This window comes from Anomaloglossus baeobatrachus, chromosome 11, assembly GCF_048569485.1.
Source record: "Anomaloglossus baeobatrachus isolate aAnoBae1 chromosome 11, aAnoBae1.hap1, whole genome shotgun sequence".
Classification (NCBI taxonomy): Eukaryota; Metazoa; Chordata; class Amphibia; order Anura; family Aromobatidae; genus Anomaloglossus; species Anomaloglossus baeobatrachus.
The window spans coordinates 37,824,077-37,896,165 of NC_134363.1; the positions used below are offsets into that span (position 1 = coordinate 37,824,077).

At 47.8% G+C, this 72,089-nt stretch overlaps 2 protein-coding genes across 2 annotated transcripts in view; one reads left to right on the forward strand and one right to left on the reverse strand.

Annotated features, from left to right (window-relative positions):
- Positions 1–45,486: 45,486 nt before the first annotated feature.
- On the reverse strand, positions 45,487–53,065 carry LOC142257176 (uncharacterized). The gene is made up of 2 exons (XM_075329296.1): positions 52,781–53,065; positions 45,487–52,586 (listed from the first exon to the last, which is right to left on the reverse strand). Exon 2 carries the CDS (start codon positions 52,379–52,381, stop codon positions 47,921–47,923), a length of 4,461 nt encoding a protein of 1,486 aa, XP_075185411.1. The 5' UTR covers positions 52,382–52,586; positions 52,781–53,065; the 3' UTR covers positions 45,487–47,920.
- Positions 53,066–62,430: 9,365 nt separating this feature from the next.
- The window catches only part of BCL3 (BCL3 transcription coactivator), an 89,650-nt gene continuing 79,991 nt past the window's right edge, over positions 62,431–72,089 (forward strand). The window contains exon 1 of the mRNA XM_075329382.1: positions 62,431–63,219. Coding sequence (XP_075185497.1) covers positions 62,862–63,219 — 358 coding nt within the window. The 5' untranslated portion in view covers positions 62,431–62,861. The remainder of the gene's footprint in view (positions 63,220–72,089) is intronic.

The window sequence follows — 72,089 nt, forward strand, 5'->3', positions numbered from 1 at the left end:
TCCATCCGTATCCAAATCCCAACTACACCTCACACCTCACCCTGTCAGACACACCAGTGGGCTGCTGAGCTGGAATAGGGCCTCCCACCTAGGGGTCAGGCAGACTGGTGGGAGGGAATTAGAACAGAACAGTGGTACAGTGGTAGCACTCGAGTAGTGAGGAGCTGGGGGAGTGTGTGGCTCCCTGGGAGTTAGAGGTTGGGTCACAGATGGTGGTCTGGGCCCAGAAGAGTCAGAGACACGGTCGCAGGGTATTGAGGCTGGGTGCCTAGACCTGGTCTTGGAGGACGTTCAGCAGCTTGAGTCTAATAACCGGTCCGGAACCGAAAGAACAGCGGGGTACTGGACTCTAAGTCGAGGAGTAGCTTCAGGCCACCCGGCAATTAACCTGCGGAGGATAGTGACTTTATGGACTGTTCCCAAGAAGCTCAGAGATTGGGGGCACTAGTGCAATGAGAGGATAGGGCTTTCCAACCCACGCAGCCAACAGAAATCCCAAGCGTGAGCCCTTGAGAGTACAGCCCCACTACCAACAAGTAGGGAGCGGGGCCCGGACAGCTTTACGCCAACGGACCACCAGAACACTTCTAATTTGTGCACGGAGGCAGGCTCCGGACCACCCGGCAGTACCATAGGGGACGGAAACCCGGACGGGCTCCCCCAAGAGGGCAGAGGCACCCAGAGACTTGGTTTACCTTGTTGTCAGAGTCTGCTTTGCGGTTGCATCATCACCAACACTGCCTGAGTGAGTACATGGTCCTCCCCTGCTTTCAACCAGCCCTGCGCACCCCTACACCAGCATTCCACCATCCGGAGTCCTGGGGCCTCTCCTACCCGTGGAGGGAACGTCATCTGGCTGCCCCACTCCATCTCCCCCGGGTACTCCCATCGGCAGCGGCGTACTCCCCTTACCGCGAACCACAGGTGGCGTCACAAACTCTTATCCCCTGTAAATACCCCCTTTACTTTTGAGTGGCCGCAAACCCCTCGAGCCACAGCAGACCCCAGATCTGAGCGGTTGGACCACTGCAGGGGCGGCACAGACTCAGGGAGTAGACAGAGACGTGGTCAGTTAACGGACTGAGGTCAGAAGCCATGAGGTAACGACAAAAACAGGGAGCAGGCAGAAAGGAGTCAAACTATGGTCCGGGATCAAGAAACTTAGATCAGAACACAAGCATAAACACGATCCAAGAGCACAACTGCAGAACCAGAGAGTACGACTGGTGAGGATTTGAGAGAGCATGCTCAGTAATGAAACAGAGAAAATACCAGGAAGGTGGAACACCTGAGTAAAAGCACCTCACGGACCCTGCATGGAATCCTGTGCTGTCAGACAACCTGTCAGCTAGTACTCAAAGAAACACAGCAGAGCATCTTCAAATGCAAGATGCTCTGCACAAAGGAAACATGTCACTGCAGGCTCTGTAGTTCAGGAACACGCGGCAGATCATCACCTGTGTGCAATATGCTCTGCACAAAGGAATAATGTTACTGCCGGCTCCATAATTCAGGAAGATGCAGCAGAGTATCACCTGTGTGCAGTGCTTTTTTTGTAAAAAAATATTTGCTGGTACGCATCTCTCTGAGGCGAGGAGCGAAGGGGGGGTGCTTTCAGGCGCCGGTGGCTTAGGCTACATGCGCACGCTGCTTTTTTTCCTGCTTTTTTGCTGCTTTTTTGGCTGCAGTTTTGTCAGCAGAACTTTCTGACATCTGACTTCCCAGCAAAGTCTATGAGAAGTCAGATTTTCTATGCGCACGTTGCAGTTTATTTGTCAGCGTTTTTTTTGTCAAAAGTTTGTGACAAAAAAAATGCAAGATGTTCATTCTTCCTGCGTTTTTGTCAACATTTGTCACCCATTGAAATCAATGAGGGCATCAAAAACGCAGGAAAAATGCATGCTAATCAAAGTGGTGCATTTTACCTGCCTTTTACCTGCGTTTTTGGTACCAAAAACGCAGGTGATTTGTCAGGAAGTGAGGTCAGGCAAGTGGTCCCGTCCCGTCCTCCACGTGTTCCCCGAAGTACCGCTGTCCCCAGGGGAGATGATGTGGAGGACGGGACTATCAGCAGCGGCAGCGAGAGGGGGATGGACATTGGCAGCTGAAAACATTGATTTTTCCCTCTCGCTGCTGCCGCCGCTGATAGTCCCGTCCTCCACGTGTTCCCCGAAGTACCACTGTCCCCAGCGTGCACGCACAGGGGAGATGATGTGGAGGACGGGACTATCAGCGGCGGCGGCAGCGAGAGGGAAAAATCAATGTTTTCAGCTGCCAATGTCCATCCCCCTCTCGCTGCCGCCGCCGCTGATAGTTCCGTCCTCCACGTGTTCCCCGAAGTACCACTGTCCCCAGCGTGCACGCACAGGGGAGATGATGTGGAGAACGGGACTATCAGCAGCGGCGGCAGCGAGAGGGAAAAATCAATGTTTTCAGCTGCCAATGTCCATCCCCCTCTCGCTGCCGCCGCCGCTGATAGTCCCGTCCTCCACGTGTTCCCTGAAGTACCGCTGTCCCCAGCGTGCACGCACAGGGGAGATGATGTGGAGGAAGGGACTATCAGCGGCGGCAGCAGCGAGAGGGGGATGGACATTGGCAGCTGAAAACATTGATTTTTCCCTCTCGCTGCTGCCGCCGATGATAGTCCCTGTGACGACATGGACTCTCATGGGTTAACGTTTCTTAAAATCCAGCCAGACAGCACCATAGATTGTCTATAGATGGGGGAGAAGTCCCTCATTGTTTTTACAAGACTCTTGTTGACTCAATGTAATTGTGTTGGCCACTGAAAGCTAGACTATTGTTCTCCAGACATTTCCAGTAACCATTGTATTGTAGCTGTGTATTGATAATGTAATTACCTTAGTAGCCATTGTCTAGTCAGTGACTCCCAGTTTACATGTACACCGTCAGCCTTTCTAAGCACATCATTTGAATGAGCATTGTCCATGTAGCTTGAAATTCGTCCAATGGAAGAAGCAATCTTGTCCAACCAATGGATGAGGACGCAGTGTGTCCAGGGGGAGGGCTGTGGCTATAAGAGAGGACTTCTTTAAGCCACCAGGTTGATGATGGTTGATGGATTCAGTCTAAGCTCTTTGGAGCTGACTGGAGGATCAGGACACCTTATGGCTTCAATCTAGGGACTCCGGATCCGGTTGGAGACCATATCCACAGCCTAGGGATTTCGACTCCGGCTGCCAGGATTGTAACATCAAACCAGGACTACCTAAGGAGGACACGCAGGTTGGGACAGTTCAGTCACCTGTTACAGACTTTGCAGACCTCAGACAGCTTGGAACCTGTGAGGCATGGACATTCTAATCCCTGGTGAGCCAGCGGAAGGGTGAGACTCTGTTGCCTGTTACATTTGTGTGTTTTGCTGGTTATGCGTTATGTGCCGTTAATATTTTGGGGATCCAATAAAGTCTAATTATTGTGGTTCCCTCACCCTGTGTTGTCTGAGTAGTGTTACGCCCACGGTTAAGGAGGCCGGCGTTCAGTTGGGATGAGCCCTGAGCCACGCTGTCTTTCTAAAGGCGGCGGGTTTTAGTGGACGAGAGCGCCCACTGAGCCCCGTGTCTCCACAATTGGTGGCAGCAGTGGGATACTACTCAGCCTGGTTTACCCAGGAGAGCTGCAGTGGACGGTGTTTTCGGACACCGTCCAGGGCTCAACAACCAGGGAGGCACATAAGCATACCCAGCAGGCCATAGGGGAGGCATTCAGGTTTCGGACGCTGCCATGTCCAACCCCACCAGCTCAGCCATGGGACAAGGACCAGAGAGGAGTTACGACCGCAGCAGTAAATGGATGCTACAGGATCTGTGCCAGATGCGAAAGATTGACTACAGGAACACTGACACTCGGTCAGACTTGATCCGGAAATTAGTCTGTTGGGATGCCCAGAATGATGCAGAGGATGATGAGGACACTGCCGTTGTGGTATCAGAGGAGGTAAACCCTGTATCTCATCCTAGATCCAGTGACAGTCTGGAAACAAACCAAAACCAAGCAGACCGAGTCAAGGAATTGTTTACTGCATTGGGGCCTGAAGCTTCAAGGGAAGAGAGGGCTGGTGTTCTGCAATTTGTGTTTGGATTTCCAATTTCCTCACCATCAGCACCTACCTCCAGGATAGACCACCACCAAGGAAGTCATCTTCGCTACAGGGATGTGCCAGTGTTTAATGATTCCAGCACTGAGATAGATGAACACTTGCAAAACTTTGAGATGCTAATGCGTATGCACCAGGTGCCCACAGATGAGTGGTCCAAATACCTGTGGACAAGCTTGCCGGTCCGGGCCCAGGAGGCTGTCCGATCACTTGGGCCTCAGGACTGCTTGGACTACGGAATTATTAAGGACACTTTGTTGGCCCTTTTTACCATAACACCCGAGAGACATCGCACTAAGTTCCGGACTATGTCTCGCATGGGTGTCTCGTACGTCGAATTTGGCAGTCAACTCCGACGACACTGTAATCGCTGGCTCGATGGACGGGCTGCCCACTCCGCTGCTGCCCTCCGTGATGTGATAGTGCTTGAACAGCTGCTGGTGCAGATGGACCCGGAAATCCGAGAATGGGTAGCTGACAGGAAGCCCGACACCCCAGAGCAAGCAGCGCGATTGGCCGACGAATTTACAGCCAACCGACCCAGCTGGAGGCCCAATAGGTCCCTTAACCATGGATCCAAGCGACCCCCAGACTCACGTGCTGGACTAACTCGTTACCCCACAGAAGCCCCAACAAGACAAAGGTTTACCAACAGGGTGGGTGACTTGTCTAACCCACGGCGCTGTTATACGTGTGGGCGCCTTGGACACATGGCCAAAGAGTGTCTACAAAACCGGGGCCCCATGCCTGGAGCCCGTCTACCAGTCAACATATGCCGAGATGAACCAAGGAGACCTGAGGAATGCTACTCCCGAGAAACACCAATAGCTGAGGAAGTGGTTTATCCAGTCCACACCCTACGGCAGGCCGGACACCGTACACCAGCTAACCTCCATCCCCACATCCAGACGGTCAAGGTCGGTGATATACAGGCTCAGGGACTTCGAGACTCGGGATCTTCCATCACCCTGGTCAGCCCAGATATTGTTCCCACAGAACATCATTTACCTGGCCGCCAAGTGACCATCATCCTTGCTGGGGGCCAGCGCTCGAACATCCCTCTGGCACGAGTGCAGTTGGACTGGGGAACTGACCAAGGAGAGGTTGAAGTGGGGCTCATGGACGGCCTCCCCACCCCTGTAATTTTGGGAAATGACCTAGGACAAGGATTATCCAGCCAGTTTGTCACCGCCATCACCCGCAGCCAAGCCAAACACCATCCTGGTGCAGGTCTTTCTTCCAGCCCATCAGAGGAGAACCCAACTCCTCAATCTTCAGCCTCCTCATCAGAGCCAACAAATGTGAGTACATCAGACCCAACTGTGGCCATTGATTGGGGGGAGATAGATCGTAAAGAGTTCAGGGAAGCTCAACTGTCAGACCCCACCTTAGAGCTTATCCGTAGTGCGGCCACCCAACCTGGGGGAGGAAATCAGGGGGAGGTATATAGATGGGAAAAAGGCCTCTTATATCGGGAGAAGCCCGCATCCTGCCCAGAAAAACCCTGGACCCGTGTACATCAGCTTGTGGTACCCCAGCCATACCGACCCCAACTGTTGCGTTTAGCTCATGATGTTCCTGCGGCTGGGCACATGGGGACCAAAAAGACTCGGGCCCGCCTGCTGCGTAGTTTTTTCTGGCCAAGGGTCACTCAAGAAGTGCAAAAATACAGAGCCTCTTGCCCAGTGTGTCAGCGTATGGGGGGAGCCCCATGCCGTGCCCCACTTCAAACCATGCCCTTGATAGGAGAACCATTCCAGAGAGTTGCCATTGATATAGTAGGCCCCTTGGCCATCCCCAGCCGCAGTGGAAAAAGATTCATCCTCACCCTGGTAGACTTTGCCACCCGTTACCCAGAAGCCGTTGCCTTAACCTCCATAGATGCAGAGCACGTGGCTCAAGCTCTACTGGACATCTTTAGCCGGGTAGGGTTTCCACAGGAAGTATTGACTGACCAGGGGGCACAGTTCCAAAGTGAACTGATTCACACCCTGTGGGAAAAACATGGAGTCCGCCGCATGCGCACAACCCCCTACCATCCTGAAACAAATGGATTGTGTGAGCGCTTCAACAAAACGCTCAAACAGCTCATTAGCCGATATGTGGAGTCCGAGGGGGGGGACTGGGAGAAAAACTTGCAGCAGCTCCTTTTTGCTTACCGGGAGGTGCCGCAGGACTCCACTGGGTTCTCTCCCTTTGAATTGCTGTACGGCCGAAAAGTACGAGGGCCCCTAGAGCTGGTACGAGAGAGTTGGGAGGGCACCTTCCCCACAGAAGAGGTTCCCATACTGGACTATGTTCAAAAGTTTAGGGAAAGGATGAGGCACCTCATGGCGTTAGCCCATGGGAATTTAGAAGTGGCTCAGGAAAGGCAAAAACGACGTTACGACCGCACTGCCCGGCCCCGAGAATTTGCCTGTGGACAGAAGGTCCTAGTACTAGTACCAGTGCGGAAAAACAAGCTGCAAGCCATGTGGGCGGGTCCATTCACCATTACCAAGAAATGTGGCAATACTGACTACACCGTGGCCCTGGATCGAGCAGGTGTTCGTGAGCGTACCTACCACATCAACAGGCTAAAAGCTTATGAGGAACGAGAAGTCACCAATTTAGCAGTTTGCTGTCCAGAGTTAGATGATCCAGAGTTGGACCAGATCCCAGACCTATTAGTGGACTCCAAAAGGGAAATGGGGGTAAAAGATGTATCACTAGGGGAGCAGCTTTGTCCATCACAGAAGCGACAGATATCAGACATACTCGGAACATATGAAACCCTGTTCACAAGTCAGCCTGGTAGAACCCCCCTGGTCCAGCATCATGTCAATACAGGGGCAGCCACCCCACTAAGACAACCCGCCTACCGGGTGACCCCTCCTGTGTTGGCAATGATGAAGGCCGAGGTGGATGACATGTTAAATATGGGAGTCATAGTCCCCTCCCATAGCCCATGGGCTGCCAGTGTGGTATTGGTGCCAAAAAAGGACAAGAGTACTCGTTTCTGTGTGGACTATAGACTGCTCAATGAGGTCACGATTACAGATGCTTACCCCATGCCCCGGGTGGATGAACTACTAGATAGGTTAGGGGGGTCTCGGTTTATATCTACCCTCGATTTGAGCAAGGGATACTGGCAGATCCCACTCACAAAAGACGCTCAAGAGAAATCGGCCTTCATAACCCCTTTTGGCCTCTTTGAGTTTACCAGCATGCCTTTTGGGATGAAAAACGCCCCAGCCACCTTCCAGAGGATGGTAGACCATTTACTAGAGGGATGTCAGGGGTATGCCCAGGCCTATTTGGATGACATCGCTATCTTCAGCGACACTTGGGAAGAGCATCTTCAGCATGTGTCCCAGGTGCTGCAGAGGGTAGCCAAAGCCCAGCTCACCATCCGACCTGACAAATGCCAAATGGGGATGGCCGAAGTGCTATACCTGGGACATCGGGTGGGAAGTGGGTGCATTCGTCCCGAACCTGCAAAAGTAGAAGCCATTATCCAGTGGCCACGCCCGGTCAATCAAAAACAGGTCCGTGCATTTCTAGGAACCGCAAACTACTATCGAAAGTTTATCCCCAATTACAGTACCATAGCAAAACCGCTCACTGACCTCACAACCAAAAGATATGCCCGTAACCTTATCTGGACCCCAGAATGTGAAACTGCGTTCCTCCAATTGAAAGACCGGCTAGCCCAAAGCCCAGTCTTGACTGCTCCTGACTTCCGTCGCAGATTCATTGTCCAAACAGACGCATCGGACACAGGACTAGGAGCTGTACTTAGCCAAGTGGGGGACAATGGTGAGGAACATCCGATAGCTTACCTCTCCCGGAAACTGTTGGACCGAGAGAGGGCTTATGCCACCATAGAAAAAGAATGCCTGGCCATAGTCTGGGCCCTAAAAAAATTGCAGCCCTACCTCTATGGCAATGAGTTCACAGTCCTCACTGACCACAATCCATTGAGTTGGCTAAATCGCACTGCCGGGGACAACGGACGCTAATGTGGCGCCCCTGACCTGGTCAGGCACCACTGAGTACTGCACCCATGCTGGGGACAGTACAATACAGGTAATCCAGAAGGCTGACCGAGGTGTGACTACACAGGCGCATAGTGATCAGGTCTCACACATGTACCTATGAGAGGACCCCTGGGGATCCCAGGAGGGGGAAAAGCCTTCACCTTCACTGGAATAGTGGAGGGGGCCAAAAGCCTCCATCTCCTCTCAAGGGGTGTGGTAAGAGAGCCTGGTTGCTAGGTGGCGTAGGCAAGAACAGGAGAGGAGGAGCAGTGAGCCGGTTCAGTGCAGAGCAGAGTCCAGGGAGCTCCGAGAGGAGCTGACCCCTTCCCCTGGGGCTGTGGCAGTCTGACAGCGCCCGCGCAGTGGCTACCGACGGGGGAGAACGGTCACCTAGGAGTGCTACCCGAAACCCATCTCCAGCTAGAGAGAGAGCACAGAGTGGGAAGTAAGGAGACTGCTAGGGAGTACCAGGCCCAAACGGGCGGCAGATCCCGGAGCGGGGATAGATCCACCTTTCCTTGCTAAACCTGCCGGTGTGGGGCCCTCAAAGCCCACACCACAACACCTAAAAGCCGCAGCCACGTAGCCACAGTTAGGGCCCATAGTTCACAGGAGGCAAGCAGCTGGAGTGATCTGGCCCAGGCAACAAGCAAACGGCAAACGAAGGGGAGAGAGGCTTCAGCAACTTCCCTGGGTGACCCCCATAGGGACTAAAAGTCGGGGTTACCCCAAACCACCAAGGGCTAAGGAAGGCGAGTTGGTAGTCACCATCAGAAGTCAGCCTGAAGGATACCTGGTTCCAGCCTGGTTCATCCCAGCTACGCCCGGGTTACTCACCCTGCCACCTGAAGTGAGTAAAATCCCTGAAAGACATCCTGCGTGTGTGGAGTTATTCTGCGCCTTGTGGTACTACACACCGACACAGGGCCCTGGGGCTTGCCTCACTCTCAGGAGGCTATTCCAACTAACTGCACTCACCATCAGCCCCAGGCGTCCCCTAATCTGCAGTGGCGGTCCCCACTGACCGCAATTCTGAGAGTGGCGTCACGACAAATAGAAGATTTCCTACCTGTGACAAAGACCAGACTGTTCCATCCAAGTGGAGTCCCTCAAGGTAATGCACCGACACTACACATGCGGGGCTTCACATCTGGCGTCACGAACAGGATAAGGACTAGACCTGTTCAGACAGGTGACCATGTGCCTGGGCGGTCCGCTTGAAAAATTGGAAGCGCCGCCATATTGCCACCATGAAAAGCGCGCTGAAAAACAACTGCAGCCCGCGCTGGGAGAAGTTACCGCCCACGAAGAGGTGTGGCTACCCAGAGATCCCCTGCAGAGTTCTGACCTCGCTTGTGAAGAGAGCGGAAGCGTCCAGAGACGGCGGAACGGAAAAGAAGCCAGCAGCTTGTTGTTAGAGAAAATGGCGTCTGAATGCAGAGACCCAGAGCCAGGCTCCGCTGCCTGGTGGTGTCGGGAGCTCGCCGAGTTCTGCGATCAACTGGAGGCCAGGGTCGGAAGGCTGATCAGAGAGGGACGTGCGGAGTTCCTGGGAATGACCGCGGCGGTTCAGGCCTACGAAGAGAGAGCCGCGCGCCGAGTGCCAGACCGGGCGGTGACGACTCAGACCCCGATGCTGCCACCGATGGGTGAGTCCAGTGATGCCCCTGCCAGCGCGAGTGCCCCGACCCCTGCTGCCACGTCCGCGGTCCCTGAAGAGGCGTCCGGCGCGGCGACGCTGAAGCAGGCCGCAGCCACGCCAGGTGCAGCCCGCCAAGCTCAGGCCGCCGCAGCGATGCCCTGCTCAGCCCACCAAGACCCGGTCCCTGCAGCGACGCCCAGTCCGGCCCGCAGAGAACCGGCTGCCACCGCGACCCTCATCCGCGCCGCAGGTGTGACGCTGACCCAGGCCGCCGCCATGCTAGGCCCGGCCCGCCGAGACCCTACCGCAGCCGCAACGCTCGTCCGCGCCGCAAGTGAGGTGCTGAACCAGGCCGCAGCCCCGTCAGGTGCGGCCCGCCAAGCCCAGATCGCTGCAGCGACGCCCAGCCCAGCCTGCAAAGCCCCCATCGCAGCTGCGACGCCGATCCAAGCTGCACCAGAAACGCCCATCCAGGCCGCCGCCATGCCAGGCGCGGCCCGCCAAGACCAGGCCGCCGCCATATCGGGCGCGGCCCGCCAAGAAAAGACAGACGTACCATTGTTTACCCCGGCCTGCAAGGCCAGAGCAGACACCGCTCCCCAGTCTAAGGAAGTCCCTGCTAGGAAGTCCCTGGTAGGTGAGGACCCCGCATACTGGCAGCTGAAGGCTGACCTGGAGGCCAAGTTCCCACAGGAGATGGTGGACCGGTACATGCTCCCTCCGCATACCCCCAAGACGACTCCTGCAGCAACCATGCCGAAGAGATCCCCGCCTGGGCCGGCTGAGGAGCACCCATCCCCAGCACTGCCACCACCGGAGTGCTCAGAAGAACTAAGGGGGAGGGGAGGCCAGGAAGCTGAGGAGCTGACTCAGGAGCCACCAGCAGTGGATCCATGCCCAGAGCCGGAGATGTTGCCATATTCCCGCTGGGATGAGGAAGACCTAACACCGTCTGCTGAAGAAGATCTGCCCAAAAGCCTCACCTGGGAGCTTGTAAGCTGTACCTCGCAGAATCCAGCCCGCAAGACACGGCGCCGTAACAGAACCCAGTCTTTCCCTGCACCGCAGTCCCCAGAGCAGAGAGATGACATAACAGCCAGAGACCTAGAGGAGAAACGGTTCCTGAGAAGGGCCAAAGCCCAGGTCAGAGGACCCCTTTGTCGAGGAGTAGTGGAAGATTTTAGCCTAAAATCAGGATACGGCTTCATCGTAGCACCTGGTATGAAAGAAGGCATTTTTGTCAACAGAAGAGACGTTAGAGCTCATTTGCCCAGAGGACATCCTGGAAGAAACCTAAGAATGGGAGACACAGTGCAGTTTACCATGCATCAAGGCGAAAGAGGCTGGTATGCGCTAGATGTAACGCCATGTCTTAAAGGAAAAGCCACAGGCACAGAAGAAGAAAGGAAAGATAGAAAAGGAACAGAGAAAGAACCTACTGATGAGACTACCACAGACGAAGAAAGAGGTCAAGGAAGCAACAGGTGCCGCAGCCCTACAGGCCCAAGCCCTGGTGAGGAGGAGTCTGCATAAAGTTCATGTAAAGTAAAGCAAGTTACCAGTTTTGAAGTTTTTTTTTGCAACGTTTTAAAGTTTAAGAGATGTGCCCACATAAACTAATGTGAGAAATGAACCTTAAGGCTATGAACTGGCTATAGCCACAAACTCTCGCAGTGTAAATAGTTACACCAGAGGGCACCACCACCACCAGAGTCAGCCTGTTTAGGGGCTTGGCTCGTCTGCAACCAGGGAGCACGTCCGTATATAGGGCCTTGGCTTACCTGCAACCAGAGAGCATGCCTGTTTATGGGGCCTGGCTCTCCACCACAAAGAGGGTACCTGGTCAGCACCAACTGTGAAGGCCGCCTCTGGATCCTGCCAGAAGTGGCTGAAGGCGCGGCTTCACCAGGCCAGGTATACCCTGAAACCACCAGCCCATGAAAGCCGCCTCTACATCCTGCCAGAAGTGGCTGAAGGCGCGGCCAACGTGAGAGGGTTTTGGGTGGGTTAACGGACTTGTGGGTGGAGGGTGGTGATGTATGGTACCTGGTGCTTTTTAAAAAAAAAAAAATGTTTTACATGTTTTAATGTTTTATGCATTTTAAAATGTTGTCTTGCAGCCCGAGGACGTGCTGGTGATAACTAAGGGGGAATGTGGCGCCCCTGACCTGGTCAGGCACCACTGAGTACTGCACCCATGCTGGGGACAGTACAATACAGGTAATCCAGAAGGCTGACCGAGGTGTGACTACACAGGCGCATAGTGATCAGGTCTCACACATGTACCTATGAGAGGACCCCTGGGGATCCCAGGAGGGGGAAAAGCCTTCACCTTCACTGGAATAGTGGAGGGGGCCAAAAGCCTCCATCTCCTCTCAAGGGGTGTGGTAAGAGAGCCTGGTTGCTAGGTGGCGTAGGCAAGAACAGGAGAGGAGGAGCAGTGAGCCGGTTCAGTGCAGAGCAGAGTCCAGGGAGCTCCGAGAGGAGATGACCCCTTCCCCTGGGGCTGTGGCAGTCTGACAGCGCCCGCGCAGTGGCTACCGACGGGGGAGAACGGTCACCTAGGAGTGCTACCCGAAACCCATCTCCAGCTAGAGAGAGAGCACAGAGTGGGAAGTAAGGAGACTGCTAGGGAGTACCAGGCCCAAACGGGCGGCAGATCCCGGAGCGGGGATAGATCCACCTTTCCTTGCTAAACCTGCCGGTGTGGGGCCCTCAAAGCCCACACCACAACACCTAAAAGCCGCAGCCACGTAGCCACAGTTAGGGCCCATAGTTCACAGGAGGCAAGCAGCTGGAGTGATCTGGCCCAGGCAACAAGCAAACGGCAAACGAAGGGGAGAGAGGCTTCAGCAACTTCCCTGGGTGACCCCCATAGGGACTAAAAGTCGGGGTTACCCCAAACCACCAAGGGCTAAGGAAGGCGAGTTGGTAGTAACCATCAGAAGTCAGCCTGAAGGATACCTGGTTCCAGCCTGGTTCATCCCAGCTACGCCCGGGTTACTCACCCTGCCACCTGAAGTGAGTAAAATCCCTGAAAGACATCCTGCGTGTGTGGAGTTATTCTGCGCCTTGTGGTACTACACACCGACACAGGGCCCTGGGGCTTGCCTCACTCTCAGGAGGCTATTCCAACTAACTGCACTCACCATCAGCCCCAGGCGTCCCCTAATCTGCAGTGGCGGTCCCCACTGACCGCAATTCTGAGAGTGGCGTCACGACAAATAGAAGATTTCCTACCTGTGACAAAGACCAGACTGTTCCATCCAAGTGGAGTCCCTGAAGGTAATGCACCGACACTACACATGCGGGGCTTCACACTTGCTCAGGTGGAGTCTGGCATTACAATCTTACAATTTTTCCATCTCCCATAAACAAGGCAAGAACCATGGAAATGCGGATGGGCTTTCCCGACAAGAGGAGAAGGATGATCGGAAGCCTATCATGTCTGGCTAATATTAAGAAGGGAGAGGAATGTGACGACATGGACTCTCATGGGTTAACGTTTCTTAAAATCCAGCCAGACAGCACGATAGATTGTCTATAGATGGGGGAGAAGTCCCTCATTGTTTTTACAAGACTCTTGTTGACTCAATGTAATTGTGTTGGCCACTGAAAGCTAGACTATTGTTCTCCAGACATTTCCAGTAACCATTGTATTGTAGCTGTGTATTGATAATGTAATTACCTTAGTAGCCATTGTCTAGTCAGTGACTCCCAGTTTACATGTACACCGTCAGCCTTTCTAAGCACATCATTTGAATGAGCATTGTCCATGTAGCTTGAAATTCGTCCAATGGGAGAAGCAATCTTGTCCAACCAATGGATGAGGACGCAGTGTGTCCAGGGGGAGGGCTGTGGCTATAAGAGAGGACTTCTTTAAGCCACCAGGTTGATGATGGTTGATGGATTCAGTCTAAGCTCTTTGGAGCTGACTGGAGGATCAGGACACCTTATGGCTTCAATCTAGGGACTCCGGATCCGGTTGGAGACCATATCCACAGCCTAGGGATTTCGACTCCGGCTGCCAGGATTGTAACATCAAACCAGGACTACCTAAGGAGGACACGCAGGTTGGGACAGTTCAGTCACCTGTTACAGACTTTGCAGACCTCAGACAGCTTGGAACCTGTGAGGCATGGACATTCTAATCCCTGGTGAGCAAGCGGAAGGGTGAGACTCTGTTGCCTGTTATATTTGTGTGTTTTGCTGGTTATGCGTTATGTGCCGTTAATATTTTGGGGATCCAATAAAGTCTAATTATTGTGGTTCCCTCACCCTGTGTTGTCTGAGTAGTGTTACGCCCACGGTTAAGGAGGCCGGCGTTCAGTTGGGATGAGCCCTGAGCCACGCTGTCTTTCTAAAGGCGGCGGGTTTTAGTGGACGAGAGCGCCCACTGAGCCCCGTGTCTCCACAGTCCCGTCCTCCACGTGTTCCCCGAAGTACCACTGTCCCCAGCGTGCACGCACAGGGGAGATGATGTGGAGGACGGGACTATCAGTGGCGGCGGCAGCGAGAAGGAAAAATCAATGTTTTCAGCTGCCAATGTACATCCCCCTCTCGCTGCTGCCGCCGCTGATAGTCCCGTCCTCCACGTGTTCCCCGAAGTACCGCTGTCCCCAGCGTGCACGCACAGGGGAGATGATGGACCCCTCTCACTGCCACCGCCGCCGCCGCTGAAAGTCAGGTCCTCCACGCTCCTGTCAACTCCACGCTCCTGTCAGCTCCACGCAGTAGCGCGATCAGCTGAGCTGTCACTGAGGTTACTCGCGGCCACCGCTGGATTCAGCGGTGGCCGCGGGTAACCTCGGTGACAGCTCAGCTGATCGCGCGGCTGTCTTCATTAGCTGCATGGAGGTGACCGGAGCGGCGGTGTCTGCTGCTTCTCCGGTCACCTGCATGCAGCAGAGCTGGATGCGACGCTGGAGCATGCTGGATTACGCCGGACATGGAGGGCTTTGTCGGGGTTAATAAATTGGTGATGAGGGAATGTGTTTGTGTTTTTTATTTCTAATAAAGGATTTTTTCGGGTGTGTGTGTTTATTTACTGTAATTTACAGATTAATCATGGAAGGTGTCTCATAGACGCCTGACATGATTAATCTAGGACTTAGTGGCAGCTATGGGCTGCCAATAACTACTTATTACCCCGATTTGCCAACGCACCAGGGCAAATCGGGAAGAGCCGGGTACAGTCCCAGAACTGTCGCATATAATGTATGTGGCAATTCTGGGCGGCTGTTGGCTGATATTATTAGGCTGGGGGGCTCCCCATAACGTGGAGCTCCCCATCCTGAGAATACCAGCCTTCAGCCGTATGGCTTTATCTGGCTGGCATTAAAATTGGGGGGGTCCGCACGCCAGTTTTTTTTAATTATTTATTTATTTCTAATTGTTTTTTTTCAATTCAACAAGCTTTATGGGCTTGTTTGAACTGAAAAATACATGAAACAATTGTTGATAAAACTGCAGCCAAAAACACACCAAAAAAGCAGCAAAAATGCACCAAAAAAGCACCTACATTTTTTGTGACATTTCCAGGCTCTCTCTGACAAGGTGCAGTTTTGGCTGCAGTTTGTGAACACGAAAAAAAAGCAGCGTGCGCATGTAGCCTTAGATTGAGGAGGATTCACTCGCTGGCTTCAGACGTGCACTGAGCATGCGCAGTGCGCATCTGGAACTGACAAAGAGAACCCGGAAAAGAAGTCTGCCGCAATGGTAAGTATAAACGTGCGCAGGATAGAATGAGGGGCGTGATACCACGGAAAGTATGCAGACACCTATAGGGCAATGCGCCGTCCATGGGGCCAGTGGCTCTGTAATCTACATAGGAAATATGAAAGTAATAAAATGTTTTTTATTACTTTCACATTACACAATTTTAGAGCACAGGTATGGGTAGGGAGCAGCTATTAGGGAAAATATGCGTCTGCTAATATGTCAGATCGCATACTGACACTAAGGGTACAGGATAATGACACTGGGGGTACAAGATAATGACACTGACACTGGGGGTACAGGATAATGACACTGACACTGGGGGTACAGGATAATGACACTGACACTGGGGGTACAGGATAATGACACTGACACTGGGGGTACAGGATAATGACACTGACACTGGGGGTACAGGATAATGACACTGACACTGGGGGTACAGGATAATGACACTGACACTGGGGGTACAAGATAATGACACTGACACTGGGGGTACAGGATAATGACACTGACACTGGGGGTACAAGATAATGACACTGACACTGGAGGTACAGGATAATGACACTGACACTGGGGGTACAGGATAATGACACTGACACTGGGGGTACAGGATAATGACACTGACACTGGGGGTACAGGATAATGACACTGACCCTGGGGGTACAGGATAATGACACTGACACTGGGGGTACAGGATAATGACACTGACACTGGGGGTACAGGATAATGACACTGACACTGGGAGTACAGGATAATGACACTGACAGTGGGGTACAGGATAATGACACTGACACTGGGGGTACAGGATAATGACACTGACACTGGGGGTACAAGATAATGACACTGACACTGGGAGTACAGGATAATGACACTGACAGTGGGGTACAGGATAATGACACTGACACTGGAGGTACAGGATAATGACACTGACACTGGGGGTACAGGATAATGACACTGACACTGGGGGTACAGGATAATGACACTGACACTGGGGGTACAAGATAATGACACTGACACTGGAGGTACAGGATAATGACACTGACACTGGGGGTACAGGATAATGACACTGACACTGGGGGTACAGGATAATGACACTGACACTGGGGGTACAGGATAATGACACTGACCCTGGGGGTACAGGATAATGACACTGACACTGGGGGTACAGGATAATGACACTGACACTGGGGGTACAGGATAATGACACTGACACTGGGGGTACAAGATAATGACACTGACACTGGGGGTACAGGATAATGACACTGACACTGGGGGTACAGGATAATGACACTGACACTGGGGGTACAAGATAATGACACTGACACTGGGGGTACAGGATAATGACACTGACACTGGGGATCCAGGATAATGAGACTGACACTGGGGATCCAGGATAATGACACTGACACTGGGGGTACAAGATAATGACACTGACACTGGGGGTACAAGATAATGACACTGACACTGGGGGTACAGGATAATGACACTGACACTGGGGGTACAGGATAATGACACTGACACTGGGGGTACAAGATAATAACACTGACACTGGGGGTACAAGATAATGACACTGACACTGGGGGTACAAGATAATGACACTGACACTGGGGGTACAGGATAATGACACTGACACTGGGGGTACAGGATAATGACACTGACACTGGGGGTACAGGATAATGACACTGACACTGGGGGTACAGGATAATGACACTGACACTGGGGGTACAGGATACTGACACTGACACTGGGGGTACAGGATAATGACACTGACACTGGGGGTACAGGATAATGACACTGACACTGGGGGTACAAGATAATGACACTGACACTGGGGGTACAGGATAATGACACTGACACTGGGGATCCAGGATAATGACACTGACACTGGGGGTACAGGATAATGACACTGACACTGGGGGTACAGGATAATGACACTGACACTGGGGGTACAGGATAATTACACTGACACTGGGGGTACAGGATAATGACACTGGGGGTACAAGATAATGACACTGACACTGGGGGTACAGGATAATGACACTGACACTGGGGTTACAAGATAATGACACTGACACTGGGGGTACAGGATAATGACACTGACACTGGGGATCGAGGATAATGACACTGACACTGGGGGTACAAGATAATGACACTGACACTGGGGGTACAAGATAATGACACTGACACTGGGGGTACAAGATAATGACACTGACACTGGGGGTACAGGATAATGACACTGACACTGGGGGTACAAGATAATGACACTGACACTGGGGGTACAGGATAATGACACTGACACTGGGGGTACAAGATAATGACACTGACACTGGGGGTACAAGATAATGACACTGACACTGGGGGTACAAGATAATGACACTGACACTGGGGGTACAGGATAATGACACTGACACTGGGGGTACAGGATAATGACACTGATACTGGGGGTACAGGATAATGACACTGACACTGGGGGTACAGGATAATGACACTGACACTGGGGGTACAGGATAATGACACTGACACTGGGGGTACAGGATAATGACACTGATACTGGGGGTACAGGATAATGACACTGACACTGGAGGTACAGGATAATGACACTGACACTGGGGGTACAGGATAATGACGCTGACACTGGGGGTACAGGATAATGACACTGACACTGGGGATCCAGGATACTGACACTGACACTGGGGGTACAGGATAATGACACTGACACTGGGGGTACAAGATAATGACACTGACACTGGGGGTACAAGATAATGACACTGACACTGGGGGTACAGGATAATGACACTGACACTGGGGGTACAAGATAATGACACTGACACTGGGGGTACAAGATAATGACACTGACACTGGGGGTACAGGATAATGACACTGACACTGGGGATCCAGGATAATGACACTGACACTGGGGGTACAGGATAATGACACTGACACTGGGGGTACAGGATAATGACACTGACACTGGGGGAACAGGATAATGACACTGACACTGGGGGTACAGGATAATGACACTGACACTGGGGGTACAAGATAATGACACTGACACTGGGGGTACAGGGTAATGACACTGACACTGGGGGTACAGGATAATGACACTGACACTGGGGGTACAGGATAATGACACTGACAGTGGGGTACAGGATAATGACACTGGGGGTACAGGATAATGACACTGACACTGGGGGTACAAGATAATGACACTGACACTGGGGGTACAGGATAATGACACTGACACTGGGGGTACAGGATAATGACACTGACACTGGGGGTACAGGATAATCACACTGACACTGGGGGTACAGGATAATGACACTGACACTGGGGGTACAGGATAATGACACTGACACTGGGGGTACAGGATAATGACACTGACACTGGGGGTACAAGATAATGACACTGACACTGGGGGTACAGAATAATGACACTGACACTGGGGGTACAGGATAATGACACTGACACTGGGGGTACAGGATAATGACACTGACACTGGGGGTACAGGATAATGACACTGACACTGGGGGTACAGGATAATGACACTGACACTGGGGGTACAGGATAATGACACTGACACTGGGGGTACAGGATAATGACACTGACACTGGGGGTACAAGATAATGACACTGACACTGGGGGTACAGAATAATGACACTGACACTGGGGGTACAGGATAATGACACTGACACTGGGGGTACAGGATAATGACACTGACACTGGGGGTACAGGATAATGACACTGGGGGTACAGGATAATGACACTGACACTGGGGATCCAGGATAATGACACTGACACTGGGGGTACAAGATAATGACACTGACACTGGGGGTACAAGATAATGACACTGACACTGGGGATCCAGGATAATGACACTGACACTGGGGATCCAGGATAATGACACTGACACTGGGGGTACAAGATAATGACACTGATACTAGGGGTACAGGATAATGACACTGACACTGGGGGTACAAGATAATGACACTGACACTGGGGGTACAAGATAATGACACTGACACTGGGGGTACAAGATAATGACACTGACACTGGGGGTACAAGATAATGACACTGACACTGGGGGTACAAGATAATGACACTGACACTGGGGGTACAGGATAATGACACTGACACTGGGGGTACAGGATAATGACACTGACACTGGGGGTACAGGATAATGACACAGACACTGGGGGTACAAGATAATGACACTGACACTGGGGGTACAAGATAATGACACTGACACTGGGGGTACAGGATAATGACACTGACACTGGGGGTACAGGATAATGACACTGACACTGGGGGTACAGGATAATGACACTGACACTGGGGGTACAGGATAATGACACTGACACTGGGGGTACAGGATAATGACACTGACACTGGGGGTACAGGATAATGACACTGACACTGGGGGCACAGGATAATGACACTGACACTGGGGGCACAGGATAATGACACTGACACTGGGGGTACAGGATAATGACACTGACACTGGGGGTACAGGATAATGACACTGACACTGGGGGTACAGGATAATGACACTGACACTGGGGGTACAAGATAATGACACTGACACTGGGGGTACAAGATAATGACACTGACACTGGGGGTACAGGATAATGACACTGACACTGGGGGTACAGGATAATGACACTGACACTGGGGGTACAAGATAATGACACTGACACTGGGGGTACAAGATAATGACACTGACACTGGGGGTACAAGATAATGACACTGACACTGGGGGTACAGGATAATGACACTGACACTGGGGGTACAGGATAATGACACTGACACTGGGGGTACAGGATAATGACACTGACACTGGGGGTACAAGATAATGACACTGACACTGGGGGTACAAGATAATGACACTGACACTGGGGGTACAAGATAATGACACTGACACTGGGGGTACAGGATAATGACACTGACACTGGGGGTACAGGATAATGACACTGACACTGGGGGTACAGGATAATGACACTGACACTGGGGGTACAGGATAATGACACTGACAGTGGGGTACAGGATAATGACACTGGGGGTACAGGATAATGACACTGACACTGGGGGTACAAGATAATGACACTGACACTAGGGGTACAGGATAATGACACTGGGGGTACAGGATAATGACACTGACACTGGGGGTACAGGATAATGACACTGACACTGGGGGTACAGGATAATGACACTGACACTGGGGGTACAGGATAATGACACTGACACTGGGGGTACAGGATAATGACACTGACACTGGGGGTACAGGATACTGACACTGACACTGGGGGTACAAGATAATGACACTGACACTGGGGGTACAGGATAATGACACTGGGGGTACAGGATAATGACACTGGGGGTACAGGATAATGACACTGACACTGGGGGTACAGGATAATGACACTGACACTGGGGTACAGGATAATGACACTGACACTGGGGGTACAGGATAATGACACTGACACTGGGGTACAGGATAATGACACTGACAGTGGGGTACAGGATAATGACACTGACACTGGGGGTACAGGATAATGACACTGACACTGGGGGTACAGGATAATGACACTGACACTGGGGTACAGGATACTGACACTGACACTGGGGGTACAGGATAATGACACTGACACTGAGGGTACAGGATGATGACACTGACACTGGGGGTACAGGATAATGACACTGACACTGGGGGTACAGGATAATGACACTGACACTGAGGGTACAGGATGATGACACTGACACTGGGGGTACAGGATAATGACACTGACACTGGGGGTACAGGATAATGACACTGACAGTGGGGTACAGGATAATGACACTGACACTGGGGGTACAGGATAATGACACTGACAGTGGGGTACAGGATAATGACACTGACACTGGGGGTACAGGATAATGACACTGACACTGAGGGTACAGGATGATGACACTGACACTGGGGGTACAGGATAATGACACTGACAGTGGGGTACAGGATAATGACACTGACACTGGGGGTACAGGATAATGACACTGACACTGGAGGTACAGGATAATGACACTGACACTGGGGGTACAGGATAATGACACTGACACTGGGGGTACAGGATAATGACACTGACACTGGGGATCGAGGATAATGACACTGACACTGGGGGTACAGGATAATGACACTGACAGTGGGGTACAGGATAATGACACTGACACTGGGGGTACAGGATAATGACACTGACACTGGGGGTACAGGATAATGACACTGACACTGGGGGTACAGGATAATGACACTGACACTGGGGGTACAGGATAATGACACTGACACTGGGGGTACAGGATAATGACACTGACACTGGGGGTACAAGATAATGACACTGACACTGGGGGTACAGGATAATGACACTGACACTGGGGGTACAGGATAATGACACTGGAGGTACAGGATAATGACACTGACACTGGGGGTACAGGATAATGACACTGACACTGGGGGTACAGGATAATGACACTGACACTGGGGGTACAGGATAATGACACTGACACTGGGGGTACAGGATAATGACACTGACACTGGGGGTACAGGATAATGACACTGACACTGGTGTACAGGATAATGACACTGACAGTGGGGTACAGGATAATGACACTGATACTGGGGGTACAGGATAATGACACTGACACTGGGGGTACAGGATAATGACACTGACACTGGGGGTACAGGATAATGACACTGACACTGGAGGTACAGGATAATGACACTGACACTGGGGGTACAAGATAATGACACTGACACTGGGGGTACAGGATAATGACACTGACACTGGGGATCCAGGATAATGACACTGACACTGGGGGTACAGGATAATGACACTGACACTGGGGGTACAGGATAATGACACTGACCCTGGGGGCACAGGATAATGACACTGACACTGGGGGTACAGGATTATGACACTGACACTGGGGGCACAGGATAATGACACTGACACTGGGGGTACAGGATAATGACACTGACACTGGGGGTACAGGATAATGACACTGACACTGGAGGTACAGGATAATGACACTGACACTGGGGGTACAGGATACTGACACTGACACTGGGGGTACAGGATAATGACACTGATACTGGAGGTACAGGATAATGACACTGACACTGGGGGTACAGGGTAATGACACTGACACTGGAGGTACAGGATAATGACACTGACACTGGGGTACAGGATAATGACACTGACACTGGGGGTACAGGATAATGACACTGACACTGGGGTACAGGATAATGACACTGACAGTGGGGTACAGGATAATGACACTGATACTGGGGGTACAGGATAATGACACTGACACTGGGGGTACAGGATAATGACACTGGGGGTACAGGATAATGACACTGGGGGTACAGGATAATGACACTGACACTGGGGGTACAGGATAATGACACTGACAATGGGGTACAGGATAATGACACTGACACTGGGGGTACAGGATAATGACACTGACACTGGGGTACAGGATAATGACACTGACAGTGGGGTACAGGATAATGACACTGACACTGGGGGTACAGGATAATGACACTGACACTGGGGGTACAGGATAATGACACTGACACTGGGGTACAGGATACTGACACTGACACTGGGGGTACAGGATAATGACACTGACACTGAGGGTACAGGATGATGACACTGACACTGGGGGTACAGGATAATGACACTGACACTGGGGGTACAGGATAATGACACTGACACTGGGGGTACAGGATAATGACACTGACAGTGGGGTACAGGATAATGACACTGACACTGAGGGTACAGGATGATGACACTGACACTGGGGGTACAGGATAATGACACTGACACTGGAGGTACAGGGTAATGACACTGACACTGGGGGTACAGGATACTGACACTGACACTGGGGGTACAGGATAATGACACTGATACTGGAGGTACAGGATAATGACACTGACACTGGGGGTACAGGGTAATGACACTGACACTGGAGGTACAGGATAATGACACTGACACTGGGGGTACAGGATAATGACACTGACACTGGGGGTACAGGATAATGACACTGACAGTGGGGTACAGGATAATGACACTGACACTGGGGGTACAGGATAATGACACTGACACTGAGGGTACAGGATGATGACACTGACACTGGGGGTACAGGATAATGACACTGACACTGGAGGTACAGGGTAATGACACTGACACTGGGGGTACAGGATACTGACACTGACACTGGGGGTACAGGATAATGACACTGATACTGGAGGTACAGGATAATGACACTGACACTGGGGGTACAGGGTAATGACACTGACACTGGAGGTACAGGATAATGACACTGACACTGGGGTACAGGATAATGACACTGACACTGGGGGTACAGGATAATGACACTGACACTGGGGTACAGGATAATGACACTGACAGTGGGGTACAGGATAATGACACTGATACTGGGGGTACAGGATAATGACACTGACACTGGGGGTACAGGATAATGACACTGACACTGGGGGTACAGGATAATGACACTGACACTGGGGGTACAGGATAATGACACTGACAATGGGGTACAGGATAATGACACTGACACTGGGGGTACAGGATAATGACACTGACACTGGGGTACAGGATAATGACACTGACAGTGGGGTACAGGATAATGACACTGACACTGGGGGTACAGGATAATGACACTGACACTGAGGGTACAGGATGATGACACTGACACTGGGGGTACAGGATAATGACACTGACACTGGGGGTACAGGATAATGACACTGACACTGAGGGTACAGGATGATGACACTGACACTGGGGGTACAGGATAATGACACTGACAGTGGGGTACAGGATAATGACACTGACACTGGGGGTACAGGATAATGACACTGACAGTGGGGTACAGGATAATGACACTGACACTGGGGGTACAGGATAATGACACTGACACTGAGGGTACAGGATGATGACACTGACACTGGGGGTACAGGATAATGACACTGACACTGGGGGTACAGGATAATGACACTGACACTGGGGGTACAGGATAATGACACTGACACTGGGGGTACAGGATAATGACACTGACACTGGGGGTACAGGATAATGACACTGACACTGGAGGTACAGGATAATGACACTGACACTGGGGGTACAGGATAATGACACTGACACTGGGGGTACAGGATAATGACACTGACACTGGGGGTACAGGATAATGACACTGACACTGGGGGTACAAGATAATGACACTGACACTGGGGGTACAGGATAATGACACTGACACTGGGGGTACAGGATAATGACACTGACACTGGGGGTACAGGATAATGACACTGACACTGGGGGTACAGGATAATGACACTGACACTGGGGGTACAGGATAATGACACTGACACTGGAGGTACAGGATAATGACACTGACACTGGGGGTACAGGATAATGACACTGACACTGGGGGTACAGGATAATGACACTGACACTGGGGGTACAGGATAATGACACTGACACTGGGGGTACAAGATAATGACACTGACACTGGGGGTACAGGATAATGACACTGACACTGGGGGTACAAGATAATGACACTGACACTGGGGGTACAGGATAATGACACTGACACTGGGGGTACAGGATAATGACACTGGAGGTACAGGATAATGACACTGACACTGGGGGTACAGGATAATGACACTGACACTGGGGGTACAGGATAATGACACTGACACTGGGGGTACAGGATAATGACACTGACACTGGGGGTACAGGATAATGACACTGACACTGGGGGTACAGGATAATGACACTGACACTGGTGTACAGGATAATGACACTGACAGTGGGGTACAGGATAATGACACTGATACTGGGGGTACAAGATAATGACACTGACACTGGGGGTACAGGATAATGACACTGACACTGGGGATCCAGGATAATGACACTGACACTGGGGGTACAGGATAATGACACTGACACTGGGGGTACAGGATAATGACACTGATACTGGGGTACAGGATTATGACACTGACACTGGGGGCACAGGATAATGACACTGACACTGGGGGTACAGGATAATGACACTGACACTGGGGGTACAGGATAATGACACTGACACTGGGGATCCAGGATAATGACGCTGACACTGGGGGTACAGGATAATGACACTGACACTGGGGGTACAGGATAATGACACTGACACTGGAGGTACAGGATAATGACACTGACACTGGGGGTACAGGATACTGACACTGACACTGGGGGTACAGGATAATGACACTGACACTGGGGGTACAGGATAATGACACTGACACTGGGGGTACAGGATAATGACACTGACACTGGGGATCCAGGATAATGACACTGACACTGGGGGTACAGGATAATGACACTGACACTGGGGGTACAGGATAATGACACTGACACTGGGGGTACAGGATAATGACACTGACACTGGGGGTACAGGATAATGACACTGATACTGGGGTACAGGATAATGACACTGACACTGGGGGCACAGGATAATGACACTGACACTGGGGGTACAGGATAATGACACTGACACTGGAGGTACAGGATAATGACACTGACACTGGAGGTACAGGATAATGACACTGACACTGGGGGCACAGGATAATGACACTGACACTGGGGGTACAGGATAATGACACTGACAGTGGGGTACAGGATAATGACACTGATACTGGGGTACAGGATAATGACACTGACAGTGGGGTACAGGATAATGACACTGATACTGGGGTACAGGATAATGACACTGACAGTGGGGTACAGGATAATGACACTGACACTGGAGGTACAGGATAATGACACTGACACTGGGGGTACAGGATAATGACACTGACACTGGGGGTACAGGATAATGACACTGACACTGGGGGTACAGGATAATGACACTGACACTGGGGGTACAGGATAATGACACTGACACTGGGGTACAGGATAATGACACTGACACTGGGGTACAGGATAATGACACTGACACTGGGGGTACAGGATAATGACACTGACACTGGGGGTACAGGATAATGACACTGATACTGGGGGTACAGGATAATGACACTGACACTGGGGTACAGGATAATGACACTGACACTGGGGTACAGGATAATGACACTGATACTGGGGGTACAGGATAATGACACTGACACTGGGGGTACAGGATAATGACACTGACACTGGGGGTACAGGATAATGACACTGACACTGGGGGTACAGGATACTGACACTGACACTGGGGGTACAGGATAATGACACTGACACTGAGGGTACAGGATAATGACACTGACACTGGGGGTACAGGATAATGACACTGACACTGGGGGTACAGGATAATGACACTGACACTGGGGGTACAGGATACTGACACTGACACTGGGGGTACAGGATAATGACACTGACACTGGGGGTACAGGATAATGACACTGACACTGGGGGTACAGGATAATGACACTGATACTGGGGGTACAGGATAATGACACTGACACTGGGGGTACAGGATACTGACACTGACACTGGGGGTACAGGATAATGACACTGACACTGGGGGTACAGGATAATGACACTGATACTGGAGGTACAGGATAATGACACTGACACTGGAGGTACAGGATAATGACACTGACACTGGGGGTACAGGATACTGACACTGACACTGGGGGTACAGGATAATGACACTGATACTGGAGGTACAGGATAATGACACTGACACTGGGGGTACAGGGTAATGACACTGACACTGGAGGTACAGGATAATGACACTGACACTGGGGTACAGGATAATGACACTGACACTGGGGGTACAGGATAATGACACTGACACTGGGGTACAGGATAATGACACTGACAGTGGGGTACAGGATAATGACACTGATACTGGGGGTACAGGATAATGACACTGACACTGGGGGTACAGGATAATGACACTGACACTGGGGGTATAGGATACTGACACTGACACTGGGGGTACAGGATAATGACACTGACACTGGGGGTACAGGATAATGACACTGACACTGGGGGTACAGGATAATGACACTGACACTGGGGGTACAGGATAATGACACTGACACTGGGGGTACAGGATAATGACACTGACACTGGGGTACAGGATAATGACACTGACAGTGGGGTACAGGATAATGACACTGATACTGGGGGTACAGGATAATGACACTGACACTGGGGGTACAGGATAATGACACTGACACTGGGGGTACAGGATAATGACACTGTCACTGGGGGTACAGGATAATGACACTGACACTGGGGGTACAGGATAATGACACTGTCACTGGGGGTACAGGATAATGACACTGACACTGGGGGTACAGGATAATGACAGTGACACTGGGGTTACTGGATACTGACACTGTCACTGGGGTTACAGGATACTGACGCTTGATACTCGGTACAGGATAAGCCACATGGGGTACAGGATAATTACTCTGGACACTCAGTTCTTTTCCTCAGCACTCAGCTTTTCTATGTTCTGGGTGATGAGGAAAAGAGCCTCTTTCTCTCAGCTCAGCACCCAGCTTTCCCATTCCCATCCCATGCTCTGACTGCTGCTATCCCTTTTTCCCTAATCCCTACTGATATATGGTTACTGTGTGGACTTTACCCACGTCACACAGCAGGGACTGGTGCACACACCGTGCACCCTTAAATCACACACACCCAGCACCCCCAAATCACACACACCCTGCACCCTCATGCCCTGCATATCTCACACACCCTGCACCCTCATGCCCTGCATATCTCACACACACCCAGCATCCTCATGCCCTGCACATCTCACACATATCCAGCACCCTCATGCCCTGCATATCTCACACACCCAGCACCCTCATGCCCTGCATATCTCACACATCCAGCACCCTCATGCCCTGCATATCTCATACACATCCAGCACCCCCATACGCTACATATCTCATACACACACACACACACACACACACACACACACACACACACACACACACACCCAGCATCCTCATGCCCTGCATATCTCACACACCCAGCACCCTCATGCCCTGCATATCTCATACACATCCAGCACCCCCATGCCCTACATATCTCACAGACACACACACACACACACACCCAGCATCCTCATACCCTGTGTAGTGATGAGCCAGGGGAGCCTCCGGCCTTGTAGTCGTGGCTGTAGTTTTCAGGCTTGCCCCTGGCTCCACCACTACCTCAAGGTCGGGAGCTGACTTCGTGGGGCAGAGTGTGGTGGTGGTGCAGGTGTTGTCCGGCGCACAAACAGTCTTCAGGCAGGATGTAGTGAAAACAAAAGACATCTTTTATTGCACACTCTTCCACAATCCGGCAGTTGTATGTGGCACTTTCTGGAGCTGGGGGACAACCTGTCCTAACGTACCCTCCTATGGGGATGTGCCCTGGTTAATCTACTTCGCCGGGCTCCCACTTCGGTTACACACACACCGGACCCACACCGGTTGCTTCACTCTCCGAGGTTACGTACACTCCCGTTCTCTCCGGCGTCCCCTATGGATTCAGCTCCCACACTCTGCCCCTTGGTGTTCACTCTCTCACGTCCCGGATCCAACTGCAACTCTCACACACACACACTTTTTCTTCCTCCCCCTGATTTCTGCCGGCTCCTCCTTCACTGTGGCGACAGCCGTCCCACCCGACCACTAGGGGTGCCCTAACACAATACAAATAAAACACTTTTATTAATGACATCTCCGGTTAACTCAGCTTCCTTTGTAGGGGGTATGCTCACCCACTACACCTGCATATCTCACACACCCAGCACCTCCATGTCCTGCATATCTCACAGACTGGCTGTACCACAAATTACCCCTCTCTCAAAATCACACTGAAGCCCCATGTCCCACACAGATAGTATCCCTTAACACTCCTCTGTCACAGTCTGGACCCCCCATATACAACTCACCCTGCATCCCCCCCCATCATCCCTAATTACCGTGCTCACTCTTCCTCGGTCAGCAGCTCCTGCCCGGCTCCTCCTACACGGTCACATGGGCATGACATCACCGCTGGTTCTTCTTCTCGTGCATCTTCTTCCTGTAGGAAGGAGCTTTCTGCTCTGCCCCTGCAGTGCTGCTGCTCGTAATGTCTGTGCGCTCTCCTCCAGGTCAGGAGCGTTGACAAACTAGCCATGTGGACAGAGCCAGAGGTGCTTTCCCTCAGCGCTCTTCGGATTTTCCGGTACGCCGTACCGGCACGTACCGCCGCAAAAAAAGCACTGCCTGTGTGTAAGATGCTCTGCACAGAGGAATCGTGACATCACCCCCATGGTTTCGGCAGGTCAGATAGTATTTGCTATGTTGTAAAACAAGTCAATTAATATTATGGGAATATTTTTACATCTGGTTTGTAGCACAACTAGAACATTTTGAGCTCTAACGTCCTACTTGGCAAGACGTTTAAAGCACCTGTTATTGACATGGATTTATTTCCAGCGAATTTCTAATTAGTTGGAAAAATGCTTTCCGTATTGCATCAGCGATTGCCAGTCATTACATTTGTTAAAGGGAATCTGTCTGCAGGTTTTTGATATGTAAGCAGAAGACGGCATGCTGCAGGGGTTACAACATAGAATTCAGGGATGACTGTCACGGGTGACAGACGGTCATGTGGTTTCTGACAATAGAAGGTCACAGAGTTTGGCTATGCAAATGCTCCCTGACTTTCTATTGTTCCTGCTGTCAGTATTCGTTGGAATAGGTAGCTTTCCAGCTGGATTTTCATCTCTCCCCCTTTTGGACCCAGCGGAGCTCGCCTTCCACCCAGCTACTGATCATCAGTATTCTCTTGGTGCTTAAATACGCCCTTCCTTCCTGGCCTGGTGCTGGTAATATAATTCAGTTCATTCTAGCTCTGGTTGCAAGCAGGTGTCTTGCTCTCATCTGTAGTATCTTTGCTGAACTCCTGCCTGAGTCATCTGTGGATAAGTAGTTCATGCTTTTCCCCCTGTGTGTCCTCCTTGTGTTGTCTATAGTGTTTAGTGGGGTTGACAAAGAGCTCATCCCACCCGTTCCCTATTTAGGGTCCAGCACTGGGGATACCTAGGGTCAGGTATCCGGCTCCGAGCATAGGTGCAGAACCTATCTAGGGTGGTGAGAGACCCCAGGGACCAGCATTAGATTTGGTCAGGGGTCACTATCTTTCCCTTACCTTATCTTTTGCTGCACGCTTGGTACTTGCCCGTGCCTAGTGTGACAATGCCTGTCTTGTTCTTGCAAAGTCTGATCTGTTTGTTTGCAGTTTGTTTAAGTCTTGCTGCTTATTGCTCGGACTACAATGTCACAAGCACGGCAGTCTAGCACACCACTTCTTCAATGTACAACCTCTATAGAGAGCCTGGTGTGGGTGGGGTTTGCTCTCTCAGCTCTGCTGCATTGCTAAATCTAAACATTCTGATTCTGTCAGAACGGCTGCACCCAGTAATCTAAGTAATACAGTTAGGTCCAGAAATATTTGGACAGTGACACAATTTTGGCGAGTTGGGCTCTGCATGCCACCACATTGGATTTGAAATGAAACCTCTACAACAGAATTCAAGTGCAGATTGTAACGTTTAATTTGAAGGTTTGAACAAAAATATCTGATAGAAATTGTAGGAATTGTCACATTTCTTTACAAACACTCCACATTTTAGGAGGTCAAAAGTAATTGGACAAATAAACCAAACCCAAACAAAATATTTTATTTTCAATATTTTGTTGCGAATCCTTTAGAGGCAATCACTGCCTTAAGTCTGGAACCCATGGACATCACCAAACGCTGGGTTTCCTCCTTCTTAATGCTTTGCCAGGCCTTTACAGCCGCAGCCTTCAGGTCTTGCTTGTTTGTGGGTCTTTCCATCTTAAGTCTGGATTTGAGCAAGTGAAATGCATGCTCAATTGGGTTAAGATCTGGTGATTGACTTGGCCATTGCAGAATGTTCCACTTTTTTGCACTCATGAACTCCTGGGTAGCTTTGGCTGTATGCTTGGGGTCATTGTCCATCTGTACTATGAAGCGCCGTCCGATCAACTTTGTGGCATTTGGCTGAATCTGGGCTGAAAGTATATCCCGGTACACTTCAGAATTCATCCGGCTACTCTTGTCTGCTGTTATGTCATCAATAAACACAAGTGACCCAGTGCCATTGAAAGCCATGCATGCCCATGCCATCACGTTGCCTCCACCATGTTTTACAGAGGGTGTGGTGTGCCTTGGATCATGTGCCGTTCCCTTTCTTCTCCAAACTTTTTTCTTCCCATCATTCTGGTACAGGTTGATCTTTGTCTCATCTGTCCATAGAATACTTTTCCAGAACTGAGCTGGCTTCATGAGGTGTTTTTCAGCAAATTTAACTCTGGCCTGTCTATTTTTGGAATTGATGAATGGTTTGCATCTAGATGTGAACCCTTTGTATTTACTTTCATGGAGTCTTCTCTTTACTGTTGACTTAGAGACAGATACACCTACTTCACTGAGAGTGTTCTGGACTTCAGTTGATGTTGTGAACGGGTTCTTCTTCACCAAAGAAAGTATGCGGCGATCATCCACCACTGTTGTCATCCGTGGACGCCCAGGCCTTTTTGAGTTCCCAAGCTCACCAGTCAATTCCTTTTTTCCCAGAATGTACCCGACTGTTGATTTTGCTACTCCAAGCATGTCTGCTATCTCTCTGATGGATTTTTTCTTTTTTTTCAGCCTCAGGATGTTCTGCTTCACCTCAATTGAGAGTTCCTTAGACCGCATGTTGTCTGGTCACAGCAACAGCTTCCAAATGCAAAACCACACACCTGTAATCAACCCCAGACCTTTTAACTACTTCATTGATTACAGGTTAACGAGGGAGACGCCTTCAGAGTTAATTGCAGCCCTTAGAGTCCCTTGTCCAATTACTTTTGGTCCCTTGAAAAAGAGGAGGCTATGCATTACACAGCTATGATTCCTAAACCCTTTCTCCGATTTGGATGTGAAAACTCTCATATTGCAGCTGGGAGTGTGCACTTTCAGCCCATATTATATATAGAATTGTATTTCTGAACATGTTTTTGTAAACAGCTAAAATAACAAAACTTGTGTCACTGTCCAAATATTTCTGGCCCTGACTGTACATCATTGGATTCAGGGTCTCTACTCCTACATTATGCTGCTCTCAGATGAGGTAGCAAAACATTGCTGGCAGATGCCCCTTAACAGAAACAGAGATGATCAAATCAGCCAAGAGGGATTTTCTAAGTTATTGATTAGACAAAAGTACAGTAATAACCAATCAGACCAAAAAATTATTGAGTTTTGCAAAAATGCCAAGTCGTCCTCAATCTTGATGTGTCCTGAGGGTCTGACCCCCAATGATCCCAGGAACCTGGCTCTGAAGAAACCCATTGTGGATGAAGCAGAGATGTCCAAGTTTGTCCTCCACCCCAATCTGTGCCTATAGCACTGCCATGCAAATATAGGTCAACAGAGGTTGTCCACTATTTTATCATTAATCCGTAAGGGTACTTTCACACTTGCGTTGTTTTCCTTTCGTTACAATCCGCCCTTTTGGAAAACAGCGGAATCCGTTAACGGATTCCGCTGTTTCCCATAGACTTGTATGGTTGACGGATTGTACCAAAAGGACCTGCGTTGCTTCCGCTGGGCGACGCTCCGTTGCTTCCGCCCAGCGGGAGGAACGCAGCATGTAACGTTGTTTTGAGCAGCGGAATCCTCTGGATTTCACTGCGCATGGTCTTTATTTATTTATTTTTTTTAAATCACAAACTTTATTTTGGCTCGCGGTGGCCGAATGTTCAGCTGAGCGCCTGCCCGCCGGCAAGTGACAGCGCTCAGCTGAGTGCCCGCCCGCCGGCATGCCCGGCCGCCGGCAAGTGATGGCGCTCAGCTGATAACTCGGCGGCCGGCTGCAGGGAGCGATCAGCTGATTACCCGGCGGCCGGCTACTGTGAGCGACCAGCTGATCACCCAGCTACTGGGAGCGATCAGCTGATCACCCGGCGGCCGGCTACTGGGAGCGATCAGATGATCACCTGACGGCCGGCTTCTGGGAGCGATCAGCTGATCGTTCACAATAGTCTGCCGCCGGTAAAACTGTAAAAAAAAAAAATCAAAACGGATTCCGTTGTTTTGCAGCATCCGTTGTGCCACTATATGCAACACATCCGTTGCATCCGTCACACAACGCAATGCAACGGATACCGTTCAACGCAAGTGTGAAACTAGCCTAAGGCAGAATGAAAGGTTACAGTCTTCTTCCCCATATTGTGACTTACACCCTTGGAGTGAGATTTTTGCATTCCTGCCAGCTGCACGGTATGAGGCTGTATATGGCAGCGTTTCACCTTTACATGGATCCACCCACTCTATGCACAATCCACTGATTGTCATCTACTACTGTTTTCCCACATGGAGGCAGGTGGAGGGCCGGGCAGAGGTAAAGTGAGGACACCTTCCTTACGGTACACAGCCAAATCTACAGACAGACATAGAAGGAAACTTTGACGTGAGCAAGAAGCTTGGAAAGTAAAGATGAAAGCTTGATAAGGCTCTGTTCACATTAAATTCAGAGGATACCTTTGGCAAATGCACCAAAAAAGCACCAGAAATGTATCTGTAGCACCCAGGGATATGGGGTACTCGGTTCCGGGTCTCTACGGGGAATGTCACGATGGTGGCTGTTGCCCAGTTCCGTGCCCTGGGCCCTTTTTGTAATGGGGGATATTTACAGGGGATTTGTGAATAAAGTTATTCGTGACGCCACTTGACTTGGTCCCTCCGCAAGTAGGGTTTTGCCCCAGAGGGTGTATGGTGCGGTAGACGTTGGAAGAAGGAGTCCAGACAGGTATTCAGTGCAACTAGTTTACTCCCTTTAGATGCTAACTGGTTGCCCGAGGCCGGCTGGTTTCGACTCCAGGTCCCCTTCGTCCCAGTGTCAGTCTGGTTCTCTGGTACCTTCTTCCCCTGCACTTGTCTCTGGTAAGTGAGTCCCCGTGGTATAGAACACTGGGGGTCCCGGGTCTGTGGTTGGTAGCGTGAACCCTGTGGGGTTGGAGTCTCTGGTCCTGTCCCCGGTTCACTCTTTGCTACTGAGTCTTCGGATTCTTTAGGGTCAGCGAGGTCCTCGATGGTCCCTTTGCTGTGCAGGTGTTAAGAGGTCTTTCCTGTCCTAGGGTCCTGTACCCCGTTGGTGCGTAGTTCCGGGAGTACTCCACCGGCAACTACCTCTCCTGGGTACCAGGTCACCGTTAACTCGAGTCAGGGTGTCACTTGTCTGCTCCCTGTCACAGCAGTTCTCACTCGACTTGAACTAGACTTTGACCGACTACTCTCCACAGTCTTCCCCTTCCACCTGGTCAACTAGTGGACTGGATTGGCTCCACCTCTAGGCGGCCATCCATTGGTCCCACCCTAGCTGGATACCTTTGTATGGGGGATTTGTTGGGGTAACTGGGATTACCTGGGTTCTTGGTGTTACCGGCACTGGGGTTCTGGGTCCCTAAGGGGGTAGGCCCTACATCCTTGTGGAGACCTTGTAGCACCCTGAGCTGTTCAGGGGCGCTAGATATCCATTGGGTTCCATTGGCACAACTTGGGCTTTTTGGTGTAGTTTTTTTTTGGAAGAGAGAAGTAGACTAATCTACTCCATACAAAGATATACAGCAGCAAAAAAACAAAGTTTGGGCAAGATAGGCACTACTCACTTTTGATGCATTTTTTGCACGTGTTTTTATTGCTTTCAGTGGGGAAAAACGATGCAAAAACGATGAAAGAATTGACATTGTGGAGATTATTTTCTGCACCAAATCTGCAAGGAAAGAAAACCCTCAACGTGCGCCCTACATTTCATAATTCTCCAACGCTGCTGTCATCAGGATTTGTGTAGTACCCAGGGGACATACTCATTACCGGGCCGGTCTGGAGGACTGGGAATGTCACAGGGTGGCCCTTTCACACGGTTTCGTGGCCCCGAAGTGTACAATAAAGGAGGGGGTGGCAATAGAGGTTTGATTTCGTGACTCCACCTGTGGTATGCGGCCAGGGATTAGCCGCCGCTGCTGACGGTGTCCTCCGCGGCAGATGGTAGTAGCAGCCGGGATGGTTCTGCTCCCCACAGGTGGAGCGGGCCCCAGGGAGATGATGGGGCAGTATGGGTGCATTAAGGTCCAGGATTGAGGGCGCCGACAGTAACCAGACGACACAGATTGGTAGTTTCCTTTTATCTTTACTGGTAATAGGTTGTCGTCCCGAGGTTACCGTGGTCCGGTCAGTGTGGTAGCAGGGAGGAATGTCTCTTTGCCAGGTATTTTGGAGGCTTTCCAATAAGCACTTTGGATGTTGGATCCCCGTGGCTTGAAGCTACTTGAGGACCCCGTTTTTTGGTTGCTTAGTGCTATGTCCCTCTCTGACGGGCAGTGCGAGCCAGATATGGGGCCCGTGTGTGTTCCTCCACGGCCCCGTGCTCTATTTTGCTACTTCGCCTTAGGCTTCGTTGGTGGGGCTGGTAACATGGAATCTCCTGCCCTCCGGGTTTTACTACTGAGCCTTTAGTACCCAGTAATCTAGGAACCCGGTGTCCTGTACAATGTGCTCGGTCCTGGAAAAAGCGACCGGTCTCTTTCCTCTCCTCCAGGGTTCTGAAGTTCCTCTTCCTGTTCCACTGACTAACCCCTTCCCATCCCAGAATGCACAGGGGAGGCTCGTCCCAACCAGGAATTGAGCTCCCCCTTCTGGTCTGAGTCAGAAAGTGTTGTGTGCAATGGTACCTGACATTGAGATCTTCCTCGCTGCTTCCAGGCATAGCACTGTCCTCCAGGTGAAGAGAACAATACCACTGTGGCTCCCATGACCACTGGGGTGCCACATTTGCTTGCAATAAAAAATGCATAAAAGATGCAAAAAAAACAGTGTCTGAAATGCCCTAACGTCGGTAAGGAGTTAAAGACGATCAACTACCAAGATTTTGTGATATGAAGTAAAGGCAGTACCATATTGGCACTAAGATGCTGAATCCAGGCATACCTGTTGTAGAAAGATCCGATGCTTGGTTGCAGAAATATCTTTAATCAAAGTTGCAGAAAAGCCCTGCACTTTGATTGACAGGTGCAACGGGGGCGGGTCTTTGTGGATCAAGTCCTTGCTGTAAGGTCCTCCTTTAGCTTCCTGTAGGACATGCCCCCTTTTCTCTATATGAATCTCATGCCGTGCCGCCATTTCTGTTGTTGGCGGCATGTGCGCATCGACACAGTGATTCTGTCTTCATTAAAACGGCGCCGGAGAGTTGAATTCTGCAACTTTGATTATAGATATTTCTGCAACCAAGCATCGGATCTTCCTACAACAGGTATGTCTGGATTCAGCATCTTAGTGCCTGTATGGAACTGGCTTTAGTTGATATCACAAAATCCCAGTGGTTTGTCGTCTTTAAGGGTGTGTTCTCAATTTTTGCTGAGTTTTTGGAATGGAAACTGAGCATTTTTGAGTTTTTGGAGACTTTTTGCTTTGTTTCTGCTCCAAAAGCTCCTACAAAATTATTCGTGAACCTTCCCATAGCTTATGAGAACCACAATATTTTTTCTCCATCGATGGAGCATCCAAGTTTTGCCGTGTTTTCGCGAAAACATCTCGTCGTTGGGTGGATTCACTCCTTTACCGTGACTTTTTTTGCTATAACCGCCCAAGATTTGTCAAGCCGCAAGTTATTCTTTAGTTATTTTGCTCTTCTCATTTCTCACCATTTGGAGACAAAGGGAATTTTCTGTGTTTGTCCCAATTCCCCTTATCGCTTAGAAAAATGGAGCATTATGATTTAAAGGGGAAGTACTGATTGTGTCCATTGTTCTGTTTACCGCAGGCTTTCATTAATCATATAGTAAACATCAACGTGGCCGACTTATTTCTGCGAAGGAGAAAGGAGAAGCGTGAAGGTCTTAAGTTCCTTAACTTGAGAAGTAAATTGAGTAAAATGAAAGGTTTGGAGCAGAGGAGGGGACGGTGTAGGGGATGATGGAAATATGGTGACCTTTTTCTGCATCATAGAAAAGTATATTGGACATGTAATGACATAAAGTGGTTCAAAATAGGGCACGTATCTGTAATAAAGAGGTTATCCTCTTAAAGGGACACTGACAGTACAAAATGACCATTGAAACCAAGCACAAGCACACCAGAGCATGGTCAAAAATTTAAAGAGGACTAACCACCAGGATTTTCCTATATAAACTAAAGCCAGTGCTATACTGACACTATTATGCTGATTCTATACATACCTTTAGTTGTGAGATCGGATGTATACTTTCTGAAATACAGGCAAGTAAAATTTGTGAAATGCACTGTTATTTGATTGACAGGTGCAACGGAATGTCTAATAGGTGGATAGAGTTTTGCTAGTTATTCTAGTTATTCCCGCTCCTGTCTGCCTGCCTGACCTTCCTCCCTCCTTCCTCCCCTTGTAATAACAGAGATAGGGGGTAGAAGGACAGGCAGCAGACAGTGGCGGGAATAACTAGCAAAACCCGACCCACCTATTAGATATTCCATTGCACCTGCCAATCAAATAACAACGCATTTCACAAACTTTACTTGCCTGTATTTCAGAAACTATACATCCGATCTCACAACTAAAGGTATGCATAGAATCAGCATGATGGCGCCAGTATAGCACAGGCTTTAGTTTATATATGAAAATCCTGGTGGGTGGTCCTCTTTAAGTGCACTTTCCCACATGTTTGTTGTTTTCCATCTATTTCATGGCAGATCCAACCTGAGCACCTAAAATGTAACTTAAACCAACTGAATGGTCTAAACATCTTTTGATCCGTCCCGAAATATGATTCTGCAATAGGGTGGGGTGATATTTGGGCCTCAAATGCATATGACATGTGGATCCATGCATGTGGAATGATTCTAAGACTTGCGTCACATGCGCACGAGGCTCCAATAGCTTTTCTGTTCAATAAATTAATGCATATCAATAACATAATCATTATGTGTAAACCCCACCCTTAAAGGGATTGTCCATTTCTTGACGACCCCTTTAAACATTCCTCCAGATCACTGCATTAAATTGAAATAAAAATATAAAATTATAAATAAGCACCTGCGCCATTCGGCTACTTTGAACCCTGCGTCCCTCTCCTCCGAGGCGATAGTGGACACTCATCGCTGTTGCTGTCATAGGATGTTGTTGTCATAGGATGTTGTTTATGTCACAGGACCGGCTTGAGACACAAGGCCCTAATGTACTGTAGGAGGTAAGTATACTTATTTATTTTTTATGGCTAAATGAATGTGTCCCACTCTGAAGAGACCTCCAGAAGGTCACAACACCTTATTGTTTGCAGGCCACAACTTGTATTTGTATATGTAAAGGTTAAGGACTCTCGTATCTGGCTGTCCTTTGTAGCCTTAATCCCAGGTGCAGCTCTTTTATGGTCACTGCTCTTCACTCTAAAATGTCACATGTCTTACCATCTGCACATTGCCATACTGACCATTTTGGAAGGAGCTTGTCTCTGGAAGAAGCTGAGGAGTTGTGACTATTGCAGCTGTTGTGTTAGGTGGATTGGAGGAGTTTTGAGAGTTTTTCCTTTAGTATCTATAGAGCACTTTACATGCTGCGATCTCGCTAGCGAGCGTACCCGCCCCTGTCGGTTGTGCGACACGGGCAAATCGCTGCCCGTGGCGAACAACATCGCTTACACCCGTCACGCGGACTTACCTTCCCTGCGACGTCTCTCTGGCCGGCAAACCGGCTCCTTTCTAAGGGGGCGGTTCGTGCGGCGTCACAACGACGTCACATGGCAGCCGTCCAATAGAAGCGGAGGGGCGGAGATGAGCGGGCGGAAGATCCCGCCTACCTCCTTCCTTCCTCATTGCCGGTGGACGCAGGTAAGGAGATGTTCGTCGTTCCTGCAGTGTCACACATAGCAATGTGTGCTGCTGCAGGAACGACGAACAGCATCGTACCTGCAGCAGCAACGATATTATGAAAAGGAGCGACGTGTCAACGATCAATGATTTTGGACGTTTTTTGCGCTCGTTGATTGACGCTCCTTGGTGTCACATGCTGTGATGTCGCTAACGGTGCCGGATGTGCGGCACTAACGACGTGACCCCGACGATATATCGTTAGCAATGTCGCAATGTGAAATGCACCCTTATTTCTCTCTGTCTGACTCCCTTACCTTATGTTGTATTATTGCAGTAGTGCGACTAGTGTTCTTGCCAGCCTCCTCACTAGCCAGGGGGAGTTCAAGACAAGCAAGGGCCTAGGCACGTGACGGAGACAGGGGGAAAGACCCGTATTAAGGACGTTTGGGAGCGTAGAGTCCTCTCTTCCTATTGCCAGGCCCTTCTTTCTATACCATTCCTGTTATTATGATGAGTATATAGGTGTGAGGTTCAGTCTAGGATGAAATTTGTGGCTACGCCGCAACTTTTTTGCAATAATATGCACAGTATATATGCACTGCCGGAGATCCCCAATATATATGCTCTGTATGAACATAGCCAAAAGATGTTTTCCAATAGTAAAGTTATTATTGACCTTAAAATCAGTCCCAGGTCCTTAAAAATGAATTGCCCACCCCTGCCTAAGAGCCTAAGAGGGTACGGTATATGAAAATGGCTTTCTAAACTTGATAACCTCTTTAAAGCGTATTTACGGTATATAGTGGAGAGGTTCTTGCTCTGGGCAATTCTAGTTCTAAACGATTGAATCACGCAGATGTCTATCTATAGCAAACAAGCAAAGCAAGTTATTGGTTTGAAAAACAGGTTACATGTTATGCAATCTATTGAGGTTCTGAAGGGGAACACAATCCTGTAGGGGGCGCCCTTTTAACGCTTAGGAGCAGCGCTGCAGCGCCGGTGTCCCTGCATGTATGCTGACTTACCGCCACAGCCGGTTTGCTTCCCCCCTCGCAGCTCTGTGGCTGACCATATGCTCATCTGCCTCCCTCTCCCCCGAGGCGTGCACAGGCTCCTCAGGAATATGCTTAGAACGCGCATGCGTGCACCAGCCCTCCTCTTAAAAGAGACCTATTTCCAGGAAAAGCCTCTCAACCTACAGCTGGGAAGCACTATATATATATATATATATATATATATACAGTATATACACACAGTATATATATATATATATATATATATATATATATATATATATATATATATATGTGTAAGGCACCCTCCCAATAGGGGAGGTGCCTGCGCAATGCCTTAGTTAGTCAGTCTCCAGTCTGCTAGCTATCTCTCAAGTCTCAAGCTCTTGTCCTGTTATCCCTGTGTCCGTCACCTGTACCTGTCTTTCCATACCTATTTGTCCCTGCTGTAGCCACCTTAAAGGGCTGGCATGCTATTTCAAGGAAATGCCTGTGGCTGAGAGGCAATATGTATTGAAGGCACCCTCCCATTAGGGGAGGTGCCTGCGCAACCCCTTAGTTTTTCAGTATACCAGTCTGCTAGCAAGCTGTCAAGTCTCAAGCTCCTATCCTGTTAACACTGTGTCCGTCACCTGTACCTGTCTTTCCATACCTATTTGTCCCTGCTGTAGCCACCTTAAAGGGCTGGCATGCTATTTTCAGGAAATGCCTGTGGCCGAGAGGCAATATGTATTTAAGGCACCCTCCCATTAGGGGAGGTGCTTGCGCAATACCTTAGTTAGTCAGTATGCCAGTCTAACACACTATGAAGAAAAAGACATGGATTGCACATCCCAACAAATACAATGATCTAAAGCCGCTAGGCAAAAAATTAAATCGAACATGAGGTTCTTTTGTTACCATTCTGATTAGATTGTATTAAGCCCACTGCCACGTCACGGCAAACCTCTTGAGTGGGTTCCTATCCTAAACCTTATAGTGCGGCACTGTGCACTAACCACTGCTGCAGTGACAAAGCACCAGCAGAGCCGGCGATCTGGTGCCTCACAGCGCTAATGCTGCAAGGCGAATGTTACGTTACCGCCGGAGTCTGCTCCAGCGACTTCTGCTCCGATCGCCAGGCGACGCCATGTTCTTGCCGTGGATGGTGCTGGTGATGGGAGAGGAGTCGATGCCAGTAGCATTGGTGGGCGCAGGCTCCGATCATCCACTTGGCTGGGTTATCTTGGGATTTGCAGTACCGCTGGCTGACTGTGGGTGGCGTGTGTCTCCCGGCTGAAGTTGCCAGCGTTCAGCTACAGCCAATGGGAAGACACCGCACCCTTCTTATTCCCCCTCCTGTCACATGACCACTGCCAGAGATAGTTCTGTACTCCTGGCTCATATGCTGTTTGTATTTTGATTCCTGTGTGCTGACTTCTGCGTGTTTTTTGACTACCCTTCTGCCTGCTGTTTTTGTACCTCGCTGCCCGATCCGGATTTTTCCTCTGCTACGTTTTCTGATTACGTCCTTGCCTGCCGATTCTGTCCCTGTTCTGCAATTCCTGGTTTGACCCTGCCTGACGACTACGCTCATCGGACTGCAGCCTTCCACAGGTAGTGATCTCAAGGGCCCTGTGTAATTCCAAATCCCTGTATAGAGGTTAAAGGGTTTCAGGGTTCTGGGGGTCCTGCTTGGTGAGGGTCATCCCCCTAGTCTGTCCATTACATACCCTGAGTCTGTTGATCCAGGCAGGCGTTACAGCGAAGCCCCCAGGGCTCCATGCCGCACCGCCCCACTGACACGACACCACCACAACAGCGGCCACCACACAGCACCAGCACACAGTGAGAGGAGCTGTGTACTCACCTCCCACTGGCTCCCATATGTGAACTGGGAGCAAAAAAAGGCTGACCCCTCTTGCAGTCTCCTGCTGATTAAAATCACCTGTGCCAAATGGGGGGAGTGCAGATCCAAGCAAAAACATTTTCCATACCTATTTGTCCCTGCTGTACCTACTTTAAAGGGCTGGCATGCTATTTCCAGGAAATGCCTGTGGCTGAGAGGCAATATGTATTGAAGGCACCCTCCCTTTAGGGGAGGTGCCTGCGCAATGCCTTAGTCAGTCAGTATACCAGTCTGTTAGCAAGCTGTCAAGTCTCAAGCTCCTGTCCTGTTATCCCTGTGTTCGTCACCTGCACCTGTCTTCCCATACCTATCTGTCCCTGCTTTACCCACCATATCTGTCCTCTTAAAGGGCCGGCATGCTATTTCTAGGAAATGCCTCTCAGTCTGTGGCTCAGAGGCACTATGTAATTAAGGCGCCCTAATATTAGGGGAGGTGCCTGGGCAATGCCTTAGTTGGTCAGTCTCCAGTCTGCTAGCTAGGTGTCAGGTCCTGAGCTCCTGTCCCATTATCCCTGTGTCCGTCAACTGTGCCTGCCTTCCCATACCTATCTTTCCCTGCCGTACCCACCATATCTGTCCTCTTAGAGGGCCAGCATGCTATTTTCAGGAAATGTCTCTCAACCTGTGGCTGAGAGGCACTATATATTTAAGGCACCCTCCCATTAGAGGAGGTGCATGAGCAAACGCCTTACTTAGTCAGGATACCAGTCTGCTAGCTGGTTGTCAAGTCCCGAGCTCCTGTCCCATTATCCCTGTGTCCGTCCACTGTGCCTGGTGGCCCATACCTATGTATCCCTCCATGTCCGTCCGTACCTGCCTGCCTATCTGCCTCAGTCATTCAGACTGTACCTGCCTATACCAGTGCCCGTACCAGTGTCCGTATCTGTCCTGGGAGTCAGCTGCCACAGTCCCGGTCACTACCCTGGGAGTAGTACCCGGCTCCAAAACAGTTAAGCCCCTTCCACTAAAGGGTAAGCCCTGGCTCCTCCTTTAGTCCCATGGACCAGGGCTGCCACTAGGAATTTCAGGGCCCCTGACTGGCATAATTTTGGGGCCCCCTTGAGACTCCACCCCACCTCTGCCCCCGGTTTGTAAGCCAATAAATGAAGCGTGAAGGGGGCCCCCCTTCTGTTGAGGTCCCAGACTAGAGTCCTGTTTGTCCCCCCCTGGTGGCAGCCCTGCGTGGACCCACTAACCTTGCTCGCTGCCCCTACAACGGTCGTGAGCATTACAGGCGCATACAAAAATGGACCTTCATAAGTCTGACGCACCTTACTTTTCGGAATGAAACGCCAGATTTGATATGAAGGGCTATAAGTCTGGCTTTGATGATGATGCTGGAATTTATGGAGCACTAAGCTGCCACTAGGGGGAGCAAAATGAAGACAGGTTTATACAGCTAGTATTGGAGGGAAGAGTTTGATACCTCAAGTTCCCCCATATTCCACCAGACCAAGCTGAGAACTTTATTGCAATGGGGTCAACAAAGAAACTGTATTTAGATGAATCTACTAATATTTTTTAGTAAAATAATAATAATATAATTAATAATAATTTTTTAGGACCACTATAAAAAAAATAGCAAAAAAAAAGTTCCCCCTTTAAAGGGTTTTCCCAGTTTAATAAAAACATAATTGTTTTTTAGACAACGGTGGGTTGCGGTACTATAAGGTGTCGCTGCGATGAGCAACTAGTTATACCATTGGTACAAGTTTTTTTATATCACTTATTTTAGGGCTGAAAGATTTTTTTAGTTGAAAGTTACACTTTTATATATGAAAATACAAGGAGCCAACACTCAGCCTGCCACAAATAATCCTCTAGAGACCAGTAGGATGTGCCATCTAGGGTGCCAGCCACATAGATCGCCCTCCGAGCCAGTGACAGGCCTGAAAGGTAAAAGTATTGTTTATATAAACGTTTTAAATTCAAATCCCTATATTAAAATAAATTACGAAAAAATGAGGTGTTAACAGTCATTGTACAGGAGGAGGAGGAGGTGAGCTGTGATATCACCTATTGTGAATGGTGGATCCGGGGTTATTTACTGTATATAGAGGTGTTATCAGTCATTGTACGGGAGGAGGAGGTGAGCTGTGATATCACCTATTGCGAATGGTGGATCCTAGGTTATTTACTGTATATAGAGGTGTTATCAGTCATTGTGCAGAAGGAGGAGGTGAGCTGTGATATCACTTATTGTGAATGGTGGATGCTGTGTTATCTACTGTATATAGAAGTGTTATCAGTCATTGTACAGGAGAAGGAGGAGGTGAGCTGTGATATCACCTATTGTGAATGGTGGATCCTAGGTTATTTACTGTATATAGAGGTGTTATCAGTCATTGTGCAGAAGGAGGAGGTGAGCTGTGATATCACTTATTGTGAATGGTGGATGCTGTGTTATCTACTGTATATAGAAGTGTTATCAGTCATTGTACAGGAGAAGGAGGAGGTGAGCTGTGATATCATTGATTGTGAATGGAGGATCCAGTGTTATCTACTGTATATTGAGGTGTTATCAGTCATTGTATACAAGGACGAGGAGGTGAGCTATGATATCACATATTTTTTATGGTGGATCCTGTGTTATATACTGTATAGAGAGGTGTCATCAGTTATTGTACAGGAGAAGGAGGAGGTGAACTGTGATATACATAATGTACTATATGGAACAACAAAGAAAAAAATCTTCTCCTGTACAATGACTTATACCTCTCTATACAGTAGATAACACAGGATCCACCATTCAAAATAGGTGATGTCACAACTCACCTCCTCTACAATGACTGATAACACCTCTATATAGACTAGATAATACAGGATCCAGTATTCACAATAGGTGATATCACAGCTCACCCCCTCCCCTTCCTGTGCAATGACTGATACCTCTATATACAGTATATAACATAGAATGCACCATTCACAATAGATGATATCACAACTCACCTCCTCCCCATCCTGTACAATGACGCATAAGTCATCTATATATAGTACATTATAAACAAACAATACCAATATACACAAGAAGTCTCGTGCCATAATTATCATATGGAGAAAGCCATATACAGAATTAGAATGGAACAACAAAGAAAAAAATCTGTACAAAGACTTTATAGTTGAAAACAGATACAAATTTTATTGAGTAGAAAATACAAAAGACAAAGATTATTTTGATTAAAACTTGTAGAGACAGGTGATGATAGCCACCAAATGGTACCCACATACCAACCTGGTACATATTACATATTAGAAGCAGTCAGAGAGCCAAAAGAGGCCAAAATGATGGATGGTCAAGAAATGATCAATCAGCATAGATGCAAACAAATCCACTAACTGCTAAAGATACCCTGTGCCAACGTTGTAATATAATCCCATCAAAAAATCTTGCAAGTGCAAGTATAACTAATGGCGCAGGGTATCAAATCACACTGCACTAACTAACTAAGATGTGCCCACCGCGTCATACAAGGTAAATATGTGTGTGACATTTAGTCAGCCTATGGGAACCCTTAGACTGAGCGCAATAGCCACCAGATACAACAGTGGAGGTAACATTCAAAAAGCAGAGTCGTACGTGCAATTCACAGAGGCAACCATATGATCAATCAGCATAATTGCAAAGAAATCCACTGACTGCTGAACCACATTGCTAACCACATACAGCATATATAAAGATAAATGTACAAAAGACAGATAATACTCGTATAACAAATCGTAGCAGATGTCAGGTAATGTGGTCCCGTTCCTCTTTACTATCATCCAATGGATTGACAATTTCTCCAAAATACTTATATGGGCGCAATGAAGGATCAGGAAAGGCATGAAAGTATGGATGTAACTGAAAATTAAAACATATATACAAAAGTTAAAAAGGACCAAACAGATCAAGAACAAGGTGATCATACACAGAGCTGCAGAATCATGAGTTACATATTTATAAACCATGAAGCAGGATGGGGCATTGTCTGGGAAATCTATAGGAAGGATACAAAACTTAAACACTCAATCAGCCAAAAATTCTGTAGAGTCTTCAAGGTCCATATCCATTCCGTCTCACGCTGTGTGAGGAGACGGGTAACATTCCCGCCTCGAATCCCAGGTATAATTTGATCAATGCATACATGCAATTATACATGTGGGGGAGGGCTCCCTGCTGGTCTCTTGCGATGTCGAATCGCTCTATACGAGCATTCGACATCGCGACGGACTACGGGCTGTGTCATACTTTCTCTCTATGACCAACATGTCCGGGACCGAGAGGGACTTTGTCATGAACTTATTGAGTTTTTCCTTGACTCACAATTTTTTCTTTTTTGGGGGGTCCCTCTACCTGCAGCTCCAGGGCACAGCAATGGGGGCGGCCTTTGCGCCCTCATATGCTAATTTGTTTCTGGGGCTGTGGGAGAGGGACCTTCTCCTGTCAGATTGGCTGTCGTCGGTGGACCGCATCCCCCTTTGGACGCGGTACATCGACGACATCTTTTTTATCTGGCAGGGGACTGTCCCAGAACTTAATTTATTTATGCAAAATTTGAACAACAACGAAATTAATATACGGCTGACTCATAAGTTCAGTGACACGTCCCTCGAATTCCTAGATGTCTTGGTCATAAGAGATACATCAGGTTTCTTACAAACTGATTTATATCGAAAAGACACTTCTGTAAACTCAGTTTTACATGCCACCTCTGCCCACCCCGCACACGTTGTACGAGCAGTCCCCGTGGGACAATTTCTTCGCCTACGGCGGATCTGCTCTTCGGACTCTTCCTTTGAGTCCAAGGCTTTGGATCTCAAACAGAGATTCCGTGACCGTGGGTACAGCAATAGGTCTATCGAAAAGGCATAGCGAGGAACTCCCCACGTGTTGATCTACTATTTGGTGACCATGGGACTAGAAATACGAATATTGTGAGAATGGTTGTTCTGGCACCCTCAATCTGTGCGTTGGAAGACGAGTTGACAGACAGCTTAACTCTTTCCCATCAATGCATTGACTCGGACGCTGGGGGTCCTTTACAACTTTTATTAATGAGATCAGTGTAAAACTACAAGAAATAAATGAAAATACTAAGTACAACATACAACATATCTGAGTTACATAGCATTCCATTTGATACAGGACATGCAGGGTAAATGCACTACATGGCGAATACATATTAGCTAATGACAGGATAATACTTGCAGAACAGACCAACTACATTATAATTTGATGAGCCCTAACCAGGGGATCATAACTCACCGACTGTGCTATGTAGAGGCAAACATAAGGAGCAGAGATCTGGAGAGATATTCAGCATGCAGAATGTGTGTGTTCATGTAACTGAAATGGCTGCTGAAGAAGAAGGGGCAGAGCCTATGCAAGGTCTGATGGGTAACTACATAAGCCTTGGTAGGACAATTTTCATTGCACAGTAACCAGTGAAACATTAAACTAACTGCAGTAAGACAACATTGTCAACAGATGGCGCTGTTGGATATCACTGGACAAGTGGACAGTATCAATGTCAATTACTAAATGTAATCTTATTACTTGGCATAATAAAATAATTATATGCATTTCTATGAAGGCATGACACTCCCCGTCTGGCATCCGGGGGAATGCCACAAACTTAAACTAGAGCAATAGAATAAGTTCAGATACAGGTCTAAGAAACAGCTTTCCACTTTGCTTGGGAATCTTGATTTCCACTTTCCTGACCTGTCCGTCTTGACTTGGGAAGACCTTGGTTACCAATCCTAGAGGCCACTCGTTCCTTTTAGACTGAGTGTTCTTCACTAGGACGACATTCCCAGGTTTCATGTTGGGTCTACTATCTTGCCATTTGTCTCTTGTCTGTAATGTAGAGAGATATTGTTTTCTCCACTTAGTCCAGAAAAGGTCTACTAACATTTGAACTCTTTTCCATTGAGATTTGTACAAGTCTTTTGTAGTAAACTCTCCAGAAGTCGGCATACTCACATTAAACTTCTGGGTGAGGAGAGTTGAAGGGGTGAGCAGAGATAGGTCATCAGGGTCATTGGATATGGGAACCAGTGGTCTGGCGTTCATTATAGCTACTACCTCGGCCATGAAGGTTGTTAGAGTCTCATGAGTGAGCTTCGAAGGACCAAGTTGAAAGATGGAATCGAGGATTCTGCGAGCGATGCCGATCATGCGCTCCCACACACCTCCCATATGAGATGAGTGCGGTGGGTTAAAGGTCCACGTACAACCTAGTTCTGAAAGACGTCTTTCTACTTGGTTAATGTCCAGATTTGAGGGAATCTTTAGTTCACCACATGCTCCTACAAAGTTAGATCCTCTGTCAGAGCGTATATGCTTTACATGTCCTCTGAGAGAAATGAATCGTCTGAAGGCATTTATGAAGCTGGATGTGTCCATTGTCTCAATGACTTCTATGTGTACGGCTCTAATACTCAAACATGTGAACAAGACGGCCCAGCGCTTGCTGTTTGCATGTCCTCCCCTAGTCTGACGTGTGACAACTGACCAGGGACCAAACACATCGAGGCCCACGTTAGTAAAAGGAGGTTCGGTACTCAAACGGTCTGCTGGTAGGTCTGCCATTTTTTGGGATTGACAAGAACCACGGAGTTTCCTGCAGATGATACATTTGAAGATGACTCTACTCACAAGTCGCTTAACTCCTGTTATCCAGAAACCCGCTTCCCGTAGGGCTCCTTCAGTTATCAAGCGCCCTTGATGTCTAACCTGTGCGTGATAATGCTCAACCAGCAGGAAAGCAACATGGCCGTGAGGAACAATGATTGGAGTACACTCGTCATTTTCAAGCTTTGCATTTGAAATTCGTCCCCCGACTCTCAGCAGTCCTTGAGTATCCACAAACGGGTCCAGTTTTTTAAGGGGACTATCTTTTGGGACACTTCTGTGGTTCCGGAGGGACTCTAGAGTCTGGGTATAAGCTTCATGCTGTACACAACAGATGATTGCGTGTTTGGCTTGCGTGAGCTCTTCCACTGTGTAAGCTTTATGACAACAATGCCAGCCTTTGCATGGAGCTGGTCTCGATTGTCTGTTTTTAAAGGATCTAATGACATGTATCAGGCAAGTCAAGGCTCTGTAGGCCGATCTCCAGGTAGAGAATCTGAGGAAGCAGCTGGAATCAAGGTGCCTGTTGGTGATCGTTGTGCTAAGTGTGGAAACTTGAGGCTGTAGCTCTACATCTGATTCGGGTTCGAAGAGTTCATGTGTATGTGTCTCGTGAGCAGTGGGTACTGGTTGATACAGAAATGCAGGTCCGACTAGCCAGTTAGTGTCTTTGAGGCGTGGTGCCGATACCGCTCTGGTCGCATGGTCTGCAGGATTTTGGTCGGTTGGTATTTTGAATATTTTGTCCATGAAAGCAAAGAAATGTACCTCCATTTCTGGCTTCTTTGAGAAACTTGGCTTTAAGTAGGTAAGGCGCTTTAGTGCCATCTCTTTGTTGTTAGGAAGACAGGGTCTTTGTGGCTTGAATGGTAGTGGAGCCACCCAGCTGTCGTTTTCATCCTTGTGAAATCCTTGATCCATTATCTCCAGGAAGGTCTCATCTTCAATGGAATGGGCTCGTTTATAATCTTCTTTGGTCTTTTGAAAGACAGCGCACCCTAGATGATCTTTGTCTCCGTCGCACAATTCATCCATGGCGTATCTGTCTTTCCCACCATCTAAGTGTGCTGAATTGGTGAGATTTTCCTTCACTGGGAATTTGTTGGGGCATGGTAGGAAAAAGGATGGACGGCCACTCTCCAATGTGTTCGTGTAGAGAGATTGGATGTTGTTCGGCTTGGGAACTTTTCCGAGGCAGACGTCCCCTATAACTACCCATCCTAGATCTAGCTTCTGAGCGTAGGGCGAGTTATGAGGACCGTTTATCTGTTTCCTCACCTTGTGAACTCTGATGATGTCTCTCCCCAGCAAAAGGACCAACTTGGCTTGGGAATTAAGTGCAGGAATGAGATGCGCTATGTTTCTCAAATGGGGATGGTGTAGTGCCGCTTCTGGAGTGGGTATCTCTTCTCTATTGTTCGGGATGGCATTGCACTCGATTAATGTAGGAAGGGGTAAGGATGTCTTCCCATCTAGGGATTCGATTTGATAACCTGTTGCCCTCCTGCCAGATTCTTCACTCACTCCTGTACATGTTTTCAGTGAGTAGGAGCAGCTAAGTCCCTTGATTCCAAAGATGTCAAAGAAAGCTGAGCTGGCGAGTGATCTATTACTCTGGTCGTCGAGTATAGCATAGAGTTTAACCGCTTTTTCTCTGTAGCCCATAGGGTAAACTGTAACCAGACAGATCTTTGAGCAGGATTTGTTAGTGAGACCTTCTCCACAAACTTGAGTGCACTGGGGTGACACTTCAGGAGGTGTACTGTCTGTCTCCTCCCCGCCGTGCTCTGTAAGTCGGTCGATGTGCGTGGAATTCTGTGGGGCTGGTTCTGGGTGTAGAGCTGTGCTGTGCTCTTGACTGTTACACTCCGAACAAGTGATACTGGCATTGCAGTCTCTAGCTAAGTGAGATGTGGATGCACAACATCTGTAACATATGTTGTTTTCTCTGAGGAAGATTCTACGGTCTTTAAGAGATTTTCCTCTAAAACTCCTGCACTGTTGCAGTGGGTGAGGCCTTTTGTGTAGGGGGCACTCTTTGTCTGGGTCAATTGTTAGTGACCCTTCAGGTTCTGTTGTACTGTGGGTCTTGCGTGATGAATCTGTAGCAGACACATTAGTTTTGTGTACAGTGATAGGTGAGCCTCGAGGGTTGCGTACTGGAGCAGGCTTACCTGTTCGTGGGTTGATGGGATCTGCGGTGGAAAGGTCAAAGCTGGGATCATTCCTGATCTTGGCTTGCTGGCGCACAAAATCTACGAAGACATGGAATGGAGGAAACGGCACGTTGTGACGTTGTTTGTAATCTGAACCCCGGTTCAACCATTTCTCTTGCAGACTGTAAGGCAACTTATTCACTATGGGTTTAATACCTCTGGCTGCATCTAGGGACGCGAGGCCTGGCAGGTCTCCTTCAAACTTGGCGACTTGGAGTTCTACCAAGAGGTCGCTCAATTCTCTTAGCATGTGAAAGCTCTTATTAGAGATCTTGGGAAAGTCCTCCAACCTTTTGAAGAGGGATTCTTCTATCCTCTCTGAAGAGCCATAGCACTCATCAAGTCTCTCCCATAACAGGCACAAACCTTTGCTCGGGTGGTTGATGCTGATATCCCTGATGCGTTTTGCATGTTCTGCTGATTCGTTTCCTAGCCACTTGACCAAGAGATCGATCTCTTCATTGGCAGAGATGTCCAGGCCGGCCGTGGCGTTTCTGAAGGAAGCTCTCCACGCTCTGTAACTTTCAGGACGGTCGTTAAACTTTAAAAGACCTTTGGTGAGTAACTCACGGCGTGCGAAGAACTTGAGGAAATCTGGTAGCTCTTGATTTCTGAGAGGGTGGTCCTGATACATGTTGCTATGATGAGGTCCCAGTGAGTTATTGTTGCCATCAAATACGTTGTCGCCATGATAGTCACCATCGGGGTCCTCCATTTTGGGACGGTTCGCTGTGTAATAGGAATCTACAAACTTGGGTGCAGGTGACACTGATGGTGTTAGGTGGACGGAATTACCTTCATGCTTAACGTGGGATGTTTGTTGAATGAAGGTTGATGGCTGAATGGCAGGATTAAGTCTCTCTCTTGGAGCTGAATGTAGATGGTCGTCTGATGCGGTATGCTTTAGTACGTAGTCTGAAGTGCGTTGTGAGATATCCCGATGACTGAGTTCGGGTCCGAGCCTTAACCTGAAACTTTTACTGTCGCTGCGTGCTGCTTCTTCTAAAGCCTGTACTTCAGCTTCTGCTGCTGCTGCTTCTGTGTCTACAGCAAGTTTTGCAAGGTCGGCTTCTAGACGTGCTTTTTCTGTCTTTAATTTCAACTCTTGTTCAGCAAAGGCAGCTCTCACTTTGGCGGCTTCCGCCTTCGCCCTGGCGGTGGCAATTGCAGCGCTGCTCACAGACTTCCTTGAAGCTGACGAGCTTACATGGGAGCGTGTTACATAAACTTCAGATCCTCTATCTGACATGGTGTCTGTATGCGGCTTGACTGCTCTCTGATAGAAGTCGGCGTCTATGCTTCAACCCCGTTAATAGCAGTCGTTTTACTGTTCTGGCACCCTCAATCTGTGCGTTGGAAGACGAGTTGACAGACAGCTTAACTCTTTCCCATCAATGCATTGACTCGGACGCTGGGGGTCCTTTACAACTTTTATTAATGAGATCAGTGTAAAACTACAAGAAATAAATGAAAATACTAAGTACAACATACAACATATCTGAGTTACATAGCATTCCATTTGATACAGGACATGCAGGGTAAATGCACTACATGGCGAATACATATTAGCTAATGACAGGATAATACTTGCAGAACAGACCAACTACATTATAATTTGATGAGCCCTAACCAGGGGATCATAACTCACCGACTGTGCTATGTAGAGGCAAACATAAGGAGCAGAGATCTGGAGAGATATTCAGCATGCAGAATGTGTGTGTTCATGTAACTGAAATGGCTGCTGAAGAAGAAGGGGCAGAGCCTATGCAAGGTCTGATGGGTAACTACATAAGCCTTGGTAGGACAATTTTCATTGCACAGTAACCAGTGAAACATTAAACTAACTGCAGTAAGACAACATTGTCAACAGATGGCGCTGTTGGATATCACTGGACAAGTGGACAGTATCAATGTCAATTACTAAATGTAATCTTATTACTTGGCATAATAAAATAATTATATGCATTTCTATGAAGGCATGACAATGGTCACCAGGTACCATTCACATTGGGAACGGATGCTGGAAGTCATGTCCCGGTATTGGTCTATACTCACTGTCGATCCCATTCTTCGGAGTTATTTGTCTGATAGACCATAAGTTGCGGCCCGTAAGGCCAGGAACCTGAAAGACATATTGACCTCTAGTCACTACAATAAAAAGGACACAAAAATGTTCTCCCATTTGTGTCCTCCTCTTCTGCTACATCTAGGTTAAGATTTGGCTGCTCACCTTGTGGGGCAAGCGTCGCATGCCCTAACATTGAAACAGCGACAGAGTTTACTTCTTCTGATGGGAAAGTTTTTCCCATTAGAAAGAAGATTAATTGCCTTTCCAAGGCTGTGGTGTATTATGCTGTTTGTCCATGTCCTCTCGTCTATGTCGGCCTGACTACGCGGGCCTTGAAGGTCTGAGTGAGAGAACATGTTCGTGATATTCAGGCCGCCATAGACGAGACAGACATTGAGAGCCTTAAGACAATACCAAGGCATTTCAGGAAACATCACCATTGTGACCACACTGCATTAAAAGTACGGGGCATTGATCAAATTATACCTGGGATTCGAGGCGGGAATGTTACCCGTCTCCTCACACAGCGTGAGACGGAATGGATATGGACCTTGAAGACTCTACAGAATTTTGGGCTGAATGAGTGTTTAAGTTTTGTATCCTTCCTATAGATTTCCCAGACAATGCCCCATCCTGCTTCATGGTTTATAAATATGTAACTCATGATTCTGCAGCTCTGTGTATGATCCCCTTGTTCTTGATCCGTTTGGTCCTTTTTAACTTTTGTATATATGTTTTAATTTTCAGTTACATCCATACTTTCATGCCTTTCCTGATCCTTCATTGCGCCCATATAAGTATTTTGGAGAAATTGTCAATCCATTGGATGATAGTAAAGAGGAACGGGACCACATTACCTGACATCTGCTACGATTTGTTATACGAGTATTATCTGTCTTTTGTACATTTATCTTTATATATGCTGTATGTGGTTAGCAATGTGGTTCAGCAGTCAGTGGATTTCTTTGCAATTATGCTGATTGATCATATGGTTGCCTCTGTGAATTGCACGTACGACTCTGCTTTTTGAATGTTACCTCCACTGTTGTATCTGGTGGCTATTGCGCTCAGTCTAAGGGTTCCCATAGGCTGACTAAATGTCACACACATATTTACCTTGTATGACGCGGTGGGCACATCTTAGTTAGTTAGTGCAGTGTGGGTTGATACCCTGCGCCATTAGTTATACTTGCACTTGCAAGATTTTTTGATGGGATTATATTACAACGTTGGCACAGGGTATCTTTAGCAGTTAGTGGATTTGTTTGCATCTATGCTGATTGATCATTTCTTGACCATCCATCATTTTGGCCTCTTTTGGCTCTCTGACTGCTTCTAATATGTAATATGTACCAGGTTGGTATGTGGGTACCATTTGGTGGCTATCATCACCTGTCTCTACAAGTTTTAATCAAAATAATCTTTGTCTTTTGTATTTTCTACTCAATAAAATTTGTATCTGTTTTCAACTATAAAGTCTTTGTACAGATTTTTTTCTTTGTTGTTCCATTCTAATTCTGTATATGGCTTTCTCCATATGCTAATTATGGCACGAGACTTCTTGTGTATATTGGTATTGTTTGTTTATAATGTACTATATATAGATGACTTATGCGTCATTGTACAGGATGGGGAGGAGGTGAGTTGTGATATCATCTATTGTGAATGGTGCATTCTATGTTATATACTGTATATAGAGGTATCAGTCATTGCACAGGAAGGGGAGGGGGTGAGCTGTGATATCACCTATTGTGAATACTGGATCCTGTATTATCTAGTCTATATAGAGGTGTTATCAGTCATTGTAGAGGAGGTGAGTTGTGACATCACCTATTTTGAATGGTGGATCCTGTGTTATCTACTGTATAGAGAGGTATAAGTCATTGTACAGGAGAAGAAAGAGGTGAGCTGTGATATCATCTATTGTGAATGGTGGATATTGTGTTATCTACTTTATATAAAGGTGTCATCAGTCATTGTACAGGAGGAGGAAGTGAGTTATGTGTCATTGTATAGGAGGGGGAGGAGGTGAGTTGTGGCATCACATATTGTGAATGGTGGAGCCTGTGTTATCTACTGTATAGAGAAGTATAAGTCATTGTACAGGAGGAGGAAGAGGTGAGCTGTGATATCATCTATTATGGTGGATCCTGTGTTATCTACTGTATATAAAAAGTGTCATCAGTCATTGTACAGGAGGAGGAAGTGAGCTGTGACATCACCTATTGTGAATGGTGGATCGTTTGTTATCTACTGTATATAGAGGTGTTACCAGTCATTGCACAAGAGGAGGAGGAGGTGAGCTGTGACATCATATATTGTGAATGGTGGATCCTGTGTTATCTACTATATATAGAGATGTTAGCAGTCATTAAACAGGAGGTGGAGAAGGTGAGCTGTGACATCACCTATTGTGAATGGTGGATTGTGTTATCCACTGTATATAGAGGTGTTATCAGTCATTGTCCAGGAGGAGGAGGAGGTGAGCTGTGACATTACCTATTGTGAATGGTGGATCCTTTGTTATCTACTGTAAACAGAGGTGTTATCAGTCATTGTATACAAGGAGGAGGAGGTGAGTTGTGATATCACCTATTGTGAATGATAAATTATTCTATCCACTGTATATAGAAGTGTTATGAGTCATTGTCTAGGAGGAGGAGAAGGTACGCTGTGACATCACCTATTGTGAATGGTGGATTGTGTTATCCACTGTATATAGAGGTGTTATCAGTCATTGTACAGGAGGCAGTGGAGGTGAGCTGTGATATCACATATTGTGAATGGTGGATCCTTTGTTATCTACTGTATATAGAGGCGTTATCATTACCAGCAATTGTAATCCTGTCTGTGATGATAATAAAACTGCTGAAAAAAGTGGGACTTAGATTTAAACGCTAGAAAAAAGGGGACTTAGATGTAAAGCCCCACTTCGGCGGTGCAATAAAAAGAAACCTGAGTCTGTCTTCTTCCTTTTCCCTTGCTGCAGTAACAGAAAGTCCCTTAACTTCTCGGCTTCTTGTACAGTCCGTCCCTGTGCGGTGACAATCATGATTGACTCAGCGAGATGATTACGGTGCAATTTGCCAATTTATGCAATTTAGATACAAAGTGCTGCTTATAATGAAACCTTATTGTTCCTGCACTTCCCTCATGGTGACTCAGGTCCCCCTCCTCTCCAGCAGTCACCCCCTCCTCCTCAGGCTGAATTCCTATGAAACTGGCTTCCTGCAACGTCAGCCCTAAAAGTGTATGGGCAGCATGCAATCATCTGCCTATATCTGCATTGCTACACCCCTGGCATGGCACCATGGGTATGTGCCAGGTGCCCTGTGTGATATCAGTGTGTGAGTGATACTGATAGATAAATACCCAGTGCAAAATATATGACCTCCAGGAACAACTTATCAAAATAAATGCTTTACTATCTGAATGAGCAAATGGCAGGCTGTAAAATGTCCTGTAGGACAATTGCATGAATAGCAATTGCAAAAAAAGTAATAAATAAATCTATATATATATATATATATATATATATATATATAGATCTCTCTCTCTCTCTATATATATATATATATATATATATATATATATATATATATATATAAAAATATATATATATATAAAAATATATATGTATGTGTATGTGTATATATATATATATATATATCTCTATATATATCTATATATATATATTTATGTATATTTATATATCTCTATATATATGTATATGTATGTATATGTATATGTATATATATATATATATATATATATATATATATATATATATATATATAATACCCCTTCTGAGTTACTGGAAATATCTTATTTCTTAATGTTAGCACAGGTTTTTGCACTTTTATATGTTTTCTTTTACATGTCTTAAGTTCTCCTTGACTTTTAGGATGGCTCCTTCCAATAGGTGGCGCCAACGTTCAGGTCCTCCTCTCCTTGGCGTATTCCAGGTCTCCTTCAGAAAGTTTGACAGTTTTTTTTTTTCTGGTTTCTTAAAAATAATTAAAAGATTTTCACAAGTGTTTTTGTTTATATTCTTTTCTTTTATTTATTAAACATGATTTGTTTTTTTTCTATAAAAAAAAAAGGCTATGGAAATATACATGAAGAAGATGCCATATACAGAGAATGGCTTTTCCCAAAATCGCAGGTTATCTCTTATCCATAGACTAAGGGATAACTTTGAGGTCAGGCTACTGGGACCCCTCCCTTACTCCTGTGACCCCCAAAAACAGGTCACAGAATAAGGGATAAGTTGGGCATCACTGGGGTTCCATCTATTGGGACCCCTCACTCCCTCCTATGACCCAATACACCTGAAGAACATACCATATCCAGAGAATGACTTTTCCCAAAATCACAGGTTATCTCATCCATAGAATAAAGGATAACTTGGGGGTCTGACTACTGGGACCCCTCCCTTCCTGGGATAACTACTGGGACCCCTCCCTCCCTGGGATAAGTTTGAGGTCCAACCACTGAGACCCCTCCCTTCCTGGCATAACTCTGAGGTCCGACTACTGGGACTCCTCCCTCCCTTAGATATCTTTGAGGTCTGACTACCGGGACCCCTCCCTCCCTGGGAAAACTTTGACACCCGACTACTGGGACCCCTCCCTTCAAGGGATATCTTTGAGACACGACTACTGGGGCCCCTTCCTGGAATAACTCTCCCTCCCTGAGATACCTTTTGAGGTCCGACTACTAGGACCCCTCCCTCCCTGGGATAACTTTGAGGACGACTACTGGGACCCCACCCTTCCTGGGATAACTTTGAGGTCCGACAACTGGGACCCCACCCTTCCTGGGATAACTTTGAGGTCCGACAACTGGGACCCCACCCTTCCTGGGATAACTTTGAGGTCCGACAACTGGGACCCCACCCTTCCTGGGATAACTTTGAGGTCCGACTCCTGGGACCCCTCCCTCCCTGGGATAACTTTGAGGTCTGACTACTGGGACCCCTCCCTCCAAGGGATATCTTTGAGACACGACTACTGGGACCCCTCCCTACCTGGGATAACTCTGAGGTCCGACTACTGGGACCCCTCCCTCCCTGGCATAACTTTGAGGCCCGACTACTGGGACCCCTCCCTCCCTGAGATACCTTTGAGGTCCGACTACTGGGACCTCTCCTTCCCTGGGATAACTTTGAGGTCTTACTACTGGGACCCCTCCCTCCCTGGGATAACTTTGAGGTCCAACTACTGGGACCCCTCCCTCCAAGGGATATCTTTGAGACCCGACTACTGGGACCCCTCCCTCCCTGGGATAACTTTGAGGTCCAACTACTGGGACCCCTCCCTCCAAGGGATATCTTTGAGGCCCGACTACTGGGACCCCTCCCTCCCTGAGATACCTTTGAGGTCCGACTACTGGGACCTCTCCTTCCCTGGGATAACTTTGAGGTCCAACTACTGGGACCCCTCCCTCCAAGGGATATCTTTGAGACACGACTACTGGGACCTCTCCCTCCCTGAGTTAACTTTGACGTCCGACTACTGGGATCCCTCCCTCCCTGGGCAACGTTTGATGCATAACTCTGAGGTCCGACTACTGGGACCTCTCCCTTCTTGGGATAACTTTGAGATCCAACTACTGGGACCCCTCTCTCCCTCCTCTGACCCAAAAAAACAGGTCTCTGAAAACCCCAAGCACTGGGCTCTGCGGAGCTCCATCTTGAACGAAGAGGAGATGCGCATACTCGACCTCTGCTCCTTTCATTGTCCATAGGACTGACATACATGACTATTTCTGGCAGTCTCTTTGACAATGCATGGATCAGAGGCCGAGCTTCTGCACCTCTGCTCCATTCAAAATGAGGCTCACCTAATTAGCCCTGTCCTTGGGTTTCCAGAGGCCTATACTGACGATTGCAGTAGTCAGGACCCCAGCAATGAGCATGGTATCCCCCCTATCCATAGGATAACTTGTGATTTTCGGGAAAACCCCTTTAATTTACAGTGGAAATCTGGCTGCAGTGTCACAAGAAAACAGGATAGGTACATTAAAGGGGTATCCCCTATGTGATTAGGATACCCTTCTAATTGTGAGTGAAACATCACTAATAAAAAGGAACGATTTGCAAGACAGATCTAGCCCTTTCCTAATGGTCTGACCCCCAAAAATGAAACGTCAGGACACTAAGAATGAGTGATCCAGAAGAGCGACATCTTCAAAATGGAGCAGAGCTGCACATGTTCCACCTCTTCTCCATTCTTTGCCTAAAGGATGTCCGGAGTGCTGTTTTCGGCTTTCTCCGGCATTCCCATTGACAATGAATGGCGATCGAACATTCTCAGCTCCGCAACATTCAAGACAAAACTAAACAGAACCGTGTTCTTATGGTTCTTGATTCCTGTACTCATGATTGCTGGGGGGTCCTAGCAGTGGGGAGCCCCAACAGTCAGCAGGTTATTCCCTCTCCTTGGATAGTGAGCTAAAAGAGAGCTGGATGACAGAGAAGCACAAATAAAGTCTTATCCGGATGAGAAACAGGCAGGAGGTGAAACACTGGAAAGGCTCAACTTGTCGGCTTGAAAATCATGACTGCTGCAGTCCCATGAGGATGTGAACTGTAAGGTGGTGGTGGAAAGGGTTAACGCAGCTCTGCTGTGAAGAACGAGACACTCCAAAAGGTACCTCGATGGTGCATCGCGTTTCGGAGATTCCATCTCCTTCATCAGGACAAAATCACATCAATGTCCTGATGAAGGAGATGAAACCTCCGAAACGCGTTTTACAATACAATGACCATCGAGGCTGAAACTCTGGAAAGGCTCACCTTCTTGTGTGAGTCGCTTGAGAGTCACAGCTGCTGCAGCCCCACGAGGATGTGAACTGTAAGGCGGTGGGGAAAAGGTTAACGTCGCTCTGCCGTGAAGGACGAGACACTCTGAAAGGTACCTCAATGGTGCATCGCGTTTTGGAAATTCCATCTCCTTCATCAGGACAAAATCACATCAATGTCCTGATGAAGGAGATGAAACCTCTGAAACGCGTTGCACAATACAATCATCATCGAGGGTGAAACTCTGGAAAGGCTCACCTTCTTGTGTGAGTCGCTTGAAAGTCACGGCTGCTGCAGCCCCACAAGGATGTGAACTGTAAGGTGGTCGTGTAAGGGGTTAACGCCTCTCTGCCGTGAAGGGCGAGACACTCTGAAAGTCACCTAACTGGTGCAACGCGTTTTGGAGATTCCATCTTCTTTATCAGGACAAAATCGCATCAATGTCCTGATGAAGGAGATGGAACCTCTGAAACGTGTTGCACAATACAATCACCATCGAGAGTGAAACTCTGGAAAGGCTCACCTTGTTATGTGACTTGCTTGAAAGTCATGGCTGTTGCAGCCCCACAAGGATGTAAACTGTAAGGCAGTGGATGAAGGGGTTAATGTCACTGCTGCGAAGGACGAGACACTCTGAAAGGTACCTCGATGGTGCAACGCATTTCGGAGATTCCATCTTCTTCATCAGGACAAAATCACATCAAAGTCCTGATAAAGGAGATGGAACCTCCAAAACGCATTGCACAATACAATCACCATCGAGGGTGAAACACTGGAAAGACTCACCTTGTTGTGTGAGTCGCTTGAAAGTCATGGCTGCTGCAGCCCCACAAGGATGTGAACTGTAAGGTGGTGGTGTAAGGTGATAACATCGCTCTGCCGTGAAGCACGAGACATTCTGAAAGGTACCTCGATGGTGCAACATGTTTCGAAGATTCCATCTCCTTCATCAGGACAAAATCACATCAAAGTCCTGATGAAGGAGATGGAACCCTCCGAAACACGTTTTACAATACAATCACCATCGAGGCTGAAACTCTGGAAAGGCTCACCTTCTTGTCTGAGTCGCTTGAAAGTCACGACTGCTGCAGCCCCACAAGGATGTGAATGGTAAGGCGGTGGTGGAAAGGGTTAACGCAGCTCTGCTGTGAAGAACGAGACACTCTGAAAGGCACCTCAATAGTGCAATGCGTTTCGGAGATTCCATCTCCTTCATCAGGACAAAATCACATCAATGATGGAATCTCCGAAATGCGTTGCACATTACAATCACCATCGAGGGTGAAACTCTGGAAAGGTTCACCTTGGATGAAACACTCTGAAAGGCACCTCAATGGTGCAACGCGTTTCGGAGATTCCATCTCCTTTATCAGGACAAAATCACATCAAAGTCCTGAAGGAGATGGAACCTCCGAAACGCATTGCACAATAGAATCATTGTCGAGGGTGAAACACTGGAAAGGCTCACCTTGTTATGTGAGTCACTTGAAAGTCACGGCTGCTGCAGCCCCACGAGGATGTGAACTGTAAGGCGGTGGTGTAAGGGGTTAACGCCATTCTGCCATGAAGCACAAGACACTCTGAAAGGTACCTCGATGGTGCAATGTGTTTCGGAGATTCCATCTCCTTCATCAGGACAAAATCACATCAATGATGGAACTTCCGAAATGCGTTGCACAATACAATCACCATTGAGGGTGAAACTCTGGAAAGGCTCACCTTGGATGAGACACTCTGAAAGGCACCTCGATGGTGCAACGCGTTTCGGAGATTCCATCTCCTTTAACAGGACAAAATCACATCAAAGTCCTGATGAAGGAGATGGAACCTTCGAAACGCGTTGCACAATACAATCACCTTTGAGCACCTTTTGGATTGTCTCTTCCTCCACGGCAGGGCGGCGTTAACCCTTTCCACCACTGCCTTACTATCCTTGGATAGGGAATAGCTTACTTTTTGGGAAACCCCGAGCGCTATTTATAGGTGCGTAGATGTAGCATAGCTGAATTTGCTACGTGCCTTTGTGTGAATGCATAAAGTGTGTGCAAAAGGTCTGCCTGGATGAAGCAATTGCTACAATTCCTTGGATAGTTCTTGAGAAGCAGAATGAGCGGTATGAGGAAGTATCAACGTCTGAATGAAGAAATATATATAAATACATGACAGAGGAGCGAAAGAGTTAATAAGGATGTGATGTGCTGCAAGGAGGATTTATAAGAAGCCGGGCAAGCTAAGGTAAGGGTTTTTTTTGGTTTGGTTTATATTATATAAGGATGCCCCCCTTCTCCTTCCTTGTTTCCTTTTTTCATTTAGGGGAGGAGCAGTTCAGGGAATTGGGTGTGAAACCACCTGGGTGTGTTATATTTGTGTGGGGAAGTCCCTAAGTCAGAGCATTTCCTACAGACTGACAATCTGAAGACTTGTGAGGACTCCAGGGGAGTGTGAGGTTAAGGGAACACTGGGAAAAAAGGAGAGAAAGAAGGGGGGTCAGATAGCAAGGAGCGAAAGAAGGGGGGTCAAATACCAAGGACACTTAAAAGCGATCAGCCAAAACAAATCGAGTGTCCATGGTTCAGTGAAGTTAGAGAATATATTCAAGAAGATGTTAGAAGGTTTAAGATCTTCAGTGCATAGTTGAAGGATGGAGGACCACCCAAGTAGATGCAGGTCAGAAGGTCTGGTGACTTCAAAGGGCATAGGTGTAATGATAGGGCAAGGTGGTGATTACCCCAAATAAGTATTAAAAGGGGAGGGAGAAGAGATAAGAGAAGGTGGAGAGCAGGGGAGGAGAAGACTTGTGGTGTTACATTGTGTCATACCTAGGAGACACTTCAACTCTTCATGGAGTGACCTCCCATGGACAACCATCCATACCAACCTCCAGGAGGCATGGACACCTCAACTTCACCTCTGGACCTCAGCATTAGGACAACCATCCCAAAGGGTCCACCATGGATGAGAGGTTTGGAACTATTGAAAGAGGTGAAACTGGAAAATACGAAGCAACCGAATGGCTTCAAAATGGAATTGTGCAAGGAACCTGGACCCTATAAAGACCAAACCTGTTTACCACTGAGAAAGCGGAAATTTCTTCCATCGCCCGAAGAGGCGACCAGCGTGAAACGTGACTGTGACTATTCGGAGTGGGACAGAAAATTCTACAGCCCCCCGTATTTGACAATGATGGTATCCCCATTGCCACCGTACTACTCAGGTGGGTATCTCAAGCTGAGATTGCATAGTCAGCACTTATTACACATTTACATAGGACTGCTGGTAAAAAATAATGCACAAAAACTGTTCATGGCAGATTCTAACCCTTCATTCTGCCAGGGTTGTTACTTTTTGATTAATCCGGAGGTCACTTTGCTTCACTGATCACATACATTGTTTGCCTCTAAATAATGGGTCAGGTGCAGAAGTTGGTCAGGATGAAATATTTGCACATTACACAAATTTTGCAAAAAATTCCACCATTGAAGGTTCCATTGGTATCGATGGGGTTATTTCTGCATGCAATTCTGCAACCCTTATGCTGAAGAATGCACTAATGACACTGTTTATTAAATATATTGGACAATTCCATTCTGCAAAAACAAACAAACACTTGCTACAGAGTGAAGCATTAATGACAAATTACAGAATTCCATTTCCCCATGGCAACCATGCACTCGGAATTCTCATATAAAATGCAGAATTCCATTTCCCCATGGCAACCATCCGCTAGGAATTCTCATATAAAATGCAGAATTCCATTTCCCCATGGCAACCATCCGCTCGGAATTCTCATATAAAATGCAGAATTCCATTTCCCCATGGCAACCATCCACTCGGAATTCTCATATAAAATGCTGAATTCCATTTCCCCATGGCAACCATCCACTCGGAATTCTTATATAAAATGCTGAATTCCATTTCCCCATGACAACCATCCGTTCGGAATTCTCATATAAAATGCTGAATTCCATTTCCCCATGGCAACCATCCGTTCGGAATTCTCATATAAAATGCAGAATTCCATTTCCCCATGGCAACCATCCACTCGGAATTCTCATATAAAATGCAGAATTCCATTTCCCCATGGCAACCATCCACTCGGAATTCTCATATAAAATGTTAAGTTCTCCTCGCCAATCGGATGAGCGCATGATTTCTAATGTTGTATTGGATGCTACATCCATTGATTTACTCTTTGATTCTTTGCCGCTTCCATAAATTGTGCGGATTATATAAAAATCATCCATATATCGTGGAAGAAAATGCGCAGCTTCCAAATCAGAACATTCATGGCCTCACATTAGCGCCGACCTGGCAGATCCTGACTTGTTTAATTATATATATATAGATTGATTATTTTGTTTTTTGTTTTCTTTAACCCCTTAAAGAATGGGAGATTTTTCATTTCTCCGATTTTGTATTTTCCTCCCCTTCTTCCAGGAGTCATTGCAGTTAAGAGTATGTATCCACGATCTGGACGCAGCATGTCCTCTCCTGCGTGCTTGCAAGTGCTGTCCGCAGGCGACTGAAGCTGCCCGTGCCCATGATCAGGGTCCGAGACGCAACGTGTCCTCTCCTGCGGGGCTGCAAGTGCTCTCTGCAGGCGACCAGAACTGCCTGTGCCCACGATGAGAGTCCTGGAGGCAGCATGTCCTCTCTTGCAGGGCCGCAAGTGTTCTCCTCAGGTGATCGCAGTTCCAAGTGTCCATGATCAGCTCCTGCAGGGCCGCGAGCAGTAGATCTCAGCTGCCCGTGCCCATGATCAGGGTCCTAGACGCAGCATGTCCTCTCCTGCAGGGCCGCGAGTGCTCTTTGCAGGAGACTGCAGCTGTCCGTGCCCATTTCCAGGGTCCTGGATGCAGCATGTCCTCTCCTGCGGGGTTGCGAGTGCTCTCTGCAGGAGACTGCAGCTGTCCGTGCCCATTTCCAGGGTCCTGGATGCAGCATGTCCTCTCCTGTGGGGTTGCGAGTGCTCTCTGCAGGAGACTGCAGCTGTCCGTGCCCATTATCAGGGTCCTGGATGCAGCATGTCCTCTCCTGCGGGGTTGCGAGTGCTCTCTGCAGGAGACTGCAGCTGTCCGTGCCCATTTCCAGGGTCCTGGATGCAGCATGCCCTCTCCTGCGGGGTTGCGAGTGCTCTCTGCAGGAGACTGCAGCTGTCCGTGCCCATTTCCAGGGTCCTGGATGCAGCATGTCCTCTCCTGCGGGGTTGCGAGTGCTCTCTGCAGGAGACTGCAGCTGCCTGTGCCTATGATCAGGGTCCTGGATGCAGCATGTCCTCTCCTGCGGGGTTGCGAGTGCTCTCTGCAGGAGACTGCAGCTGTCTGTGCCCATGATCAGCTCCTGCGGGGCGGCGAGTGCTCTCCACAGGAGACCACAGCTGCCCGTGCTCATCATCAAGGTCCTGGATGCAGCATTTCCTCTCCTGCGGGGTTGCGAGTGCTCTCTGCAGACGACCGCAGCTGCCCGTGCTCATCATCAGGGTCTTGGATGCAGCATCTCCCCTCCTGCGGGGTTGCGAGTGCTCTCTTCGGGTGACCGCATCTGACTGTGCACTTAATCAGAGTCCTGGATGCAGCATGTCCTCTCCTGCAGGGCCGCTAGTGCTCTTTGCAGGAGACTGCAGCTGTCCGTGCCCATGATCAGGGTCCTGGACACAGCATGTCCTCTCCTGCAGGGCCGCGAGTGCTCTCCACAGTGCCCATGATCAGCTCCTGGCAATGAGTATTCTCCGCAGGACACCGCAGCTGCCCATGATCAGGGTCATGGATGCAGCATGTCCTCTCCTGCGGGGCCGCGAGTGCTCTCTGTAGGTGACCGCAGCTACCCTTGCCCATGATCAAGGTCCTGGATGCAGCATGTCCTTTTCTGCAGGGCCGCGAGTGCTCTCCGCAGGCGACCGCAGCTGCCCGTGCCCATGGTCAGGGTCCTGGCCATCATGTCCGAATTGATGGACTCATGATTTAAACCTTTTAAAGGCTCTTAACACAGCAGCAGTTAGGAGTTAAAACTATTGTGTTTGGAGCTAATCCCATTTGTAGTACATAGTCTCGGGTGCTGGCTGTGTAACGCAGTCGGCACCCATGCTGTGTATCGAGCTTAGCATAGTTCGCACATCCGTTCTGCATGATTTACCAATCTAAAGGGTTAAAGGTGCCGGAAGGCATCTTCCATCAAATGACACCTTATTACATCTATCTTAAACATTCCTTACTCTTAAAGGATTACAGTTAATCGTTTGGGATTTAAAGGGGTTGTATCTCCTTACATTAAGGTCTATTACCTCCCAGCGGCCTCTCAGCGGCTATATCACTGGGTTATATGCCTTTTTTGTTTACCGTATGAATACCGCCCCAACCTATATATAGAAGAGTTTTTGATTGACAGGTGTGATAAAGTATTCTTCTACACAGCCGGAGGGGGTGACCGAAATACTATAGCCCCCGCCTCGAGCGTAAGAGCTGAACTTGCCAGGAAACTTTCAAGAGTGCATTGTTATCTGTGATCCGTAAAGAACGTATAATATGTATCCGCAGGAGGTTCCCTATATGGATGAAGTGACAGTGACCTGTGCGATAACTGCTCCATTCACTATCTATAGGACTGGTGATCATGCATGCTCACTACTGCTTCATTCACTGTCTATAGTAGTGGTGATTATGCATGCTCACTATTCATTCACTGTCTATAGGAGTGGTGATCATTCATGCTCACTACTACTCCATTCACTATCTATAGGAGTGGTGATCATGTATGCACAATTTACCTCCATTCACTGTCTATAGGAGTGGTGATCATGCATGCTCACTACTGCTCAATTTACTGCCTATAGAAGTGGTGGTCATGCATGCTCACTACTTCTCCATTCACTGTCTATAGGAGTGGACATCATGCATGCTCACTACTGCTCCATTCACTGTCTATAGGACTGGTGATCATGCATGCTTAGTACTGCTCCATTCATTGTCTATAGGACTGATGGCCACACATGTTCACTGCCTCTCCATTTACTGTCTATAATGGTGATCATGCGTGGTCACTACCACTCCATTCACTGTCTATAGTAGTGGTAATTATGCATGCTTCATTCACTGTCTAGAGGACGGATAATCTTGCAAGCTCACTACCACTTCATTCACTGTCTATAGGAGTGGTAATTATGCATGCTTCATTCACTGTCTAGAGGACGGATAATCTTGCAAGCTCACTACCACTTCATTCACTGTCTATAGGAGTGGTAATTATGCATGCTCCATTCACTGTCTATAGGAGTGGTGATCATGCATGCTTACAACAGCTGAATTTACTTTTCATAAGATTGGTGGTCACGCATTCTCAGTTTTACTCCATTCACTGTCTATAGGACTAGTGGTCGCACATGCTCAGTACTGCTCCATTCATTGTCTATAGGACTGGTGGTCGCATATGCTCGGTACTGTTTCATTTACTGTCTGTTTATAGGAGTGGTGGCCACACATGATGCTAACTCCTGCATTTGCAGTCTATAGTACTGTTCCATTCACTGTCTATAGGACTGATAGTTGCACATACTCAGTATTGCTCAATTGACTGTCTATATAAGTTGTGATTACACATGCTCAGCATTGCTCCATTCAAAATTTATAGGACTAGTAGTCGTCCTGCTCCCTTTAATGTCTGTCTGTAGGACTGCTGGTCCTACATGCTCACTACTGCTCCATTTATTGTCTATAGGAGTGATGGTCGCACATGCTCATTACTTCTCTATTCACTGATTATTGAACTGGTGGTCACACATGCTCAGTACTGCTCCATTCATTGTCTATAGGACTGGTAGTCGCACATGCTCAGTACTGCTCCATTCATTGTCTATAGGACTGGTGGTTACATGCTCAGTACTACTCCATTGTCTATATGAGTAATGGTCGCTCCATCCACATGGGATTTTGGCAGTCTCAGCACTCCAGCAATAATACATTCATCATCTATCTCTTGCATTTTGACTAAATGTTGTTTTTTAAGCAAGCCATTTTAGTCCTCCATTGTTGCAGAAATCCTGTTTGTGAATTTGAAGTGTGGTGAAGATTCCCTGATGATAATGTGGCTTATTTGCCACGTATAATACATTGTGACACCATGATGAATTTGTTCTGGACGTCATTCACACTTAATCTCCATACGCATCACTTTATTTCCCAGTTATTCAGCTTTCTTTCCATATTGTTATCCATAGCAACCAATCACAGTGCAGCTCTCATTCTACCAGAGCTCTTTTAAAAATGAAAGCTGAGCTCTGATTGGTTGCCATGGGTGACAACAAAGGCAGCTGTTGTTATAGGAAATAATGTGATACCTTATCTTTAATCTTCTGGCCGATGACTTCAAATTCACTAATAATCATGGATAATTGCTTATTAATTAGTATTAATTAGAACCATAAGGACTCCATGTGCATCTATATATAACTCTTGAGCTTGGCAATAATATGTATAGAATGGATATACACAAGGCACATAATGTGCCCCCTAGCCCTGTAATAATGCCCCTGAGGGCCCCCTGAAAATAAATAAAGCCCCCGAGTACCTCCTTTAATAGTAATTATGCTCCTGAGTGCCCTCTGAATATAAAGCCCCCCGAGCGTGTCCTTTAATAGCAATTATGCTCCTGAGTTTCCCTTGAATATAAATAAAGCCCCCCTCAGAGCGCCCTTTAATAGCAATTATGCTCCTGAGTGCCCTCTGAAAATAAAGCCCCCCCAAGAGCGTCCTTTAATAGCAATTATGCTCCTCAGTGCCCCCTGAAAATAAATAAAGCCCTCGAGCGCCTCCTTTATAAAGTAATAACGCTCCTCAGTGCCCCCTGAATATAAATAAACCCACCAAGCGCCTCCTTTATAAAGTAATAATGCTCCTCAGTGCCCCCTGAAAATAAATAAAGCCCTGAGCGCCTCCTTTATAAAGTATTAATGCTACTGTACTGAGTGCCCCCTGTAAAGAAATAAATCCCCCTGAGCACCTCCTATAAATGCCACTTTTGTGCCGCCCCCCCCCCCAAAAAAAAAGTTTCTGTTCTCCTTTTCACAAAAACCTGGTGTAGGTGACACAATGCCAACGTCTTGTAGGCCATAAATTTAGCGCAGGCTGCGGCCTACATGTCAGCAATTGATGGGGCCTATGGTGGGGCCTGCGCTGCCACACAATCCAACAGTGTTGACATCATGTTAATATAATGTAAAGTGGCGCCCGCCCACAAATATGGGCACCCCTAACAATTTTGCCACCACTCCTGTGGCCATATCCCAATGGTACGCTATTGTTTATGCCCATATCTTTACCACTCTGAGAGATCACAAATACAGAGTCATGGCTGCCCTACAGCAGTGGTCTCCCCTAGGGTCATGTTTGGAGCTTTACAAACTTTTTGTGCCGCCATTATATCTCCTGGGGATATGCCATACATGACACTTATGGGCGTCTATTTCAAAAATGGATCTGCTGAAAATAAATTGGTTACGCATCTTCTCAACTCACTTTTTTGAGAGCTCTAAACATCAAAGAAGCCCAAATGATATCTCTGCACCCCTTATAGCTACACCTACAAGCCTAGACCTAAGTGAGTATGTGTAGAGGATTATTGTCAGGTGGTTTGAAGTATACCACAGCTACAGGCTTATGCGGTGGCAGGACGGTCTTCTTAGTAGATGGTGGTGTGCTAATTGTTAGGCTATGTTCACACATTGCGTTTTTGCTATGTTTTTTATTTCCTGCAGCAAAAACTGCTCTCTCGTCATTAAAAAAAAGCTGCGTTTTTTGCTGCATTTTTAGTCTGCCATAAATAAAGTTAGGTTCATTCACCAAAAGCGCAGCAAAAAAGCGCAGCTGTATTTTTCCACTTTTTGATTGCTTTCAATGGTGAAAAAAGCAACAAAAAAGCTGGAAAAAATGAACATGTTGCTTCTTGCAAAAACGCAGCAAAAAAGCACTGCTGTATTTTTGCACTTTCATTGGTTTCAATCGTGAAAACAGCAGCAAAACAAAGCAAAAACACAGCAAAAAAGCGTAGCTCTATTTTTGCATTCTCATTGCTTTTAATAGTGAAAAAAGCAGAGAAAAAAAAGCTGAAAAAAATAACATGCTACTTTTTGCAAAAGCACAGCAAGAAAAACAAATAAAAAATAGTGCAGGTTTATTTTTGCACTCTCCTTGCTTTCAATAGTAAAAAAGCAGCAAAAAAGCTGTAAAAAATTAACATGCTGCTTCTTGCAAAAACACAGCAAAAAAGTCGTCAAATAAACGCAACTGCATTTGTGCACTCTCATTGTTTTCAATGGTGAAAAAAGCAGAAAAAAGGCTGAAAGAATTGATGCTGCGTCTTTCAAAAACGCAGTAAAAACACAGCAAAAATCTGCGAAAAAGAGCAGCTGTATTTTTGCACTTTCTCATTGCTTTCAATGGTAAAAAAAAGCAGCAAAAAAGCTGAAAAAAGTAAAAGTAACATGCTGCTTCTTGCAAAAACACAGCAAAAAGGGCAGCTATATTTTTGCACTTTCTCATTGCTTTCAATGGTGTAAAAAGCTGTAAAACACAGCAAAATTGCACAGCTGCAGTTTTCCATTCTCATTGCTTTTAATGGTGAAAAAAAGCAGCAAAACAAGTTGAAGAAATGAACATGCTACCTTTTTCAAAAACGCAGCAAAACCAAAGCAAAAAAGTGCAGCTGTATTTTTGCACTTTCATTGTTTTCAATGGTAAAAAAGCTGAAAAAAGTAACGCTGCTTTTTGCAAAAAACGGCAAAAAAATGCACCTTGCTTTTAATGGTGAAAAAGGCAGAAAAATGCTGAAAGAATTGACGCTGATTCTTTCAAAAACGCAGTAAAAACACAGCAAAAAACTCTGCAAAAAAGCGCAGCTGTATTTTGGCACTTTCATTGCGTTCAATGGTAAGAAAAACTGCCAAAAAGCTGAAAAAAGTAACATGCTGTTTCTTGCAAAAACGCAACAAAAAAAGTGCAGCTGCATTTTTACATTCTCATTGATTTCAATGGTGAAAAAATCAGCAACAAAGCCGAAAAAATTAACATGCTACTTCTTGCAAAAACACAGGAAAAAACTCTGCAAAAAAAAGTAGTTGCATTTTTGCACTCTCATTGCTTTGAATGGTGAAAAAACGCTGAAAGAATGGACGCTGGGTCTTTCAAAAACACAGTAAAAACACAGCAAAAAACTGCAGCTTTATTTTTGCACTCATTGCTTTCAATGGTAAAAAAAGCAGAAAAAAAGCTGGAAAAAGTAACGCTGCTTCTTGCAAAAACACAACAAAAACGCAGAAAAAAGGGCAGCTGTATTTTTGCACTCGTTGCTTTCAATGGTGAAAAACAGCAGCAAAAAAGCTGAAAGAATTGACACGCTTCATCCTGGAGCAATGATTACAACACTTGACAACGGAGAGGCAGATACCAACTATGTGTCACTTACTGAGTAATAATGATCATGGCCAAGCAGGTTCTGGCTGAACGTTGCCAAATTATCTGGGTGTGCAAACTGGTTACTTCACGATGATTAAAAAGGTCATGCCATGGGTATGTTACTAAGTAGTGTACAATAAGTAAATGTAACATCTGGCAGGATTGTGATACCTTCGCCTTCACTTGAAGGTTTGCATTGGGTTCTGTTCAGACTGGGATTCTGACACTCTGCCTGATAACTTCTCTGGTGTCTCGGGCATCATCCTGTACAGTGGTAATTCATAGGCAGGCTTGCAAGAGTTTATCTCTGCTACTTACTCTCCTTTGATCACATGTTGTTGGGAAGCCAATCACATCTGCTCTCCTCCTATATATGCTGGCTAGGTCCTTCCACCTATGCCAGCTATAGTTTATCTTAGCTGGTCTGGTGAGGTGTTGTGATTATCCAGACTATCTGGTGGTTTGTTTTTTTTCTTGCTGCTGAGTGCGGTTGTGGAGTTAACCTTTGTTGCCTTTTTGTTGTTACCTTCCTGCTCTTGCTTTACTCCCAAGTTTCTCATTGTCTATTCAGTGTGTCTGGTTTCCCCTTTCTGTTTTCCATCATACTCCTATCCTGGTGGGAGGGGGGTATCAGAGTAGTACT

Coding starts and splice junctions, on each gene's coding strand:
- LOC142257176 (XM_075329296.1), bottom strand. CDS start 52,381: ATGTCAGATAGAGGATCTGAAGTTTATGTAACACGCTCCCATGTAAGC.